This window comes from Amphibalanus amphitrite, unplaced genomic scaffold (genome assembly GCF_019059575.1).
Source record: "Amphibalanus amphitrite isolate SeventyFive unplaced genomic scaffold, NRLGWU_Aamphi_draft 000733F_arrow, whole genome shotgun sequence".
Taxonomy (NCBI): Eukaryota; Metazoa; Arthropoda; class Thecostraca; order Balanomorpha; family Balanidae; genus Amphibalanus; species Amphibalanus amphitrite.
The window spans coordinates 41,799-112,367 of NW_024882227.1; the positions used below are offsets into that span (position 1 = coordinate 41,799).

General features: G+C 51.5%; 4 protein-coding genes across 7 annotated transcripts in view; 3 read left to right on the forward strand and 1 right to left on the reverse strand.

Annotated features, from left to right (window-relative positions):
* LOC122365351 overlaps positions 1–5,122 on the forward strand; it is a 7,940-nt gene extending 2,818 nt beyond the window's left edge. The window contains exon 2 of the mRNA XM_043336496.1: positions 1–5,122. This exon is cut by the window's left edge and continues 1,888 nt beyond it. Coding sequence (XP_043192431.1) covers positions 1–4,239 — 4,239 coding nt within the window. The 3' untranslated portion in view covers positions 4,240–5,122.
* Positions 5,123–26,887: 21,765 nt separating this feature from the next.
* On the forward strand, positions 26,888–29,530 carry LOC122365352. Its single transcript, XM_043336497.1, has 3 exons — positions 26,888–27,142; positions 27,942–28,057; positions 29,068–29,530. Exons 1-3 carry the CDS (start codon positions 27,131–27,133, stop codon positions 29,249–29,251), a joined length of 312 nt encoding a protein of 103 aa, XP_043192432.1. The 5' UTR covers positions 26,888–27,130; the 3' UTR covers positions 29,252–29,530.
* An 11,155-nt stretch (positions 29,531–40,685) lies between these two features.
* Positions 40,686–43,039, forward strand: LOC122365353. Its single transcript, XM_043336498.1, has 3 exons — positions 40,686–40,797; positions 41,854–41,969; positions 42,593–43,039. Exons 1-3 carry the CDS (start codon positions 40,786–40,788, stop codon positions 42,774–42,776), a joined length of 312 nt encoding a protein of 103 aa, XP_043192433.1. The 5' UTR covers positions 40,686–40,785; the 3' UTR covers positions 42,777–43,039.
* A 12,674-nt stretch (positions 43,040–55,713) lies between these two features.
* On the reverse strand, positions 55,714–59,136 carry LOC122365350 (uncharacterized protein K02A2.6-like). Of its 4 annotated transcripts, none has more exons than XM_043336494.1 (4): positions 58,943–59,135; positions 58,230–58,378; positions 57,974–58,115; positions 55,714–57,631 (listed from the first exon to the last, which is right to left on the reverse strand). In XM_043336494.1, the coding sequence occupies exons 2-4, from the start codon at positions 58,251–58,253 to the stop codon at positions 55,926–55,928; spliced, it is 1,872 nt and encodes a 623-aa protein (XP_043192429.1). In that variant the 5' UTR covers positions 58,254–58,378; positions 58,943–59,135; the 3' UTR covers positions 55,714–55,925. The 4 variants fall into 4 exon arrangements, with proteins under 4 accessions (XP_043192429.1, XP_043192426.1, XP_043192430.1 ...); XM_043336492.1 differs by having other exon boundaries at positions 56,148–56,337; positions 56,522–57,631; positions 58,230–59,135; XM_043336491.1 differs by having other exon boundaries at positions 58,230–59,136.
* Between the last annotated feature and the right edge of the window lie 11,433 nt (positions 59,137–70,569).

Here is a 70,569-nt window from a genome sequence, read left to right on the forward strand (position 1 = left end):
GATGACACAAAGCTGAAGGTGCAGCCCTCAGGAAGGGTAATCGCTGGAAGAACTCTAGCAGGAAGTGTCCAGCCCATGGAGAATGCACAACCATCATGTCTCTTTTGCCAGGGAAAACACCAGATCGAAAACTGCAAGAAGTTCGAGTCCAGGACGCACGAGGAGAGGAGCAAGTTCGTGAAAGAGAAGGGCCTCTGCTTCGCCTGTCTTCAGCATGGCCACCGCTCCAGGTTCTGTAAGGAAAGGAGGACCTGTGAGCGGTGCAACAGAAGCCACCCAACTGTGCTCCATGAAGATAGGATAAGTCCAACACCAAGTGCTACAACAGGCCATCTGGCGCCCAGCGGGGCGGGAGGGGCCAAGCTCCAGGTGCTGAAGGTGATGGTGGGGCTAGACAAGGAGACTGTGGTAACTAACGCCTTTCTGGACAGCGGTAGCACACACTCGTTCATCTCAAAGCACCTGTTGCAGAAGATGAAGGTGACGCCGCAAAACAACTCATCACTGAGGGTGTGCACGATCAGGGGAGAGGCGGTGATGGACAGCTGTCTCGTTCCTGGTCTGGTCATCGGAAGCCTCGATGGGGACAACTGCATGGAGCTGCCGCCTCTGTATGTCCTGGACCACATCCCTGTGACGTCTGAAGACATTCCATCTGAAGAAGATGTGAGTAAATGGAAATACCTGCAAGATGCTGGAGTATTTCTGGAGACACTATCAGGTGACCAAGAGATTGGCCTCCTGATAGGAGGTAACGCGGCCAGTGTGATGGAGCCTGTGGAAGTGTGTCCGAGCCGAGATGGTGGTCCCTATGCTGTGAGAACGAGGTATGGTTGGGTGCTGAGTGGTGTCGGGAAGTTCACCAAGTCAGTCAGCATCAACCGCATCAAGATCGTGGACGCACTGGGCCCAGAAGAGCTGTTCGAGGACCGAGCCGACACAAGAAGAGGTCTGTCGGTTGAAGATGTAAGATGGTGCACACAGATGGAGACAGGCTGCAGACGAAGAGAAGGGAGATACGAGATCAAGCTGCCCTTCAGGGAGAGCAAGCCGCTTCTTGACAACAACCGTCAAGTTGCTCTCAAGAGGCTCAATCTTCTGAAGAGGGCCTTTGAGAAGGACCCGAAGTACGCTGAAGAGTACAAGGCTGTGATGGCAGACCTGCTGGAGAAGGGGTATGCGGAAGAGGCCCCAGACAACGATAAACCAGCATGCAAGTGGTACATCCCGCACTTCGGAGTTCGGCATCCGCAGAAAGAGAAGGTTCGGGTTGTGTTTGACTGCGCGAGCAAGTTCAACGGCGTGTCTCTCAATGACACTCTCTTGCAGGGACCTGACCTGACTAACCCACTGATTGACGTGCTCATCCGTTTCCGTGAACAGCCGTACGCCTTCACGGGGGACATCGAGGCCATGTTCATGCAGGTGTTGGTCCCCGAACATCAACGAGACTACCTGCGGTTCCTGTGGTGGCCACGAGGAGATGTCACCTGCACGCCCAGGGAATATCGCAATACAAGACATCTCTTCGGTGCTACGTCTTCACCGAGCTGCGCCAACCTGGCGCTGCACAGGACAGCTGAGGAGTTCGGTCAGAAGATGGAGGAGGCCAGAGACACCGTGAGACGGAACTTCTATGTGGATGACGTCCTGAAGTCTGTGGGAAGCGAAGGAGCCGCGGTCAAACTGGTCGGAGACCTCAAGGCGCTCTGCGCCGAGGGCGGCTTCAAGCTTACCAAGATCAGCAGTAACAGTGTCGGAGTCCTGAGATCTGTGCCCAGAGAAGAGAGGACAAAGAAAGTGAAAGAGCTCACGCCGGGGACAGACGCTCTTCCAGTGGAACGCGCCCTGGGAGTACTGTGGGACACTAACTCCGACATGTTCAGCTTCCAGGTAGACGTCAGCAAGTTGACGAAGAAGCCGAAGACGAAGAGGGGGATGTTGTCGGCTACGGCGTCCTGCTACGACCCGCTGGGACTGGTGACTCCATGCATCGTGAGAGCGAGGATCTTGCTCCAGGACCTGTTCCGGCTGAAAGTGGGCTGGGATGAGGAAGTGCCCAAAGCTACGAGAGAATCCTGGGAGCGATGGCTGCGAGACCTGCCGCAGTTGTCTCACTGTTTCTTCCCCAGGTGCGTTACGGCGGGAAGACTGGACGGGACGGTGGAGCTGCACCACTTCGCGGACGCGAGCGAGAGAGCCTATGGCGCCGTCTCCTATCTGCGTACCGTGACGCCGGAAGGACGCGCTCACTGCGCTCTGCTCGCCAGCAAAGCTCGACTGGCCCCCGTGAAAGCGCTCACGATCCCCCGACTCGAGTTGGCTGCTGCCAAGCTGGCGGTTGAGGCAGGACAAGAGCTGGTCCGCGCACTGGACACCCGAGTTGAACAGAACTACTGGACTGACAGTACGACAGTACTGAAGTACATCCGCAACACCAGGACACGGTTTCATGTATTCGTTTCGAATCGGCTCGCGGCTATTCATGACGGGTCGAGCGTCGAACAGTGGAGGTTTGTGCCCACAGGTCAGAACCCGGCGGATCTGGTCTCCCGGGGAGTGGACGCCCAAACGCTGATGGGCAGTAGCCTCTGGAGAGCTGGTCCTCAGTTCCTGAAGGGGCCGCCGGAGACGTGGCCGAGCGACCCAGAAGCTGGAGAAGGAGTCTCCGAGCACGATCCGGAGGTGAAGACATCTACATGCCTGAGCAGCGTCGAGGGCAATGCCGACGCCGTCAGGCCGATGAAGAGGCTAGTCAACCACTACTCGACTTGGAGACGGCTGACCAGGGCGGTGGCATGGATCCGCCGTGTGTTGCGGATGCTGAGGGACAAGAAACGTGGCGGCATCATGTCGTCGCCGGCCGAGCTCAGCGTACAGGAGATTGCAGACGCTGAGAAACTCATCATCTTGTCGGAGCAGGAAGCGAGCTTCCCGCAGGAGATGAAGGACCTGAGAGCGGGCAAGGAAGTTCGTCTGTCGAGCCCGCTCGCCCGCCTGGATCCCGGCCTCCAGGATGGCGTGCTGAGAGCTCGGGGTCGCCTGAGGAACTCCGCGCTGTGCGAGACTGCCAAGTGCCCAGCGATCCTTCCGAAGAAGGGGCGCGTCATTGATATGCTGATCGAGGACTTTCATCGCAGAGCCGGCCACGAAGGAAGACAGCACGTCATGGCTGACATCAGTAGGTCTTACTGGGTGCTGGGAGCTAACTCGGCCGTCAGGCGCGTGTTGAGCCGCTGCCTGAGCTGCCGCCGAAGGCAGAGACCGCCGGAGACTCAAAAGATGGCCGACCTTCCGGAGGATCGGGTTCGTGAAGGCGAGAAACCGTTCACCAGGACCGGTGTCGACTTTTTCGGCAACTTCTACGTCAAGAGGGGCAGGTCTCACGTCAAGAAGTATGGCGTAATCTTCACGTGCCTCGCAACGCGAGCGGTGCACATAGAGGTGGCGGAAAGCTTGTCAACTGACTCGTTCCTGTGCGCACTGCGCAGGTTTGTCGCTCGCCGAGGCGACGTACGCACCTTGCGCTCTGACCGCGGTACAAATTTCACGGGCGCAGACCGAGAGCTCCGAAACGAAGTCGACAACCTGCAGAACGACAACAACCGGATCCAGAAAGTTGCCCTGGACATGAAGATCGACTGGAGGTTTAACCCGCCGCACGCATCGCACTTCGGCGGAGCCTGGGAAAGGCAGATTCGCACTATCCGCAAGATCCTGAACGCCATCCTGACCGAACAATCCATGACAGACGAGACGCTTCACACACTCCTGTGTGAGGTCGAATGTATAATTAACAACCGGCCTCTGACGCCGGTCAGTGCTGACCCCAGAGACGAGACTCCGCTCACACCTAACCACATCCTGCACCTCAAGTGTGTAACGCTTCCCAGCAGCAGCGCTACTACAGACTGCGACCTAGTCGGTCGCCGCCAATGGAGACGAGCCGCCTACTTGACGGAGCAATTCTGGCGCCGTTGGCGCAGGGAGTACCTGCCGTTGTTGCAGACGAGAGCAGGACGATCTACAAGAAGCACGACGAACATGAAGCCAGGGGACATCGTGCTCATGGTGGACGACGCCGTTCCTCGCGGAACCTGGCCGCTCGGACGCGTAGAGGCGGCGCCGGCGGCCGCGGACGGACGAGTTCGCACCGTGTGGGTCCGCGTCCGCGGCACGACTTATGCGCGACCCATCACCAAGGTGGTGAAGATTATCGGCGCTACCGAGGCCGAGTGAAGAAGGAAAGTTTAAGTTTGTTTTGACGGCGAAGTCAAAAAGGGGCGGGTGTTAGTGCGCCTGTGAGCCGCGCGCCTGTGTGCGCGTGACGGAGGAGTCATGCGTCTGCAGCGACACCTGCGCCTTACGGTCTGCGCGGTGCGGTGGAGTTTCCCAGACAGCCGCGAGATGGAGCAGCCTGCCCCTTCCTGAGCCGTTCCCGTCCCCCCACGCTGGCTTCGCGCGGTAGCTTTATTGGCCGTGTCTCAGACGGCGCGAACAGCTGATCGATACTTTTGCCCATCTCTGTCGCGGGCGGTACTTGTTCGTTGCGTACGATATATGTGTTATCTTTTTGTGTTGTGTTTCGCGGGATGAGTTTATACGGGGATATTTTTCTGTTATTCCGCATGTTATTTGTTTTACGGATGAGTATGGCATGCTCATGTGTTAATGTTTATGTCCGCGTGTCTGCAGTACTTGCGGGTTCCCGTGACTGGCGGGCTCTAAGTCAGCCGCCATACTCAGTCTTTTTCATGGTGTACTCCGTCGAGAATGGAGGCATGGCGCCTGAGTGGACGAAATCGTTGGTAAGAACTGAACATTATGATTTATTGCTTTATTGCTTTTAGATTATCGCGCTCTTGAATTTGTTCTATTTTTCCGTATCATTTATTCAATGTTTTTGCCTTTGCAGAAACCGCTAGATGCATCGTTGTATACCGTGCCTACCTGCGCTAGTGCCAGTTTGAGTTGCCACGCTGCTTCATATGCTGCACCTACGCATCAGTATTCGCTAGTCGACCGCATCGTGACGAATACAAGCAACGCTCTGGCTGCGGTGTTCTGCGCGTAACAACGCTCGTCAATCTACGGCTCAGGCGACAATACTGATAATTTAAAGTTCTTGGGGCCAGTTGGTTTCTTCTTTTCTTACGTCGCCCCAATGGCCGCGAATACACTTGTGATAACGCCTATCGGGTCACTTTCTGGTTGAGGTCAGGTCAAGGTCAAGTAAAAAAGGTCAAATTTCAAAGTTGATAATATTGCATAAAATCGATACTAATTCGATGCAGCTCGTCACGGGGAGTCTCATGGTGGTCTTTGTTTTGCGCTACGTGGTCGAGAATTGTTAAAATTGAGTTTGGAAAATTGACGTCATAAATTTTGAACAGGGTTTTCTCTATAACTTGGCCCAAAAAGAGGTGTCGATCTCAAATTTGGTATGTGTATAGAAGGCGGGGACTATCACATAGATTCCGTTTTTTTTTTCGAAATTCATTTTTTTATTTTTGGGCTAATATATTAAAAATACATTTTTTATTTTTGGAGTTCAAAAAAAAATCTGAGTTAGCAGCTAAGTAGCCCTGTTGATTCTACAGTCTACACCTTTTACATATCAGTCGGGGGAGGTTTGGTCAATGGTTGTCATTTTTAGCACGTGCTATTTTGTCACACGTGCCAAAAATGGCAACGATTCTGCTATTTTTGACAACAAGGAAGCCGATTTCACTTCTCAGCGAGGAAATCACGATTTTGGAAAGATAAGCACCGATTTTTGAAAAGAAGTGCTGACACCTGGTGCAAGAAGAAGAAGCCAGCTTTAACCTTCCAGGTGGTGGGGGGGGGGGGGGTGCATTTTCTTTCCCTCCCCTTTAGTTTTTTCGATATATCTCCAGAACCGCTGCGCCGATCGTCACCAAACTTTCAGTACCCTCCCATGAATAGCTATTGCACATTGTGACCATTTTTTTTACAAAGGCTATGATAGGTTGGCCACTAAGCTAATGACGTCAGAGTGACGTCATTTTTGACATTTTCGACCCAAAAAAAGGTTTCGCGGGAAGAGCTGTCAGGCCTACAGCTTTAGAGATACAGAAAATAATTCAGACATAAGAGGTGTAGAGTTAGGAGGGCTACAAAACTGCTTTCTTGGATTTTTGAAATTTTTGGATTTTGACCCCCAGAAATCAAATAATAGATTTTTTGAATATAATAGCTGAAAAAACCAAAAAGTTTTTTGAATTTCGAAAAACGGAATATATATGATATTCCCTACCGCGTTCTATCTACATAAAAAATTTGAGATCGATACCTCTTTTTTTGCAAGTTATAGCGAAAAAAACTGTTCAAAATTGATGACGTCAAATTTTCAAACACAATTTTTAGCAATTCTGGACCTCGTAGCGCAAAACGAAGACCACCATTAGACTCCCCGTGACGAGCTGCATCGAATCAATACCCATTTTATGCAAACTAACAACTTCAAAATTTGACCTTTTTTGACCTTAACCTTGACCTGACCTCCACCAGAAAGTGACCTAAACCGTACCTGATGGTCTTATAACCAACACAATTGAGTTGGAAATGAAAAATTGCCATAAAACATGCATCGCACAACATTAGTAAAGTTGGGTTCATGTGGTGACCCTTGGTGACCTGTACCGTGACCTGACCTGGTATGACCAGTGACCTCTAATAGCAACACATGTACTAGAAAACTGACGCCCTATCGCTGATTTTCGACAAAATGCGTTTTACTCGGTGTTATAGCGCTTTCCCTAGATGACCCGTGAACGGTGAAATATTTTATCTTTGACCTGACCTGTTACGTCATCGGTGACCCCGAGGTCAATGAATTTTTTCCGTTCGACAAATTTGACAGGGCTATCGAACACCGTTTGCATTTTCCGGATCCGTCCAGCAGTTTCGGAGATACGGGGGGGGGGCAAAAAATGCCCCCCCCCCCCCCACGGCGCGGAAGGTGGCCGGGAGGCCCACCGCCTGCCCGGCTAATATGCCCGTTGTTTGTATGGTAGTTTATTTTGTGGCCTGAAGTTGGAACTTAAAATTAAAGCATCCGAAAACCATCGATATTGATCGAAAACGTGATGTTGGTGAAAAAATAATAGGGATGTTAAGTTGAGAGGTCATTTTATCCAGATGCGGTGGTTTACTTCTCGAAATTATTTTTGCTAATTAAGGGCCGCGCATCATCCGTCATTACATGGTGGTCGTCATAAACAAAAATAATTTCAAGAAGTAAACCACCGCATCTGGATGAAATCGCCTCTTCTTTCAACTTAACATATGTTAAGTTGAAAGAAGAGGGCAATTCCACGACAAATCACCTATTTTTTTCCAATTGTTCACCATGACCTCTCCGATTTTGCTCAAATTTGGCATGCAAGTTGACCTATGGGTACTACTTCGTCCCAGTGAATTTTTAGTCTCTAGGTAATAGGGGTCATGAGATATGGGTCATGCAAATTTGAAGGTTTTCCGGAACATTGAAATATAAAGTATTTTTTTATCTCTGCAACGGCTCACCGGATCAAGAAAAGTTATGTACAAAAAAATAAGCGCATAGGCTGGTGCGTCTAGCAAAAATGTGAATGAAACCCCAAGTTTATTTTTTGACCTCGTGACCTTGTGACCTTTTCTTGACCCCGTGACCTTTCAAACTTGTTCTATTTAAAAAAAATCTGATTTGTTTCCATCAGATATGTCTTATTCATGCTCTCAATAGTGGTATGTGATTTGGTTGGTATATCGGACCCGTTGACCTCAAACTGAGGTCAACAATGTGGTTATGACCTGACATGAAAATGACATCTGCCGAGAACGTCGAGAATCATAGGCAATATGGGTGTCATATGAAAGCTAACTTCACGGAAAATACATTGGTGGTGTTTTTGAGTAGGTATGAGCCGGTTCAAGGTCACATTAGGTCAGTGACCTAACACAGCATTGTGTTCTTTGAAGGTGGCGTATTTTGTTTGTTTGCTAAGTCCAGCGATCAGCACACAATAAAAAGGAAACAAACATCATAAAAAACCGTCTGTCTTTATTCAAAAATCACAGATAAAATATATACACTCGCACAAAAACACACATGCATATGTTACGGGTCATATGCTAACTTGGGCAGTATGCAAACTACCCGGGCAGTATGCATACTACCCAACAGCCCGGGCAGTATGCATACCGCCCCGGTAGTATGCATACTACCCGACCCCTTGGGCAGTATGCATACCGCCCAAAAGCTTGGGCAGTTTGCATACTGCCCGCTTTCCGACTTAAAGTTGTTTAATCCATGTCCACGTTAAGAATATTAATGGCTCTCTAGATAACAAAAGATCGACCGAGAAGAATTTTTGTCTTCAAACTTGATTGATCGATCGTAGGATGGAATGAGGATTGGAATAAAGTGTTGAAATTACTTTTTCCCAAATCCATTGTTGAATAACCAGTGGCCAACAAGTCATTGTCATTGTGAAGCGTGAACTGAGTAAAATGAAATAACGACGACAAAATTTGACGTCATCAATTTTGAACAGTTCTTTTTTCGCTATAACTTTGCCAAAAAAGAGGAAACAATCACAAATTTGGTATGTTTGGATAGAAGGCGGTAGGGACTATCACATATTTTCCGTTTTTTCGAAATTCAAAAAAAAAACTTTAACCTTTTTTGGGTCGAAAATGGCAGAAATGACGTCACTCCGACGTCATTAGCGGCCAACCTATCGTAACCTTTGGAAAAAATTTGGTCACAATGTGTAATAGCTACGATCCCGGGAGGGTACTGAAAGTTTGGTGGCAATCGGCGCAGCGGAATTCTGGAGATATATCGAAAAAAAATTAAGGGGGGACAAAAAATGCCCCCCCCACCACCCGGAAGGTTAAAACGTTTGTCATTCACATATATACGCGAGTTATTGCATTAACAAGCCTCACGAAGTGTAGTCAACATACCGCCCGAGTAAACATCTTGCCCGTGAGAAGAAAGGTGGGTGGTATGCATACTACCCGGGAGGTATGCATACTGCCCGGGCGGTATGCATACTGCCCAAGGGGTCGGGTAGTATGCACACTACCCGGGCGGTATGCATACTGCCCGGGCTGTTGGGTAGTATGCACACTGCCCGGGCAGTTTGCATACTGCCCAAGTTAGCATATGACCCATAACACATACAACTTATTCGAGGAAGTTCTTTCAAACAAACCTCGGTGACACACACGGACGCGGTGTGAAGAGCGAGCCTCAGAAGACTAGCGAGAGCTTGAAGGCTGCTATGGTGTGGGAGTCGAGCGGTACAAAGCGGTGAAACGTCCTGGTACCTGCCCTTCACCGTGCGGGCACTTGTGAAGCGTTCTTTCATTTTCGTCTTCGTTTCTGCTATTTGCGTTGCCGAAACGAAGGACATTTCACCGCTTTGTACTGCTCGACTCCCACACCATAGCAGCCTTCAACCTGTCCGAGTCTTCTGAGATTCGTCCTTCACAGTGCGTGTGTCACTGGGGTTTGTTTGAAAGAACTTCCTCGAACAAGGTGTATGTAGGTGTGTGTTTTTTTGCGAGTGTGTTTATATGGGTGTGCGTGCTTTTCATCTGTGCTTTTTGAATAAAAAAGACGTTTTAGGACGTTTTGTCTCCTTTTTATTGTGTGCTGGTCACTGGACTTACCAAACAAATAGAATACGCCACCTTCAAAGAACAAAATGCTGTGTTAGGTCACTGACCTAATGTGACCTTGACCAGTGGCGGCGGAAGGTAATTTTGGATGGGGTGCAAAGTTTTCTCAAGGGGCCCCTCTGGAAGTTTTGGGCCCCCTTCAGTTTTTTTTAGTGATTATTATTGACTTATGAAAAACGAAGATTTTGGAAAACTATCCCCATACACACAAGTTCTGTAAAAGGTTTGAAATTGCAGTGTACCTACCTGTCTCAAATAATGAAAGCATAAAGAAGCAAATGCAGCTAGTTTTGTATCGGCTAATCTTTTACATTAATTAAAATTAATTAATTTTAATCTTTGTAGTCTAGCCACCACCCGCAGCGTCTCAAAGCACTTTTCTGGATCCGCAGTGGACCATTGAGGGCCCTACGAGACCGTTCCAAGAAGACCGTGTTTAGAAGCCTACCGACCACATAGAGACTCCTCCAGAGATCTACATACATGACTCCCCAGATTGAATGAGCCCTCCGATCAGGGTCGGTCACTTGAAAGTTGCTGAAAGGTTTCAGAAGGCAGTATATGTAGGCTCGAAAGTCTTTAAGGGCTCTCAGAAACCGGCATCGGACCCCCAAAAAGCTTGTATGGAGGCCCTCCAAAGCCGGGATGGAGGCCACAGGAGCCGATGTTTAGCCTAAAGAGCCGGTATGGAAGACTGAATAGAGGAAAGGGGTCTCAGTGGGGTCTTCAGGGGCAAGCGTTTGAGCCCCAAAAGTATGTGTGGGCCGTGGGGTCTTAGAGGCAGGTAGACCCCTGGGGTATGCATGGGGTCCCAGGAGCTCGCGTGTGAGCCCTAATATTCGGCTGGCGGCTACTAGAACCAGCATGGAGATTCTTAGAAGATGCTTAGACCCACATTTCATGGGTCATGAGTCCCAAGAGTCGATGTAAGGGCCATAAAAGCCGGTGTAGGGCCCATGGCCCGATAAGTTCCGACATTGAGACTCTCAGAGGCCGGCGACGGGGCACCAAGAGCAGATAAAGTGCCTCAACAAGCCGACATGGGGCTTGAGAATCAGTGTGGAATTCCAGGAGCCTGCGTGAGCTCTCGGAGACCTTCGTATTTCGTAAGGTCCACAAAGGTCGTTGGATCCTCTGAATCTGAACTCTGCGGGACCCTCAGAGCCCAGCATGTCCAGTCTCCTGGCACCTGCCTGCGTTGAGTTGAGACCCTCCGACGCCGTCGTAGGGTTCTTCAGAGGCCAGCGCTGGCCCTTGAAGCCTTCGTTAGGCCCTCGAAGCCGTCAAGAGGGCCCTCAGAGGTCAGCATGGCCCCTGGAGCCTGCCTGCGTCGAGGCCCTCAGAGGCCGTCGTGGGGCCCTTAGACGCCAGTGTGGGCCTTTGGAGCTTGCGTTGGGTCTTAGAGACCATCGTGAGGGCCCAGAGAGGTCGTCGTCAGGGCCCTCAGCCCGTCAGGGACCGTCCTGGAGTCCTCAGAAGTTGTTGTGAGGGCCCTTAGAAGCCTTCGAGAGGGTCATCAGAGGTCGTCATGAGGGTCCTTGGCCATATTGAGGGTCTTCATGGGCCCTCAGATACCTTTGCAGGGCTCTCAGAGGCCTTGGTAAGACCGCTAGAGGCCATCTTTGTTAGGGTCCTCAATAGATTGTTGCAGAGCCCTCAGATGCCAGCATAGCTCCTGCAGCCTGGTTGTGTTGGGGCCCTCAGAGGCCGTCGCTGGGCCATCTGAAGCCAAATGGGCTCTCAGACTTGAGTTGGGTCTAGGGCCGTCATGAGGGCTCTCAGAGACCGTCGTAGAGGCCCTCAGAGGCCAGTGGGCCCCTGGAGTCCTGTGGGACCCTCAGCGGTCGTCATGAGGGCCCTTAGTTGTCGTTATATGGCCTCAGGGGACAGAGTTCGTTGTGAGAGCCCTCAGAGTTCATCGTAAGGGCCCTCAGAGGCCGTCATAGGGGCCCTCAGAGGCCAGCGTGGCCCCTGGAGTCTCCTTGGGGCCCTGGAGTCTCTGTGGGACCCTCAGCGGTCGTCATGAGGGCCCTTAGTGACCGTTGTAGGGCCCCAGGGGACAAAGTCCTCAGGTGGGATCCCTCAGAGATCGTCATAAATGGGCCCTCTGAGGCCGTCGTGGGGGCGGCCCTCAGATGCCGCGTGGAACACCAAACGCTCTCGGGACACTTCTAGCCGGTGTGGGGGCCCCAAAGACTAGCATGGGGCGCTCCTGATCATAATTGGACATCCCGGATGATTCCACATCAGTGTTCGTTTCCCGATCACTGGTTTTCAGGAGAAAATTGCATTGGATGGTGCGACGGGCCCCTTGTACGGATTTTGGGGGTGCAAAAAGATATGTTTGCACCCCCATGTTTTTCGATGGGGGTGCAGCTGCACCCCCTGCACCCCCTATTCCGCCGCCACTGACCTTGACCCGGCCCATACCTACTCAAAAACACCACCAATGTATTCTCCGTGAAGTTAGCTTTCATATGACACTCATATTGCCTATGATTCACGACGTTCTGGGCAGATGTCATTTTCATGTCAGGTCATGACCACATTGTTGACCTCAGTTTGAGGTCAACGGGTCCGATATACCAACCAAATCACAAACCACTATTGAGAGCATGGATAAGACATCTCTGAGGGAAAAAATCAGAATTTTTAAAATAGGACAAATTTGAAAGGTCACGGGGTCAAGAAAAGGTCACAAGGTCACAAGGTCAAAAATGGCCCTAGGGTTTCGTTCACATTTTTGCTAGACGCACCAGCCTATGCGCTTATTATTTCATGCATAACTTTTTTGATCCGGTGAACCGTTGCAGAGATAAAAAATACTTTATATTTCAATATTCCGGGAAACCTTTGAATTTGCATGAGGGTAATTCCATGACAGATCACCTAGGCATGTTCACCATGACCTCTCCGATTTTGCTCAAATTTGGCATGCAAGTTGACCTATGGGCACTAGTACGTCCCAGTGAATTTTTAGTCTCTAAGTCACAGGGGTCATGAGATATGGATGTATTCTTTTTTCATCAAAATTATGTTTTCGATCAATATTGATCATTTTTGGATGCTGCAAATTGAAATTCCAACTTCAGGCCACAAAAAGGGTATACATCAACGTTGGACTACCATAAAAACAACGGCCATTTATGTATTAAAGCTGGTTTATTCTTCTTGCACCAGGTGGCAGCACTTCTTTTCCAAAATCAGTGCTTGTATTTCCAAAATCGTGATTTCCTCGCTGAGAAGTGAAATCGGCTTCATCGTTGCCAACAATAGCTGATAGCGTTGTCATTTTTCGTACATGGTTGCCGAAAATGGCATGTGCTAAAAATGACAACGATTGACCAAACTTCCCCCGACTGATCTGTTTGAAACATTTTCTGTATCTTTAACCCGGCGGCCGCTGGGCCTCCGCGCCACCCGCCGGCCGCTGGGGGGGGGGTCATACCCTAGTGAAAAAATCCTGAAGGACAATCATATGTATTTCTTCAGGACGATCCTTAACAAAATCCTTGTACGAAATTGATACGCAATCCTTAAGGATTTTGTTAGAAATTCCTTAAGGATTCTGCGGAAAATCCGTAAGGATTTTTAGCTAAATCCTTAAGGATCTCCTTAAGGATTCTGCGGAAAATCCGTAAGGATTTTTAGCTAAATCCTTAGGGATCTCTGGCAATGTCTTTAAGGACATTGGTAATAATCTTTAAGGACATTTTGGCTCTTCCTTAAAGATTGGTAGCAAAATCTTTAAGGATCTTTGCGACAATCCTCAAGGATTTTGAGTATATTTCCCCCATCAATTTCACATCTCCTAGAGAGAAAGGTTAGTCCCAGCCTCCTTGATGACGTCACCGGGTCGATTTTGTAGACCTTTGCACAGCAAAGCTCGATGTCACAGACGTGAACTTCAAACAGCTGCCAAAAATATAGCTATAGAGATGAGGACAATTCCGAGCACGGTTGTGAAGCATATGACATAGGTAACAATACACAGATAATTTGGGTGACCTGAGGTCAGAGGTCAGGTCAACGCCCTCGAGCTGGTATTTCAGTTCTTTTTTCGCAAAGAACTTCAACAAAAATGGACGTAGAGGTAACATAGTGGTATGTGCCATCGCCTAAAGGTCACAATGTTTTCGTTAGTGGTCCCAGTTGGCGGCGTTGCGACTGTGACGGCTGCGCCGTGTCGGCAGCGGAGCCGGCCAGTGTGCGCCGTGTCGGCAGCGGGAGGGAGCGCCGCGGCCGGGCGCGCCGCCGGGCCGATCGATTGCCCGCACCGACCAGCCACGTCGCTAATTGACAATTACAGCCAGAGGAGAGCCTTTGAGTGGTTTGGAGCGAGCGACCTGCCCGACAGGAGGAGATGGGGGAAGGGGAGGGGGCGGGGGGGGGGGGGGGGGTAAGTGACGCAACAGGTGACGAACAACAGGTGGGGAGGGTGCACGACGCACGTCTCCCGGCCCGAGGCTCGGGGGGAGTGCTTCGGGAGTCCGAGAGGCTGGAGGTAGGTGTGGGGTCGGAGGGAGTCCGGGCCGTGTGGGGTCGGAGGGAGGTCGGGGGCGCTGTGGGGTCGCAGGGAGGTCGGGGGCGGAGTGGGGTCGGAGGGAGGTCTGGGGTCAAGTCGAAGGATGCGGGCCGTGGGGCCGGTGGGAGGCTGGAGCTCAGTACTGGTAGGGTAGACCGGGGCAAGTAATGCAGCCCCGAGGTAATGCCTCGGGTAATTACCTCGGGCACCCCTGAGGTAATGCGCCTCACGTCAATAACCCATATTTTAAAAGCTCCTGCCGACCAATGAACAGGCTCCCCCAGAAAGCTCGCCTATTATTTCTGCTGTCATTTTTTTTTTTGGCAGGATTGACCGGAAGTTGGAGCTGCTCTGAGCTAAGCTTTGTTTTATGTGATTTTCATGCAATATTCACGACATTTTTAACTAGTGAGCTCATGACTAACTAGTGTTGTTTTAACTAGCGTTGAAGGATGCACGCAAGCTTACCTACTGCCATAGTTTTTATGTTTATAGGTACTTGTTTATTTTTGCCAAACATAGTTAGTTTGCGTCACATACGCCGTGTCGCCCGTCAGTGTGTCAGGTGACAAAGTATGATTTAGTTGACACGGGGGTAAAGCGCCCCAGCCCCAGGGGGCGCTTTGCCCCAGTTACGCTGTAGCAAAGCATATCACCAGTATAACGCCTTTTGGGGCGACTAACGGAGCGAGCGAGAGGGTGAGCCTTGCACGTGCGAAATTTCGAGAGGGTACCTCCAGCTGACTTGTGCACGGCACCCTACTAATCGGTCTCTAGCGATGTGCCAAATTTGAGCAGAATCGGCCCAGTCGTTCTCGAGATCTGGAAGCGGCACCCTGCACGTGCGCACGTGCAAAATGGGTCCCAACTGACTTTTGCACGGCACCCTACTAACCGGGCCCTAACCATGTGCCAAATTTGAGCGCCATCGGTCCAGCCGTTCTCGAGATCTGGAATCGACCCCTGCAGCAGCACCCCAACTCTGGCACATGGATATGCATTGCCTAGTGGGTGCCTACCTACATGCCAACTTTCAGCGCAATCGGCCAAGTAGTTACCGAGACATTGCAACAATTACAAAAGTGACACCTCTTCGTTTTGCACGTGGCACGTGCATAAGGGGTCACCCACATGCATCGGGAATAGTCCAATACTTGGTAGAAGGAATGAAGCTACCCTACAAAAATTACCGCATGTAAATCGGTCAAGTGGTTGCTGAGATATAAGCCTCGCAAAAGCGTGACCACGGCCGGCCGCTCATACTCAGAAATTTCCGTTAATCTAAGGAAAGACTACGCTCGATTCGCTCGCTCCGTAAAGACTACGCTCGCTTCGCTCGCTCCGTAATAAAATCACCTAAATATGTGTAACGGTCGCGTAGGAGGAAAGGGGAGGGACCTGGGCCGGGTCATTTCACTGAAGTCACTCAGCTAGGGACAGATATCTACATTTCCTAACCGCCATGATTGATTTATTCGCCGTGACTGCAGTTGACAAGTGGATCATTCCGAATGCTGCCAGTAATGTGCTAGCGCAAACTTGATTTATGGCTTACAGTCACGAACAACAAGTCTTAGATCCGTACCGCAATGCTAAAGCTACAGCAGAGGCTTGTTCCCACCCAGGAATGCTTGTAATGCCAATCACTTCATGTGGTGCGCTTTGCGCCTCGGAAGGGGGCGCCTTGTCCCGGTTCCGGGGCAAAACGCCCATTTTGAGTTAATCACTTTTTCCCTTTTGGCCCGTGAATGAGTCATGAATTTTGTCCGTGGGGTTACGAGTATGCAGACAAATGTTCAGTGGTTGACATAAGCGCAAAGCCATCCTTTATTGTCCCCTAATTTATTCCCTATCATCTGCTTTAACCCGGCGGCCGGTGGGCCTCCACGCCACCCGCTGGCCGCTGGAGGGGGGGGGGGCATATATAGGTGCCCCCCTTTACTTCAGCGACGATATCGTCGCGACGAGATAGACAGACGAAACTTCGCACACATATTTCTGAATACCTAGCCGAGGCTGTGCTTGAATTTAGTGTCGTTACTGCTTGAAATGACGTCACAGTGACGTCATATGTAAAATTGTAAATTTGCGACTCTTAAGGTCAAGCTACATGGGACGCTTTTTCGGTTTTTGATTTTTCGGTTTTTCGTTTTTTCGGTTCGATTTATCGCTTTTCCGCGTCGGTTTTTCGATTTTTCGATTTATCGCTTCGTGACTTCAGTTTTTCGAGTTTGATTGAATTTTGTTTGGTTGCAACGCGCTGTGCAAACGCCAGGCTCTTTTTGTTTTGTCTGCAACCAGTGCAACGCGCTGGTTGCAGTTTCGCCTAGGGTTTTTAGTGGCAGTTTGTTGTGTGTACCAAATGGAAATTATTTGTATCCATTTTGTCTGTTTGTAGTAGGAAATTGGCTAGAGTTCCAGCAGCTATTAACCCGCGCCGTGCTGGTGATCTAAGTTTCCAATGGTGTTCCTGGGGGTCTCCCGTCGACCTCGGCTCCTGGGCCACGTAGAGACACACCGTAGGCGGCGTTCGAAAGAGCTAAAAATAAGGAAAAATTACTTCGGCCATTTTAACCCGCGCACCAACGGGGGTCTGCGCCAACTTCGCACCGACGGGGGGGCGGATGACCGCCCCCCCCTGAGATCTCGAGAACGAAGCAAGATAGCGACAAGCGGTAAACGGCATCGGATACGCACGGTCAAGATCTACAATTTTTACTAAGGTCATTTTCAGATCAGGTCAAAGATGACGTCACAGGGGTCGAAAAAGTCAAAATGGCGGCGCTAGATATTGAGAGTTTTTCTCGAATAACTTTCGAATTAGTCAAGATAGGAACAAACTAAGGGCATCATCATGATCCTCTCGTCAATCCGCATCGAATGATATATATGTTGACCTCGACAGGTCAAGGTCAAAGGTTGACCTCAGGTCACGTGACCTCGAGGTCATCATGTATATTATTCGATGCGTCTTGACGAGCTGAACACAATGAGACCATCCACGCGTCTGTATCTTGTTCCTGTACGGAGTTATTGGCCAAAAACCTTTGGTGACCTTTGATGACGTCACATGACCTCACAGCTGCCTAACAGCAAAACAGACCTCAAGGTAGTGAAGGTTGATCGTATATGAAGTCATGTATGGTATATGGGGCCATTCCGACCCGTTTTAGTGGTAAAAACAGGGAGTTGATTTTTCCCCCATTGACTTACCTATAATGGGGAGGTCGCGAAATTGACCTGACCTTAGGTCACTGATATCAAAATTCCGAGATATACAAATTGTAGCTACTAATGACCTTATAACATCCTGCGACTTTCAAAGGCCTCCGACATCTACTGTAGCTCTGGCACGGTGACAAAGTTGCAAAAAAGTGACTTGAGGTTGGGTCATTCAAAGTGATCTGGTGACCTGACCTTGAAAGGTAGGAGGTTCAAACTTGCACATCATGTGTAAAATTGATGAGGGAATAGTCGTACCAGATTTGCGCCGCGGTTTTCCCGCTATTCGCGAAAAACCTCAGGGGGGGCGGATATCCGCCCCCCGTCGGTGCGCGGGTTAAGGTCAGTTGTGGATCAAAGGTCAGGTCAGCCGTCAGCAAAGGTCATCGACGGTAAAATTTTGCCAAAATCCAGGTCAAACTTCGACAATTTTTGAGAAATCGCGGTGCATGGCTCAGGAGTGGCTAGAGCTACAGTGCCGCGGAACGGCCTAAACGTTCTTTTAGCGTTCTTTCGCTAGTATGTCCTCAGATTTCACGGTCCCCGGTTTAGCCTGGGCAGCATATCAGTCGGGGGAGGTTTGGTCAATCGTTGTCATTTTTAGCACATGGGGCATTCCACGATAGATCGTACCAGGCCCGTCACCCTCATCTTTCAGATTTTAATGAAAATCCGTCCTAGGGGTAATCATAGGCCCCAAAGACGCCTGGCAAAATATCAGACTTCTCAGATCAAAACTTTTTGAGTTATAGTGCATTACATTTTTTTAACTTTGGTTTGTAACGGTGATTTTGATGGCCTATAACTCAAGAACGGGTTAAGCTACCAGCAAACAGTAAACAACACTAAGCTTGCGATGAATCAAAAATTAATATTACCATGTAAAAATTCCAAACAAAAATTTTCATTGTTGAGCAAAAACCTTAATCTTTTTTCAATTGCATCTAGACCAAATTTTTTCGATTTTTTATTTTTTCAAAATAGACTTCATGTCATTGCAAATCGACATGCAAAAAATTAGAAAGGTGTTCTTTCTATAAAATCCTCATTTTCCCGCAAACAAAATGGGTTTCGGAGGGGTTGATACGACCCCAGCACGCCGTTTCGCTTCTAATAGAGCTAGAGCCTCGCGGAAAAAACGAGCGTGTGTGCCGCAACAAGTCGCAGCGATTGGTACTCGATTTTAAGGTCTCAATTTAACCGGTAGCATCTGAGGTCAGGTCAAGCGACTGAAGTTACGGGTTCGGTTTTTAGTAAATAACTTCGCAAAAAATGGCCACAGAGCCGCGATTTTGGCATCATTGTGTTCGCCTAGCTCAGGTGCATCGAATGGTATACTTTTTGCTTGGGTGAGGTCAACTTAAGCAGTTGACCTCGGATCAAGGTCAGGTCAGAGCCCTTCAGGTCACGAAGCTGGGCAAAGGGTATCATATGGCATACCATTCGATTTGGAAGGTCTTCCCGAGTCCATTGGTGGCTTTCCCGACTCTCTAGCTCCATTTGATCGGGAGTTATTGACGAAAAACTCGTACGACCCTAGTGGGTTACCAATACAAAAGAAAAGCATTGGACTTTGCAAGAAGTGCATGAAATCACGATAACATGTACGTGGGATAGTTTTAGATCATTCTCGGCGCCAAAATAACAGTTTTCATATTTCCCCATTGACTTATAACAGTGATGTCACGTGACCGACCTGACCTCACGTAACCTTAAAAATTCCCAGATATGCAAGTTGTGAGACCTCTGGAGGACACCATGTATGAGTCCTGTAACTTTCATCTCGGACAGCTATGGTCGTTGGCGACCAAAACAATGTCAGAACCAAACAGCCTTTTTCCCCTTCGCGGTTATAGGAAAGAGGGTTGGATGAACCCTCTTCACTTTTTTCAGATGACTCGATAGGCGTTATCACAAGTGTATTTGCGGCCATTGGGGCGACGTAAGAAAAGAAGAAAACAACTAACTCCAAGAACTTTAAATTATCAGTTATCACCTTTTCCTTGATGTGTAGAGAATTTACCATTAATTGTTAAAGAAAATTGCATTTAAAATCTTCCATTTGTGCTTTTTTCATCGTTTGCACAATACGTTCTTTTACTAAGCTAGAAACACTAATTAGAAATAGTTCCCGCATCATCGTCAAGAACAATAGGGAAGACTTGAAGTTAATACAATAATCTAAACGGTTTTGTAATCTATGTGAAGACACTTCTAAAATTGCCTGAAGAAATATTGAAGGCAAAAGTTCAACTTTTTCACAAGACTGATGCCTATAAACCTATTCAACGTGTGACAACTCAGCCGGTATTTCGTCGCCTACAGCCCAGCTTTCTCTAGTGACCGATAGAGGCGCTGCTATCGATGTCCGCCCGTGCCGCCTAACGTCAGACTTCAATTGAAATTTCAGTAGGGGAGGGTGGGGAAAGATGCCCAGGGTTTGACTATGTCATATATTATTCGAAAATGACGATCGGAAAGCCAAAACTTGGAGTTTCAACGGAAGCCGACATCATTTTTCTCCAAAAATATCACACTTTCGTGCCTGAAACATGATAACTTTTTTTGCTATTAAGCATTTTCCTGAAGAAGTGAAAGGGGGCATCTTACCCCACAGGGTGGAAAAGACGCCCCCTGGCGTTGGGTAAGATGCCCCCTGCACTATAAGTGACAAAAATAGGCACGTGAATCGCCTGAACGAATCAGTAGTCCCTTCGAGCCTGCAGTAGACACCAAACGTCATCGTAAGGGCCCTCAAAAGTAGTCGTAATGGGCTTCAGAGGTCATCGTTAGGGCCATCATAGTCCAGCGTGGCCAAACAAGCCTCCGTGGTGGCGTTCGGAGACCACTGTGGGGCCCTTATAGGTCTTCATGATGCTTGAGGGCCCTCAAGCCCATCGTGGGGACCTCAGATGCCAGCGCGGCCCGTGGAGCCAACGTGGGAGCCCTCAAAGGATGTCGTGAGGGGCCCTGGAACCAATAATGGGGCCCACAGAGGCCGTCGTGAGGGCTCTCAGAGTTAGATGCCGCCCAAAAAGTCGCTGTGTGGGCCGAGAGACCGGCATGGGGAGCACCCGACCGTACCGGACTCTCAATAGTCCCAGATCGGCTTTTGTCTCTCATCACAAGTATGTAATAAATGATTTGACGGGCTGCTTGAAGGACAGCCTACGGATTTAGGGGGGCGTCTTTCCCCATCAGGACAGGGGCCATCTTACCCCAAGGTACCGAAGTAACATTAAATCAGCACAATTTGTTAGCCATAAAACTACACCCTGAAACAAACTGTTTGGGACACAGTACACGCATGTTAATGTATCACGACTATAGCAAGGGACGCAAAAATTATCTACCTTCTTTGATATTTACAATGTTTTGACGCCAAAATATTTTTTGAAAGCAGCAAATAAAAAACATGCAACCACCAGCCAGCCGTTGCCCAACTGAGCTTCGCAAATTTTTGTGCAGTTAACAAGGCAGGCTTCCGCTTTACGCTAAGAACATTCATTTCCAGGTTCGATTCTTTGTTTCCCCGCTAGAGGGGGTGGGGCGTCTTTCCCACCCTGGGCATCTTACCCCACTCTCCCCTAACCCGTGATGTCACTAGGCAGCTTTACCACGCCATTTGTAAGCTCCCCTCCCGAAATCACTATTCGAAACAGTTATCGTGACGTAAAATAAATACATTTATAGAAAGAACACCTTCCTAATTTTTTGCATATTTCCTAACAATGAGCCAAATATTTTTTTAAAGAAATAAAAATTCAAAAAAAAATTGGTCCCAAAGTCCAAAAAATACAAATGAAAGAAAACTCGATATGTCATATATCAAAAATGGCGTATTTTTCGAAATTTCAAAAATACATATTAACCCTCGCCGGCACAGGGGTTGATGCAACCCCCTTAAGGTTTTTCGCGAATAACTCGCGTAAAAAGCGGCCGATCGCGACGAAACTTTCAGTACCCTCGCATTGATCAATTTTACACCTACCCTGAAAATTTCATGACCCTGACCCCAATGACCTTTGACCTGTGACCTCTTTTCTGTGACCATGTTTGGCCGAAATCGCGGTTCGGCGCATTTCGGCTCGCATTAGCCGCGCGTTTGCAAGCTTTTCGTGGTTTCAAACGTTCAAACATGTTATTTGATGTTGCTCCCATGCATTAGGGTGGGTGTCAAGGTCACCTGAAGGTCAGGTCAGGTCATTGACCTTTGGTGACCTCGGGTGACCTCGGTTCACTTTTTCGAGTTTTACATGTTTCTAGGCTAGTTTTTGGAGCTGAATTCGAATTTAGCAACCATTTGAACATTTACGAAGTAGTTTTGGTGCCTTCGTAACATGTTACGAAGCTGTCAGAGGCGGTTGACACGTACTACGAATACCCGTCACGACGCCTACTGGTTGACCTGACCTGACCTGACCCGTCCTGGTCTAAATGCTCAAAGACATCATCTGTGATCAAAACTAACACGATATTCGTGATCAGCACGTTCTAACAGGTCCCGATTTTCCCGGTTTTCGGGTCATTGACCTGACCTGGAAGGTCACCCGATGACCTAGGACCTTAAAATTGGGTATCATCGGCTTCGTCTCGTGACGGGCAACACGCTCGTTTTTTTCCGCGAAGCTCTAGCTCGATCAGGGGCCAAACGCGAGGGGGGGGGGTCGTACCAACCCCCCCTTGTGCCGTCGAAGGACTCAATGGCCTGTGCCGGCGAGGGTTAATCTCTTTTCATTGCAAGTTCAATGTTATATAACATTTGGCATTTGAATAATCCGTCTTAGAGTTACAGTCCGCCAAACTTAGCGCTGCAAAGCAAGATCCAAAAAATGCTATACACCATAACTCAAAAAATGCTTATCTGATAAGCCTGCAATTGTTACAGGTGGATTCAGAGCCCCTGATTACCTCTGAGACCAATTTTCGTCAAATTCCGAGAGATGAGGGTGTCAAATTGGAAAAAAGTGGTACGATCTATCGTGGAATGCCCCACATGCCATTTTTGGGAACCATGTGCCAAAAATGACAACGCTATCAGCTATTTTGGGCAACGATGAAGCTGATTTTACTCCTCAGCAAGGAAATCACGATTTTGGAAATACAAGCACTGATTTTGGAAAAGAAGTGCTGCCACCTGGTGCAAGACGAAGAAACCAGTTTTCATATGGCCGTTGTTTGTATGGTAGTCCAACGTTGAGTTGAACTATACCCTTCTTTGTGGCCTGAAGTTGGAACTTGAATTTGGAGCATCCGAAAATGATCAATATTGATCGAAAACATAATTTTGATGAAAAAAGAATACGTTAAGTTGAAAGAGGAGGCGATTTCATCCAGATGCGGTGGTTTACCTAGTCCTTGAAATTATTTTTGCCTATGACGACCGCCATGTAATGACAGATGATGCGCGGCCTTCATTACCAAAAATAATTTCAAGAAGTAAACCACCGCATTTGGATAAAATGGCCTCTTCTCACAACTTAACATATTATTTTTTTTTCTCATCAACATCATGTTTTCATCAATATCGATCATTTTCGGATGCTTCAATTCTAAGCTCCAACTTCAGGCCACAAAACAAACTACCATAGGTACTAAGTTAACAACGGGCATAGTAAAGCTTTCTGGATCCACCAGTGACCACTGACCAGTATATTCAAGGACCTTAAAACAAAAGTATAATTTTCTAGTCTGTGGGGCATAAAAAAGAAACTTTGGAAAATGATCTGATCTTTTTTTTATTTCTGTGCTCTATGACCATTTTCGCTCTTGCTATCTGTATGGCCCATTGCTAATCGTTTTTTTTTTCTGACCATTCATTGCTTGCTTTGTGATAGACAGAGAGTGACTAATCCTTGCAGTACCATTGGACACAGTGAAAAAGGTCGTTACATTAGAACTCCACTTACAGTAGTGTGGGTGACCCCTGATGTGAATGTGTTGCGATCCACGGGGCCCATATTGGGCAGCACTGGTCAATGGTTTTAGGTGAATGTCGTGAACGCTCGTGTACTGTATGACAGCTATGGTGTTATATTTATGTCCCTTGCAATATAGAATGTTGCAGCTTGCAAAAAAAAGCTGGCTTCTTCTTCTTGCACCAGGTGACAGCACTTCTTTTCGAAAATCAGTGCTTATCTTTCCAAAATCGTGATTTCCTCGCTGAGGAGTGAAATCGGCTTCATCGTTGTCAAAAATAGCAGAATCGTTGTCATTTTTAGCACGTGTGACAAAAATAGCACGTCGTACCGGGACGGCTGGGACCACTTCTGCGCCTGCCATCTATCGGGCAGTGCTTGGAACTACAGTGGCCGCCGGCCGGGGGGCGGGCCGCGCGGCGCCGTTACGGGGCTATGGAGGCGAATGAAGTGGTGTAAAACCAGACGAATTTTACGCTTGTAAAGCAAAAAAACGACAAATGTACACTCACCACGGTGTTCAGGAAAGCACTGGGAACAATATGGATATAATTTAAAGCTAGTACGATGCGAACTGTTGGTTCCCTAGAGCAGTAGGTATTTACATGCTTGTCGGAGATAGGACTTAAAGGGACCCTCCCACCTTCAAAAAAGTTTATGAATTGGCATGAAAGTGATGTCGCTCGGTTCAGAAAGAGCGAAAACGAATATCTACCAAATTTCACCGAAAAATATTCACCGGTTTTCAAGATATTAGACTTTTACTTTTGTTTACTTTTTTGGGATCTCCGCTGTTTCTAGCGACTTTATTTTAGAAGTGCGGCGTTTGCGGCAGATGTTGCGCGCAAATAGCATATACCACCGCGTGCTACAAAACGTTTTAGTCAAACATTTAAAAATCGTTAGATATTTGCGCTGACGTCACACATTCAGAGGGGTATTCCTAAGCATTAGCCCCTCTGAATCAAAATGCTGCAATTTTGAAATTCAATATTTCCGATTTAAGGCATTTCTCGATGTTGTGAGTGCCGAAACCGGTAATTGTGAGCCAGGGACCCCATTTTGGCTATCTCAACTCAAATCTTATGTTAAGGTGGGAGGGTCCCTTTAAACATTACTGGAGCTTCTAAACTGCGCTCGCAAAGTACTTGATTGTAAATATTTCCATTTAGAGGCAAAAATCTAAAAATGTACAGTCACAGCGTTGTTCCCAATACTTCTAGGTACATAATGAGCATAAATTTAGCTTGAAGTGTTATCACACATTGGTTCCCAGTCCAGTTTAAAGTGACACTTTGTGCCGCAGAGCCTATCTCTTCCAGTGGATAGCGGCTGGGTGGCGGTTGTAGTGGTGGACAAGACAATTCTTGAGTGAAATGAAATCATTTTCTTTCATAGAAAAATTTTGAAGTACTTGTAATAATCGGCAAATGATCGTTAATTACATTGTATAAATTAAAGTTCATGGCAAAGGAAAAGATTTTCAACAATGATTGTGAACCCCAGTACCGCCGCGCGAGTAAGCAAGTACTCGACGCACGGTCTGCCCGCCACTTCTGAAAATGGTCCGCGGCCAGCCGGCCGCGACCCGACACGTGCTAAAAATGACAACGATTGACCAAACCTCCCCCGACTGATATACGGCAAAAATAGACGATTCTGCAAAAACAATTTTCCCGCAAAACTTTTGACTCTAAATTTGCTCGAACTTTCTTTCACCAGAAACGCGCTGCTCTGTTCAAGACGCGTCGAATAAACGATAGTTTGACCTAAAAAGGTCGTTTATATGAAAATTAATGGAAATGTGTCTTCAGGTTTGGATCATGACATGACCGTAAAAGTTCATGATACATATCAGTCAATTCGTATCGTCGAGCTGAACACATCGAAGGTGTTTTCATCGCTGTAGCATGCCTCTATCAAAAGACTATGACTATTGTCCTGCTCATCTAAGCGCCTATTCCATATGATCCATTTAGTTGCAAACCTTGTGGACCAGATTTGCAAGCGCAATACCTTATAGGTATTGCAAAAGCTAGTCTAAACGCATCTGTCTTAGAGGAATTTCAACGGATAATCATGGGCAAGTAGGTAAAACGCATGAGACCGTATGCTATGAAAGGCCATGTCAAAACCATGCCACAAATTATAGTGCTGAAGTTGCATCCAAGTCTCGCAGTTGGCTAAGTTTAACCCGCGCCCCGTAGTGGGGAGGAGTGAAACGGCCTTCTCTCCTTTTCTATCGATATTCGATGTGCAGATATCGTCACCAAACTTTAAGGGCCCCTTCGGACATTAACCTGCGCCCTGCAGGGCTATCGGCGACCCTACCACCCGTTGGGGGGGGGGTCCGTTTTGGCCCCTCTATGATCTCGGAAAGTTACCGGCCGATTTTCAAAATTCAAACAGCGTTCGATAGCCCTACCACGGAACTGCCTTGTGACCAAATTTCATTGACCTCGGTCTAGCCGATGACGTCACAGGTCAGGTCAAAAGTCGAATTTTCACCTTTTACAGGCATTTCAAAAAATGTGTTGTAAAATCGAGAAATGCATGTTAGTGAAAATCATCGATGGGGAATGGTCCGTAGAACGCATGTTTTGCTATTTGAGGCCAGGTCACAGAGGTCAGGTCGCTGGAGGTCATAATACGAAAGTGTCTTACATAGACGTTCTGCCTCCTGTTATAAGCCTATGGAGGAAAGGACACACTACGTTTCCACGACACGACTAAATCGATTATGTTTCCTTAATATTGATATTGTTTCCTTTATTGTATGCGAAATGGCCCATTGTGCGCCGGCGGATCACTCGTTCCAATGGCTCCACCCCATCCTATAGTATCGCATATCACTGCAGTAGCCCTTTTAGGCCGAAAGAGCCTGCTCCCAACAAATTAGCGAACCGAACAGACGGGCGCGGCGGCTGGAGTCGCTGCAGCCTGGGTGGGCGCTGGCGGCTGGAGTGGGTGGGCGCCGGTGGGCGGCGGTGGGAGCCGGCTGCAGTGGGTGGGCGCCGGTGGGAGCCGGCTGCAGTGGGTGGGCGCCGGTGGGAGCCGGCTGCAGTGGGTGGGCGCCGGCTGCAGTGGGTGGGAGTCGCTGCAGTGGGTGGGCGCCGGCTGCAGTGGGTGCGCGCCGGTGGGCGCCGGCTGCAGTGGGTGGGCGCCGGTGCGCGCCGGCTGCAGTGGGTGGGCGCCGGTGGGAGTCGCTGCAGTGGGTGCGCGCCGGTGGGAGTCGCTGGAGTGGGTGGGCGCCCGCGCCGGCTGGAGTGGGTGGGCGCCGGCTGGAGTGGGTGGGCGCCGGTGGGAGTCGCTGCAGTGGGTGCGCGGCGGTGGGCGCCGGCTGCAGTGGGTGCGCGCCGGCGCGGTGGTCGAAGGAGGCGGCGGCTGCCAGGTGTTTACAGCCAGTCCGCGGTCCAGGCGGGTATCGGCACAATCGGCACAAAGGGCTGCGGGGAGGCCAGCGGCGCACCCAGGCCGGGAGTGCGGCCGCCGCACCGTGGCCCCACTGCAGGGCCACCTCGGCAGGGCTGCGGCCGGTCTGGTCGGCGGCAGCGGCCATGGTTTTGGCTAGAAATTTCGGTAGAATTTTTCCAAAGCTCAATGTTGTCATATTCCATGACCAGTGGAATACCCCGCCCCCCGTGCTATATGTGCCTGAGTGCGCCACTGATTGCGGGTCGGTATATAATGTGTGCTGCTGGGATAGCCCGCCCAGACAACGGTACCCCTGCGAGGGCCAGCAGCAGCAGGACAGCACTCTCCAGTCGCAGCCATGATGAAATACGTGAGTAGCCGCCGGCGCAGCTAATACACTGCAGCGTGTAGCTCTCCACAAACGCCTCCCGAAGGTGTCAGTGAGAGCGTCGTGCTCCGCGAATCTGCTCGCATGTTTAATACTGTAAGATAATTGAGACGCACATGCCTTGTCTTTTCATATAACACATTTGCTCCTCATCACTGCACCGTAATCGCTACCCTCTGTGACCGGACCGCTGACGGCTGCCCTCTGTGACCTGACCGCTGACGGCTGCCCCGGTGTGTCGCTACCCTCTGTGACCTGACCGCTGACGGCTACCTCTGTGACCGGACCGCTGACCGCTGACGGCTGCCCCGGTGCGTCGCTGACCTCTGTGACCTGACCGCTGACGGCTGCCCTGCCCCGGCTCGCTGCCCTCTGTGACCTGACCGCTGACGGCTGCCCCGGTGCGTCGCTGACCTCTGTGACCTGACCGCTGACGGCTGCCCCGGTGCGTCGCTACCCTCTGTGACCTGACCGCTGACGGCTGCCCCGGTGTGTCGCTGCCCTGCCCCGGTGTGTCGCTGCCCTGCCCCGGTGTGTCGCTGCCCTGCCCCGGTGTGACGCTGACGGCTGCCCCGGTGTGTCGCTGCCCTGCCCCGGTGTGTCGCTGCCCTGCCCCGGTGTGTCGCTGCCCTGCCCCGGTGTGTCGCTGCCCTGCCCCGGTGTGTCGCTGCCCTGCCCCGGTGTGTCGCTGACGGCTGCCCCGGTGTGTCGCTGACCTGCCCCGGTGTGTCGCTGACGGCTGCCCCGGTGTGACGCTGACGGCTGCCCCGGTGCGCGGCAGGCGGTGCTGGCTGCGCTGATGACGCTGGCCGTCGGCCGGCCGGAGCCGACCGCCGACCTCGACACCCAGCCGTCGCTGGTGCACAAGTCTGTGGACCTCGGCGTCGGACCCTTCCGGTAAGCGCGCGCTGCGGACACAGCCGCCGTGGCTGGCGGGCCCTCACTCGGTCAGGCTCTCGGGAGAGTACACGATACACGGCCTGCGCCTCCGCGGCCATCTAGTGGGTAGAGGCAACAGATCTGCTGTCGAATGATGGTGGATTAGAGTCAGAGTGGATGGGAAGCTTGTTTGCGATTGTGTGAACCTACCCTCAGCCCAATGTGACTCGAGTCATGAAAAACCAGTGTATATGGACTGGATGTACTTTCGAAAATACAGATACAGATACAGATACAGATACAGATACACGGCGCGGCGGTACCGTCTACGCCGACCGAGGGAGGCCTGCCGAGCTTGAGAGTCACCGAACCCAGTGACCGGCTGGGGGATGGGAGTCACCGAACCCAGTGACCGGCTGGGGGATGGGAGTCACCGAACCCAGTGACCGGCTGGGGGATGGGAGTCACCGAGCCCAGTGACCGGCTGGGGGATGGGAGTCACCGAGCCCAGTGACCGGCTGGGGGATGGGAGTCACCGAACCCAGTGACCGGCTGGGGGATGGGAGTCACCGAACCCAGTGACCGGCTGGGGGATGGGAGTCACCGAACCCAGTGACCGGCTGCAGGGGATGGATGGGGATGTCGGGGAGAGAGTCGGAGGGCGGCTGCAGTCTCCGCCGTGCCGTGTAGCCCGCCGTGTAGCCCGCCGTGTAGCCCGCCGTGTGGCCCGCCGTGTAGCCCGCCGTGTGGCCCTCCTGCGGTACTCGTGTGCGCCCTCCTGCGGTACTCGTGTGCGCCCTCCTGTGGTACTCGTGTGCGCCCACCTGTGGTACTCCTGTGCGCCCTCCTGTGGTCGGCTGCTGCCAAGATGTTTCCGCCCATCGGCAGGAGCGGATGCCGGTTGGCATACGCCGGGGTATCTGTGTGTGTGTGGGGGGGGGGGAGGGGGGTGCCGTTGCACGGCGGCCGGGTCGCTCGATGCCGGCGGCACCGCCGCGACTGACTGTACTGCCCCTGCGTGTCCTCAGTTTGTACAGCGGCGTCTACCCGCCCGGCTACGGCTACGGCGCCGGGTACAGGTACGGCTCCGGATACGGGCACGGGTACCAGTCGCCCGCGTACCAGACCGACTACCAGTACGGGCCGTACCCATTACGGTACGGCATTCACAAGGTGCTGCCCGGCTTCCGCTTCCGTAAGGAGATCTTCTGAGGGCTCCGGCCTCTGACGTCATCAGAGCAGCGCCGTCTGACGTCATCAGAGCAGCGCCGTCAGACGTCAGCAGAGCGTCCAGCGTCCTGCTGATACAGAACCCAGAGAGTCCTGCTGAGACAGAGCCACAGAACGCGTACCGCCAGCCGAGCAGCGCCGCACGGCAGTCCGTCTATGTGCTGTTATTGAGACAAGTTTGCCACACCGCGCGGCGTGCCACCGAACACTGGCATGTAAGCTGACTTGGTAATCAATAAATTAATACCATCAACAGTGGAACTGTGTCGTTGTTTTTACTGTTTTTATATTTCCGTTAATTCGCACAAGTCTGCGAGCACTCGGTCCGTTGTCGACGGGGAGGCGGGGAGGCGGGGAGGCGGGGAGGCGGGAGGAGGTGGGGAGGCGGGTTGGCGGGAGGAGGCGGGGAGGCGGGGAGGCGGGGAGGCGGGGAGGCGGGAGGAGGCGGGAGGAGGCCTGTCCACTTCTCGCGATCGCTCGGAACACGTTGGCCATAGAGCCACTAAAAACTGACATACCTGACCTCTGATTAAAGCCAGATATTGTGGCACCAATTGCGTTTTCAGGTGTAGGTAGACATAGACATAGACATAAGGTAAGGTCAGATCACTGACCTATGAGGTCATAAGTAAGCCCTCTCCACTGTCTCAAAATACCGCCAATCCGCAGTGTAACAGTGTAAGGGAATCTCTCGCAAGGGGTTGAAGGATTTCTTAGGACCTAGAGAACTTCTACTTCGTTTTCTTTTGTGGATTATCAGAATTTCAAATGGGGGGGGGGGTGGATAGCAATATGTTTATTGCAACATTGTAGGCACGATTCATCGTAATATTGTTATAATGCTGCAGTAAAATTGTGCAACAAAAATGACCATTTTGAACCTCACCTCCTCCGATTTTTGCGAAACTCTATGAAAGTTCTCATCTATATGTGGAAAAGCGAGAATTTTTTTTTGTCGATGATATGACGTCACGTTTCCGAGATATACGTCATCAAACATTGGCTTAGGCAAGCCACATTATCGTCTTTAGCCCGCGCCCTGCTGGGCGGGGGGGGGGGGGGGAGTTGTTTGAACCTGCGGTTGACCCTGCGTTTTTTCGCGAATATCTCAAAAATGGCGGCGCGCCGTTTTTTGCACACCTTATTATACATCTTTTCTACATATGTTGTGAAAACTTCAGGCCCAGGTCACTTAGCACTCGCGGGCCCGGGGGCGTTTTTGCCCCCCCCCCCCGGGCGAATATTTGCGATAGCTCCCGAGCGCTTAGGGATAAGAAAGCGAAACTTTCAGTACCTTTTTCCCATCAATTTGACATCTTCTGAAGTAAAAAAATTGGACCTAACTGTGGAGTTATTTCTATTATCAAACTATGTTAGTAATTAGAAGTGCCTACATGATTTAGGTCATTCACTAATTATGAGGTGCCGGAGTGAATATGCACATGTCATATGCCGCGTGATTCAAAAATGCAAGAACGGCAATTTGGAGCAGCAGCGCGGCGGGAGGGGGGAGCGGTAGAGGAACGAAGGAAAGTGGATTTATTGATATGGAGTGGAGTGAAGCAATTGTAGAAGCGTAATTGTTGAGTTCATGGCGGATTTCGTATTGAGTTGAAATCGATAAACGCTTTACTTTTATTCGATCTCTTTCTAGTACAATACAAGCTATTTCGGCTCGCTTCAAAATGGACACAAATACTTTCGATTTGAGGATCATCCCAGAATTCGATGGAAGACAACCAGTGCTCGAGTGGCTGGAAAAAGTGGAACTCACCTGCAGACTGAGGTCAGTGACAGAGTTGGAAAACGTTATTCCGCTTCGTCTAACTGGTGGCGCATTTAACGTTTACCAGCAGCTCAGTGAAGAGGACAAGGCCGATGCGAGTCGGATAAAAGAGGCGCTGCGAACGGCATTCGCAGCTGACAAGTTCACGGCTTATGACCAGTTCATCTCCAGGAGACTCCGTGCTGGTGAGTCCGTCGATGTCTATCTTTCTGAGCTTAAACGGCTAGCTCTGTTGTTCGGAGGAATCCCTGATACTGGTCTGATATGTGCCTTTGTGGCCGGTCTGCCGGACTCTGTGCGTCAGACCATGAGAGCTGGGACCCGTATCGAGTCGCTAACCCTGAGTGAAGTGCTCGGCCGTGCGCGGGCGCTGCTGGCGGACGACTGCGACACCGCCGCGGCGGTTCAGACTCGTCAGACTTGGCGTGGTGCTATTAGCGACAAGCGCCAGCGTGGTGAGACTCGTGGGCCAGTGAAGTGCTACCGATGTGGAGAAGAGGGGCATATCGCACGCCTCTGCCGACAGGTAGTCTGCTTCCGGTGTCAGAAGTCGGGTCACACGATGGCTCACTGTCCGGAAAACAGGCAGGGAGGGGAGACGTCAGCGCCAGCCTCCTCTCCGCGCTAAGCGGCGCCCTCCCTACAAGACAATTAGAGGTCAATGGCACCAGCGGCTTGGCGCTGGTCGACTCTGGATGTTCCCGCAGTATTGTTGATCAGTCCTTCTGTCCCGGCTGGACCAAGAGAAGAATCAATGTGAGAACTGTAAGCGGCGAACGGTACCAATGTGACGGCAGTGGACCTATTCGAGTGTGTCTTCCGAACGGTGCTGCTGCTGATCTTGATGTCCTAGTGGTGATGGAGAAGCCATTGGGTTTTGATCTTGTGCTTGGCATGGACGGCATTGAGGCATTGGGAGGAGTTACGCTGGTAAACTCCAGTCAAGTGCAGTTCGGAGGTGAGCTCAACTGTGCTGCCGTTCAACTGACAAAACCAGAACCGACAGAACCAGAGCTGACAGAATCGGAACCGTTGAAACAAGGAGTGATGAACCCGGAACAGACAAACATGGAAACTGGTCTGAGTGGGAATGAGAGCCGTGTGAAAGTGCATGTTGATGAGGCAGATTTTCAAGCAAGTTACGATGAAAAGGATAAGAAGTGGACTATGAGCTGGAAGTGGGCGAATGGCTCGGCACCTGAGGCGCTGAGGGACACCGTGTCGGAGTATAAAATACCGCCAGAGAGCCGTGAGGAATATGAAGAGGAGCTGAAACAGTGGGTGGAAAACGGTTGGCTCGAGCCGTACGATGAAGAGAAACAGGGGCCGCCGAAGGGAACAATTCCTCTCATGGCGGTGCTGAATCGGAACAAGGAGAAGGTGAGACCAGTTCTAGACTTCAGACAGCTGAATTCGTTCGTTGATGCGCATACCGCAGACGCAGACGTGTGCGCCGAGAAACTGCGCGAGTGGAGGAAAAGGGGCACTGATGGAGCCATGATCGACCTCCGAAAAGCATACTTGCAAGTGCACGTAGACGAGTCACTTTGGCCCTATCAAACAGTTGTCTTCCATGGCAGACGGTATAGTCTTACGCGTCTTGGCTTTGGTTTGAGCGTCGGGCCTCTGGTGCTGAAGAAGGTGTTGGCCACTATCCTGAGCTGGGACGCAGACATCAGACGCGCTACTTCAGCATACATCGACGACATCTTTGTCGATGAGAGTGCTGTTCCGGCGGAGCGTGTTGTGGCGCACCTCAAGAAGCACGGCTTGGACTGCAAGCCCCCGGAGCGCCTCTCTGGCGGTACCCGTGTCCTTGGACTTCGGGTACAGGAGGGGGACGGTCATCTGGTCTGGAGACGAGACAACACTGTCGGAGACGTCCCAGAGCCACTGACAAAGCGGGCTCTGTTCTCGCTATGTGGTCGGCTCGTCAGTCACCTTCCGGTCTGCGGCTGGCTGAGGCCACGTCTTTGCTGGCATCTGTCTTTGCCAGCAAAGACGTGGCCATCTGTCTCCTTCCTTATTTCTATTATCAAACTATGTTAGTAATTAGAAGTGCCTACATGATTTAGGTCATTCACTAATTATGAGGTGCCGGAGTGAATATGCACATGTCATATGCCGCGTGATTCAAAAATGCAAGAACGGCAATTTGGAGCAGCAGCGCGGCGGGAGGGGGGAGCGGTAGAGGAACGAAGGAAAGTGGATTTATTGATATGGAGTGGAGTGAAGCAATTGTAGAAGCGTAATTGTTGAGTTCATGGCGGATTTCGTATTGAGTTGAAATCGATAAACGCTTTACTTTTATTCGATCTCTTTTTAGTACAATACACTAACTCCCTTGATGACGTCCCAGGGTCGATTTTGCTAGACCCCTGCACGTCAAACCTCGGCGTCACAGACGCGAACTTCACATAGCTGCTAAAATAGGGTTTTGGAGATAAAGACAAATTACGGGCACGGTTGTGTAGCGTTTGACCTAAAGAAAAATAGAAAAATAGTTTCGGTGACCTGAGGTCAGAGGTCAGGTAAACGACCTCGAGATGTGGTTTTAGTTTTTCGCATATAACTTCGACAAAAATGGTCCTAGAGCTACAGCAGTGGTACCATCGAATTCGCCTTGTCAAGCCGCGTCGAATGATATGTATATTTTGTTTGGAAGAGGTCAGTTTTCATGCTGCTGACCTCGTGACCTCGAATGACCTTTGGTTGACCTTGACGCATGAAAGGCCGTTTATGATGGATTCGTACCCGCTGATCACGAATCTGGTATCTGGTATTTTCCTCTGAGCCTTCATTTAGAGCATCCGGATGGCAAAACTGTCTTTTTTATTATTACTAACTTCAATCAGTGAAATAACCTCTAGCAAGGATACTCTTCTGTGACCTTGACCTTTGAGCAGCCTTGTATCGTAAGATGAACCTCAAATAGGGACCTGAGTGATAAGCCTGAAAACATTTCAAAACATCTTGGAAGTTAGCACGCAGAATGTACGAAGACGTGCTAAGTTTGAGATCAATTTTGAGCATGACCTTGACCTTGATCTCTGAATTTAAGTACATTTTCGGAATCCTCAGATTCTCTTCTTTTGTTTGACACCCAATTTTGCCGGTTTTATGCATCCTGCCGTCCTCATAGAACGCTTAATTTGAGATCACTACATATGTGTCGGTTTTTGCCTTTGACCTCGACTTCTGAGTTCTGACCTTGAAAATTGACCGAGGTCAAAATTTTTAGGTGCTTTGGAATCGTCTCGTACGGATATTTCGTTTGGTATCGCCTTTGTTTCCGTAGCTCCCTAAATTACAGAGTTAGACAGGGGGGAGAGCGAAAAACGCCCCCCTGGGCTGCGGTGGTTGGGATTACCCTCGGGCCCGGCCGGGTTAAGGTCAGGTCACCAGGTCAGGTCAATTGACATCACTACATAAAAAGTGTGAATGTCTGCCAAGGCTACACCGAGTGACCGATCGCTTTGAAACTTTAAAAGATTGATAAGAGCAACTTTATGTACAAAATATATTAGGTTGTTCAATGAGTACCTAATAGTCAATTGGTCATAACTTTTTTTTACCCAGCACCTTCAAATTTTGACATGTTTATGGTTCAACATTTCTCTTGACGATGTACACGTCAAACCAGTAACCATGAGCCTGAACACACTTTTTCCAGCGCTCACACTAACACCAAAATCCCGTTCGGAAAAACGGGCTCTTTGTCTTCTTCGCCCACTGTCTCACGGCGCCCTTCACCTCAGCATCGGTCTGGAAGTGGTGGCCACGAAGCACATCCTTCAAGGGACCAAACAGATGAAAATATGATGGGGCGAGGTCCAGACTGTAGGGCGGCTGGGACATGATTGTCCATCCCAGTCTCGCAATCTCCTGGCACGTAGCGTGGGCCGTGTGTGGCCGAGCATTGTCGTGGTGTATGGCGATTCTGGTTAGCTGGTTGACAATATTCACGATTGTTCCAGTCAAGTAGCCCACTCGCTCAGCCAAATCACGCAACATTCGGCGGCTGTTCCTGATCGGATTGTTCACTATCTCCACCTTATCAGGAGTTGATGTGCTCAGTTGGCGAACAGACCTGGCTTATCGTCAATGCTGATTTTGCCATTTTTAACCCGCGCCCCGCTGGGGTCCTGGATTTTCACGCCCTGCTGGGGGGAGGGGTGTTTGAACATCCCCCATCTAACTCTGCTCCTGGGCCACGTAGCGATACGCAGAAGGCGGCGTTCGAAAGAGCGCTGAAAATAATGACGAAATTAACTCGGTCACTTTTTTGGTCAGGTCTCCAAAGGTCATTGAAGGCAAAATTTCGCCGATTTTCAGGTCAAATGTCGACAATTTCCAAGAAGCCAACGCATAACACGGGAACCAATAAAGCTACAGCGCCGCGGAAAAGTGCATTCGATAACCCTATTAACGGCCTTTCTAAATAACTCACTCAGAGTTGACCTAGCGTCAACGGTTTTGCCTGCAGGGGGCAAAAACTGTCAAAATAGCCGATTTTTTCTTGGAAACAGTTTTACTGCCATAACTTTTCACTCAAGCATTGCACGAGCTTTCTTTTACCGGCATCGTGTTCCTCTCGTCAAGGCACATCGAATGAACTATAATCCCAGTAAACATGCCGACGTCTGTCCGACCTCGGCACGACGTCGGCTTGATGTCGGGTACGCCCGCATGTACCGACGTCCAGCCGAGGTCCAGCCGACGTCGGGCCGACGTCGGACCGAGATCAATTGCTGAGGTCCAGCCGATCCCGGGCCGACGTCGGACCGACATCGGCCGCTGTTTTGACCGTTAAAATAATAAAAAATGCATGTTTCATGTTTTATAAAGAACTTCTGTATTCAAAATATCCTCAGGAAAGTCAAATCCTCCTCCACGCCGCAATTCCCCCTGATCCGGACTGGACGGGAAACTTTATCCCATTTGGGATTGTCCGTAAGCCGATCTCGCCCGTAGCCGGGTGCCAGAGGTGAATAAAATTCAAAAGCTGTCACCTACGCTATGTCTAGCTACCACCATTTTTTTTTTTTACAAATAATATTGCAACAGAAGGTACTTTTTGACGTTTTCTCATCACCTCTTTAGGCCTAAAAAATTGAAAATGAGGCTGGAATGTTAACCCGCGCGGGGCTGGGGGGGGGGTAAATTTTACCCCCCCTCGCGAATTTTTGCGATATCTCAAAAACGGCGGCGCGCAGCGCCGCCAAACTTTCAGTACCTTTTCTTACATCAATTTGACACGTTCCCTAAAAATTTGAGCGAAATCCGTCGGAAAATTTTTGAGAAATTGACGTTTTAGTGACGTCATGTTCGCCATTTTCGCCTCAAAAACGGCAAAAGTTCAAACGCCGCTAACATCTTCATTTTTAAAGGAATCAAGACGTAACAAAAAAGGTTATACGTAATTTTACTTTGTCTATCAAATGGCTATCTCGGTTTTTTGAAAATTTTGGATTTTGGCCTAAATTTTTTCAAAAAACTGACTTTTTTGGGAAAATCATTATAAAATCCAAAATTTTGAGTCTATCGAAAAAACCGGAATATATGTCAGAGAAGTGGTCTATGTGCACCTACATACCAATTTTTAGAAGAATCGGTTCAAAAATGTGGGAGTTATTCAAAATTTTGTGACGTCACGACACACAAAATTTTTGAAAAAATACTTTTTTGGAAGTTCTAGACCTCGTACGGAAACAAAAATAGCACCATTCGATTCGCCGTGAAAAACTGCATCAGATAGACACCTTTTTAGGCCTTAACAACCAACTTCAAAATTTGACCTCTTTTGACCTGACCTTGACCTGACCTCGACCTGAAATTCATCCAGAGGTGGTCCATATCACTTATTGAGTGTGCCTATTGAATTCTATGAGTAAAATGACCCATAAAACATGTGTCGCACATGCCCTTTTCTATATTTTGTTTTTTGGTGACCTGACCTGACCTGACCTGACCTTGACCTTGACCTCTGAATGATATTGTATGCAACGAATATTGTCTTGGTAGCCTAAGAACACGTTTTGGGCGATCAGTCTCAGTCCATGACTCCATTCTTCGGCAACTACGGTGCAAGGCCGATACTGTAGAAACTTGCAATTTGTACCCTTGACCTGACCTTGACCTTGACCTCAAACTTTAAATTAAGTACATGTTTTTAGTAGTTCGTGATGAGAGCTTTCGATTGGCGTTTGAATTTTCCAAATCGGACCATTAGTTTGGGAGATAACAGGGGGGTAAAATTTACCCCCCCCCAGCCCCGCGCGTTCGGCTGGAGACCCCAGCCCCGCGCGGGTTAAGAAACTGACCTTTCGAATTTCGGACTCTGGAACCTTTCAAACTTCGGACCTTTCAGATTTCGGACACGGGACAACGCATCACCACATTTCAGTGACACAACACAACAAAAATAAATCACTACCATCCTACTTACCTATAGGTCTGATCGACGTCCTAGCTCGTCCTGGCTTCCTGATCCAGTTCGATCAGAACTCACGAAAGGATTGTCAGTTGTCACTGATTCACTTGTCTTTGCTTCAGTAGTCAGAACCAATTATCAACGCTCCTACCAAGTTTCTGGGACCGATGGTCATGGACCTCACCCCAGTTGTGGCCCAGATGTGACGTCCCCCGTCCCAGTCGCCCGGTCCTTCCCTACTCCGGCGGCGGCCAAGACCGCGCCGGCCGCGCCGGTCCCCGCCACCGTTCAACCGGCGACGAGCGGGGACGAGCTGTCGCGCTGTCGCCGTTTTTCCTGCGTTGTCTATGGGGCTTCACAACGCACCGGCTGTCGCACCGGCGGGATTTTTCAGCCCCAGCTGTCTACAAAGAGATGACGCTGTTAAATTTTTGTGCCGTGGTCCATAGTGGCCCTCTATGGGAAGACAGCTCTGGCTTTAGCGGAAACGGACTAGTTATCTATTTTAAATGCATCAACTGAGATGCTCGAATCTGTCTCTTTATGCCTACGGCTGTCACCTACGCACGCAGGCGAGAAGCAGGTTTTTCACCTCTGCCGGGTGCGGTGAGTGCTTGGGGGCTGCTCGGCCTATCCTTTGGTCAGGCTCAGCCCCGGCAACTCACCAGGGCCGGGCCCAATTCATATAGAAAGGTCAGTCGGCAAGTGTCACTTTGCCAAAGTGCCACTTATCAAAGGGACACTTTTGAAAACGTTGGTGCAGGTGTGTAAGGGTGGCTATATAAATCCATTTGTGGGGTCGCCCTTTCCAATAAGTGTCACGTAACAGCAATGGGACTCTATATGAACTGGACGCAGGGTGCTCGCCAAGACCAATGTCTCCATCCTATCATCCTTCCGGCTCTGAAATGGTCTTGTCAGACCGAAAGGGCATAACCCAACAAAACAAACTAAAATCGCCATCTGGCTGCGTGGTGTAGTGGTTAGCGCGCTCATACGTCACGGGGTTCGAATCCCGTCGCCGGCTGATGGTTTTGGCGCGTTGTCCTAGTAAACATGCCGACGTCGGCGACTGGGGGGTTCGAATCCCGCCGCCGGTTGATATTTTTGGCGCGTTGTTTCAGTAAACATGCCGACGTCGGCCCCGTCGGTCCAACGACAAACGATCTCGTCAACCTCGGCAAACGACCTCGGCCCGACGTCGGCTCGACGTCGGCTGGACTTCGGCTGGACGTCGGTACATGCTGAAAAATTGTATCGTTTTGTCGTTGTCGACGACAACCGATAAGACGATCTTATGGCGACCGCGCGTAGCGCCTGAACTGATAAACTCCTTCCGCTTAATGCGGTTAGAAGCGCACAATCCATCCACCTCTGCCCACGCAACCCAATCGCCTCTGCCCACGCAAACCATTATCTGTCCCTCCCCATCACATCTACTCACGCAGTTCTCGAGTCCGTTACCTCCCGTACGCGGCGGCATCCCAGTGGAAAATTTCCTGGTAGCTACAGACATATTCCAACTCCCCGTAGCTATTTAGTACCTATATACTGCGTCGTTCGACCATCGTTCGGACGGCCGATCGGCGACCCTCATAAAGACGACCAATGGCATACCAAGTGGTCGCCGTGGTTGTCCGCTGGCAACACGTGTCTGGCAAATCTAGTACATTCCAGGACTCGGCCGGCCCCTGCCCGCACCCTTCAGCGCCGCCCCCGGCCGGCGGCCAGTTAGCGTCCCCTCCAATCCGTCGGGGCTCCTTTTGTGACGTCAAAACCCACTCCGGTGGCGCCTGGGGATAGGTCCGCGGCGGGACTTCTTGAGTGGGACCGTGTCATTGCCGGTAATGTTTTGATGAGGCCGAGGGGAGGGCACGCCATGTCATGCCCACGAGGATAAAGGACTTCCGAGGTCGAGGGACACGGATCGTCGGACAACTGAGCCTGACAGCTGAGCGCCCTGCGCTATCAAAAAGGAGCGGAATTATGATATATTCGCACGCAGGGTCCGTGGCGTCTGCACGACTGAAGTGTACACAGCTTGAGCATGTTTTGTTCAAAGGTGAGTGGAAGTGACCAGTGGCACCGTCGAAGGGTCACCGAAAGGGTCAAAAGGGCTATCTAATATTTTCCGCGGCGCTGTATAGCTCTATATAATTGGCTCCCGAGTTGTGTGTCGGTGTTAAAAAAATATTGAAAGGCAATATCTTTCATTTAATGACCTTTGACTTAGCCTATAAAACGAATGTCATATTTTCGCCCTTATTTTGGACGTTCTTTCGAATGCCGTTTACTGCTTGTCACTACGTGACCCAGGATCCGAGTTAAAAAGGCCGGGTGTTTGACCCCCCCCCCCTCCCGAGAGCAGGCGTGGAAATCAAGGAGTCGCTGGTGGGAGTCGCTGCAGTGGGTGGGCGCCGGCTGGAGTGGGTGGGCGCCGGTGGTAGCCGGCTGCAGTGGGTGCGCGCCGGTGGGAGGCGGCTGCAGTGGGTGGTGGGCGCCGGTGGTGGGAGGCGGCTGCAGTGGGTGGGCGCCGGCGCGGTGGTCAGAAGAGGCGGCGGCTGCCAGGTGTTTACGGCCAGTCCGCGGTCCAGGCGGGTATCGGCACAATCGGCACAAAGGGCCGCGGGGAGGCCAGCGGCGCACCCAGGCCGGGAGTGGGGCCGCCGCACCGTGGCCCCGCTGCAGGGCCACCTCGGCAGGGCCGCGGCCGGTCTGGTCGGCGGCAGCGGCCATGGTTTGGGCTTTAAAGAGGTAGACATTTCGGTAGAAATTTTCCAAAGCTCAATGTTGTCATATTCCATGACCAGTGGAATACCCCGCCCCCCGTGATATATGTGCCTGAGTGCGCCACTGATTGCGGGTCGGTATATAATGTGTGCTGCTGGGAGAACCCGCCCCATCACCTATCCGTGCTTCTATCCTCAGGATACTGAAATCCCTCTCCTCCACACCGCAACCCCCTTCCGGGCTGGACAGGCAACTTTATCTCATGCGGGCTGCTCCCTTGGAGCGGCACCGCTGCTCCCAAGGGAGCGCACCCCGTAGCCGGGTGCAGTGAGTGCCTTGGGGCTGGGTGGCCTGTCTTCGGACGGGCTCAGCCCCGGCGACTCACTAGGGTGCCTGCCCAGACCAATGTCTCCCCCTAATTCCTATCATCCTTCCGGCTCTGCAATGGTCTTGTCGACCGAAAGGGCCTAACCCAACAAAACAAAAAACAAAAAAAGAGAACCCGCCCAGACACCGGTACCCCTGCGAGGGCCAGCAGCAGCAGGACAGCACTCTCCAGTCGCAGCCATGATGAAATACGTGAGTAGCCGCCGGCGCAGCTAATACACTGCAGCGTGTAGCTCTCCACAAACGCCTCCCGAAGGTGTCAGTGAGAGCGTCGTGCTCCGCGAATCTGCTCGCATGTTTAATACTGTAAGATAATTGAGACGCACATGCCTTGTCTTTTCATATAACACATTTGCTCCTCATCACTGCACCGTAATCGCTATTCGCTACCCTCTGTGACCGGACCGCTGACGGCTGCCCTCTGTGACCTGACCGCTGACGGCTGCCCTGGTGTGTCGCTGACCTCCGTGACCTGACGGCTGACGGCTACCTCTGTGACCTGACCGCTGACGGCTGCCCCGGTGCGTCGCTGACCTCCGTGACCTGACCGCTGACGGCTGCCCCGGTGTGTCGCTGCCTTGCCCCGGTGTGTCGCTGACGGCTGCCCCGGTGTGTCGCTGCCCTGCCCCGGTGTGTCGCTGCCCTGCCCCGGTGTGTCGCTGCCCTGCCCCGGTGTGTCGCTGCCCTGCCCCGGTGTGTCGCTGCCCTGCCCCGGTGTGTCGCTGACGGCTGCCCCGGTGTGTCGCTGCCCTGCCCCGGTGTGTCGCTGCCCTGCCCCGGTGTGTCGCTGCCCTGCCCCGGTGTGTCGCTGCCCTGCCCCGGTGTGTTGCTGCCCTGCCCCGGTGTGTCGCTGCCTTGCCCCGGTGTGTCGCTGCCCTGCCCCGGTGTGTCGCTGACGGCTGCCCCGGTGTGTCGCTGCCCTGCCCCGGTGTGACGCTGACGGCTGCCCTCTGTGACCTGACCGCTGACGGCTGCCCCGGTGTGTCGCTGCCCTGCCCCGGTGTGTCGCTGCCCTGCCCCGGTGTGTCGCTGACCTGCCCCGGTGTGTCGCTGCCCTGCCCCGGTGTGTCGCTGCCCTGCCCCGGTGTGTCGCTGCCCTGCCCCGGTGTGTCGCTGACGGCTGCCCCGGTGTGTCGCTGCCCTGCCCCGGTGTGTCGCTGCCCTGCCCCGGTGTGACGCTGACGGCTGCCCCGGTGTGTCGCTGACCTGCCCCGGTGTGTCGCTGACCGCTGCCCCGGTGCGCGGCAGGCGGTGCTGGCTGCGCTGATGACACTGACCGCCGGCCGGCCGGAGCCGGCCGCCGACCTCGACACCCAGCCGTCGCTGGTGCACAAGTCTGTGGACCTCGGCGTCGGACCCTTCCGGTAAGCGCGCGCTGCGGACACAGCCGCCGTGGCTGGCGGGCCGTCACTCGGTCAGGCTCTCGGGAGAGTACACGATACACGGCCTGCGCCTCCGCGGCCATCTAGTGGGTAGAGGCAACAGATCTGCTGTCGAATGATGGTGGATTAGAGTCAGAGTGGATGGGAAGCTTGTTTGCGATTGTGTGAACCTACCCTCAGCCCAATGTGACTCGAGTCATGAAAAACCAGTGTATATGGACTGGATGTACTTTCGAAAATACAGATACAGATACAGATACAGATACACGGCGCGGCGGTACCGTCTACGCCGACCGAGGGAGGCCTGCCGAGCTTGAGAGTCACCGAGCCCAGTGACCGGCTGGGGGATGGGAGTCACCGAACCCAGTGACCGGCTGCAGGGGTTGGATGGGGATGTTCGGAGGGAGGAAGGGAGGGAGAGAGAGTCGGAGGGCGGCTGCAGTCTCCGCCGTGCCGTGTAGCCCGCCGTGTAGCCCTCCTGCGGTACTCGTGTGCGCCCTCCTGTGGTCGGCTGCTGCCAATATGTTTCCGCCCATCGGCAGGAGCGGATGCCGGTTGGCATACGCCGTGCCGCGACTGACTGTACTGCCCCTGCGTGTCCTCAGTTTGTACAGCGGCGTCTACCCGCCCGGCTACGGCTACGGCGCCGGGTACAGGTACGGCGCCGGGTACGGGTACGGGTACCAGTCGCCCGCGTACCAGACCGACTACCAGTACGGGCCGTACCCATTCCGGTACGGCATTCACAAGGTGCTGCCCGGCCTCCGCTTCCGTAAGGAGATCTTCTGAGGGATCCGGCCTCTGACGTCATCAGAGCAGCGCCGTCAGACGTCAGCAGAGCGTCCAGCGTCCTGCTGATACAGAACACAGAGATGAGAGAGTCCTGTTGAGACAGAGCCACAGAACGCGTACCGCCAGCCGAGCAGCGCCGCACGGCAGTCCGTCTACATATGTGCTGTTATTGAGACAAGTTTGCCACACCGCGCGGCGCGCCACTGGACACTGACATGTAGGCTGATTTGGTAATCAATAAATTAATACCATCAACAGTGGAACTGTGTCGTTGTTTTTACTGTTTTTATATTTCCGTTAATTCGCACAAGTCTGCGAGCACTCGGTCCGTTGTCGACGGGGAGGCGGGGAGGCGGGAGGAGGCGGGGAGGCGGGAGGAGGTGGGGAGGCGGGAGGCGGGAGGAGGCGGGGAGGCGGGGAGGCGGGGAGGCGGGGAGGCGGGAGGAGGCGGGGAGGCGGGAGGAGGCGGGGAGGCGGGAGGAGGCGGGAGGAGGCCTGTCCACTTCTCGCGATCGCTCGGAACGCGTTGGCCATAGAGCCACTAAAAACTGACATACCTGACCTCTGATTAAAGCCAGATATTGTGGCACCAATTGCGTTTTCAGGTGTAGGTAGACATAGACATAGACATAAGGTAAGGTCAGATCACTGACCTATGAGGTCATAAGTAAGCCCTCTCCAATGTCTCAAAATACCGCCAATCCGCAGTGTAACAGTGTAAGGGAATCTCTCGCAAGGGGTTGAAGGATTTCTTAGTACCTAGAGAACTTCTACTTCGTTTTCTTTTGTGGATTATCAGAATTTCAAATGGGGGGATGGATAGCAATATGTTTATTGCAACATTGTAGGCACGATTCATCGTAATATTGTTATAATGCTATAGAATCGAATCCAGTCCTCTATCTTTCAGCGTTCCCCAAGATGATGCTGGCGGCGGGCTGGCTGCGGGGGCGTGCGCCGGCTGGCCCACGCGCCGGTCTGGAGACGGCCATTAACTATTCCGATATTGAGGGGTGAGCGCGGCGCCCGCCCGGCTGTCGCTGCCGCTGCCGCTGGCGCTGGCGGGTGATCGGCTGCTGCAGCTGCCGCCGCTGCCGCCGCTGCCGCCGGGGACCCGCCTGTTCGGTCCTTCCGCTTTACCTCTACTTTCAAACGCTCTTTTTTGTCATTATGTTCCATTCACTGCTATTTCGTTTTCATTGTGAGCTGCTCTTGTTTTTGCGTTCCGCGTATTTCGTTTTGTTGCGGTCACGTGTAAAAAAAATTAAAAAAAAGATATGACTGGAATCATGGCGCAGTTATTTTGTTATTGTTTTGTTTGCTCTGCTATGGATTATTTAATGCATTTATGCATTGTTTTTAGAGCCCATAGCAGTGCTCTCGTCTTGGTTCAGGGTCCATACTTAGTTGTCATGATTTGCGTGCTGTCGCCGCGTCCCGGCGACTCCGGGAGTCTGTGGTATTCGGCCGGCGGGCGACCCCATATACATTCCCAGGTCGGTAGCTAGTGCCGAGCGGCGGCCAGGCTGTTGTCATGGAGGAAGGAGTTCCTCCATGCTGTTGTGATGTACGCGCCACGCCGCGTCGTGTCATCGTGTCACGTGGGATGTGTTCGTGTCGCTCGGCACACCGTGTATTCGGAAAATAAACACCGATAAAGCTAAAAAAAAATGTTATAATGCTGCAGTAAAATTGTGCAACAAAAATGACCATTTTGAACCTCACCTCCTCCGATTTTTGCGAAACTCTATGAAAGTTCTCATCTATATGTGAAAAAGGGAGAAATTTTTTGTCGATGATATGACGTCACGTTTCCGAGATATACGTCATCAAACATTGGCTTAGGCAAGCCACATTATCGTCTTTAGCCCGCGCCCTGCTGGGCGGGGGGGGGGGAGTTGTTTGAACCTGCGGTTGACCCTGCGTTTTTTTCGCGAATATCTCAAAAATGGTGGCGCGCCGTTTTTGGCACACCTTATTATACATCTTTTCTACATATGTTGTGAAAATTTCAGGCCCAGGTCACTTAGCACTCGCGGGCCCGGGGGCGTTTTTGTCCCTCCCCCCCCGGGCGAATATTTGCGATAGCTCCCGAGCGCCAAAGAAAGCGAAACTTTCAGTACCTTTTCTCCCATCAATTTGACATCTTCTGAAGTAAAAAAATTGGACCTTACTCCCTTGATGACGTCCCAGGGTCGATTTTGCTAGACCCCTGCACGTCAAACCTCGGCGTCACAGACGCGAACTTCACATAGCTGCTAAAATATAGTTTTGGAGATAAAGACAAATTACGGGCACGGTTGTGTAGCGTTTGACCTAGAGAAAAATAGAAAAATAGTTTCGGTGACCTGAGGTCAGAGGTCAGGTAAACGACCTCGAGATGTGGTTTTAGTTTTTCGCATATAACTTCGACAAAAATGGTCATAGAGCTACAGCAGTGGTACCATTGAATTCGCCTTGTCAAGCCGCGTCGAATGATATGTATATTTTGTTTGGAAGAGGTCAGTTTTCATGCTGCTGACCTCATGTGACCTCGAATGACCTTTGGTTGACCTTGACACATGAAAGGCCGTTTATGATGGATTCGTACCCGCTGATCACGAATCTGGTATCTATTTTCCTCTAAGCCTTCATTTAGAGCATCCGGATGGCAAAACTGTCTTTTTTATTATTACTAACTTCAATCAGTGAAATAACCTCTAGCAAGGATACTCTTCTGTGACCTTGACCTTTGAGCAGCCTTGTATCGTAAGATGAACCACAAATAGGGACCTGATAAGCATGAAAACATTTCAAAACATCTTGGAAGTTAGCACGCAGGATGTACGAAAACGTGCTAAGTTTGAGATCAATTTTGAGCATGACCTTGACCTTGATCTCTGAATTTAAGCACATTTTCGGAATCCTCAGATTCTCTTCTTTTGTTTGACACCCAATTTTGCCGGTTTTATGCATCCTGCCGTCCTCATAGAACGCTTAATTTGAGATCACTACATATGTGTCGGTTTTTGCCTTTGACCTCGACTTCTGAGTTCTGACCTTGAAAATTGACCGAGGTCAAAATTTTTAGGTGCTTTAGAATCGTCTCGTACGGATATTTCGTTTGGTATCGCTTTTGTTTCCGTAGCTCCCTAAATTACAGAGTTAGACAGGGGGAAGGCGAAAAACGCCCCCCTGGGCTGCGGTGGTTGGGATTACCCTCAGGCCCGGCCGGGTTTAGGTCAGGTCACCAGGTCAGGTCAAGTGACATCACTACATAAAAAGTGTGAATGTCTGCCAAAGCTACACCGAGTGACCGATCGCTTTGAAACTTTAAAAGATTGATAAGAGCAACTTTATGTACAAAATATATTAGGTTGTTCAATGAGTACCTAATAGACAATTGGTCATAACTTTTTTTTTACCCAGTACCTTCAAATTTTGACATGTTTATGGTGTAACATTTCTCTTGACGGTGTACACGTCAAACCAGTAACCATGAGCCTGAACACACTTTTTCCAGCGCTCACACTAACACCAAAATCCCGTTCGGAAAAACGGGCTCTCTGTCTTCTTCGCCCACTGTCTCACGGCGCCCTTCACCTCAGCATCGGTCTGGAAGTGGTGGCCACGAAGCTCATCCTTCAAGGGACCAAACAGATGAAAATATGATGGGGCGAGGTCCAGACTGTAGGGCGGCTGGGACATGATTGTCCATCCCAGTCTCGCAATCTCCTGGCACGGGGCGTGGGCCGTGGGTGGCCGGGCATTGTCGTGGTGTATGGCGATTCTGATTAGCTGGTTGACAATATTCACGATTGTTCCAGTCAAGTAGCCCACTCGCTCAGCCAAATCACGCAACATTCGGCGGCTGTTCCTGATCGGATTGTCCACTCTCTCCACCTTATCAGGAGTTGGTGTGCTCAGTTGGCGAAAAGACCTGGCTTATCGTCAATGCTGATTTTGCCATTTTTAACCCGCGCCCCGCTGGGGTCCTGGATTTTCACGCCCTGCTGGGGGGAGGGGTGTTTGAACATCCCCCATCTAACTCGGCTCCTGGGCCACGTAGCGATACGCAGAAGGCGGCGTTCGAAAGAGCGCTGAAAATAATGACGAAATTAACTCGGTCACTTTTTTGGTCAGATCTCCAAAGGTCATTGAAGGCAAAATTTCGCCGATTTTCAGGTCAAATGTCGACAATTTCCAAGAAGCCAACGCATAACTCGGGAACCAATAGAGCTACAGCGCCGCGGAAAAGTGCATTCGATAACCCTATTAACGGCCTTTCTGAATAACTCACTCAGAGTTGACCTAGCGTCAACGGTTTTGCCTGCAGGGGGCAGAAACTGTCAAAATAGCCGATTTTTTCTTGAAAACAGTTTTACTGCCATAACTTTTCACTCAAGCATTGCACGAGCTTACTTTTACCGGCATCGTGTTCCTCTCGTCAAGGCACATCGAATGAACTATAATCCCAGTAAACATGCCGACGTCTGTCCGACCTCGGCACGACGTCGGCTTGATGTCGGGTACGCCCGCATGTACCGACGTCCAGCCGAGGTCCAGCGATTGCTGAGGTCCAGCCGATGTCGGGCCGACGTCGGACCGACATCGGCCGCTGTTTTGACCGTTAAAATAATATAAAATGCATGTTGTATGTTTCATAAAGAACTTCTGTATTCAAAATATCCTCGGGAAAGTCAAATCCTCCTCCAGGCCGCAATTCCCCCTGATCCGGACTGGACGGGAAACTTTATCCCATTTGGGATTGTCCGTAAGCCGAGCTCGCCCGTAGCCGGGTGCCAGAGGTGAATAAAATTCAAAAGTTGTCACCTACGCTATGTCTAGCTCTCACCATTTTTTTTTTTTTACAAATAATCTTGTAACAGAAGGTACTTTTTGACGTTTTCTCATCACCTCTTTAGGCCTAAACAAATTGGGAATGAGGCTAGGATGTTAAGAAACTGACCTTTCGAATTTCGGACTCTGGAACCTTTCAAACTTCGGACCTTTCAGATTTCGGACACGGGACAACGCATCACCACATTTCAGTGACACAACACAACACAACAAAAATAAATCACTACCATCCTACTTACCTATAGGTCTGATCGACGTCCTAGCTCGTCCTGGCTTCCTGATCCAGTTCGATCAGAACTCACGAAAGGATTGTCAGTTGTCACTGATTCACTTGCCTTTGCTTGTAGTCAGAACCAATTATCAACGGACGCCATTTAATTGCGTCCCAGAAAAGCTATTTCTGGCACCTAAAAGCTGACTCGCCCCAAAATTGGTCCTCAGCACCTATTTGGTGGATACCAGCACCAATCATGGAAAATGACCTTAATTAGCTGTTTCTGGCACCTATTCATCGGTACGCCTTACTCTTTTTTCTGAATCTGGCACCTAAATGCTGAGCGTAGCACCAATCTAGTAGAAAAATGAACTACTGGCTGGTAGAATCATGTTGTTCTGGTATAATGACCCCTGGAGTCTAGCCTAAAGGTTGCCAGTACAGCTACACTCTAAGACAGCCCCGTAGTGATCTCAGCATTGTATATGACGTTTAAATGCCAGTTAACGGTAACGTAGCATCATTGCTCTTGCGCGCCCGTAAGCCTATGACGGAGCCGCACTGTACGGGCCGGTGTTCGGTGACCTTGACCTGACCGCGCCGGAGGGGCCGTAGCGCGGCCGGTGGACGGGCGAGCGCGAGGGGAGCGAGCCTCAGTGCGGGCTGGCGGCTCCGGGCGGCGCGGCGGCTCCGCCGAAGCGGGTTTGTCTGAGTGCGTTGGCGAGGCGACAGCGATGGAGTCCGCAGCAATCACTGCTGCCATAACAGGTATCGTTCCGTCAGTGTTCCGCTGGCCACACAGCACGACGATTTCGACAGACACGACGTGTACGACCGAGCAATGTGTGTTAACTGGGTATCAATTGCACTCAAAACTTTTTTACCACCTCCTGGAGGATTCATTTTTACCGAACCCGCAAGACAAGAGTATATTTAAAGGGTACCTCGCTGCTACCATTATGTGCATGGTAACGGTACGTGGGTAAATTGAAGTTATTCGCCAGCAAAGAGTATTATTACCATGTAAATATCAATATTACTCTCGCAATCCTGAACAGGACGAAAACTCTTTCCTCCTAGGTATTGTGACTCGTGTGCAGGTGGTCGTTCCATGCGTGGATCTTGTTTACCCTCGTGAATATAATATTTGAAAGAGTATCAATCAGCCAATCAAAAACGAGATCGGCCGTTTGAAGGTTGAAGGCCGCGCGCATCTGTCAGTTTTCCGCCGTTGGTCTCCGAGAGAGGGTGTGCGCAGTGTCGGTGTGGCGCGAGGTGGCCGTTGGTGATTGTGCTTGTGTGCTGTTCATCGCCTATAGAGCCTCTGCGGACATTTTATTGTAAGTACCGATGTGATGGAGCATTACGTGCTGTTGAGTGGTGCTAGTTTGATCTGGCTTACAGATCCCGCGCACGGCCACGTGGCAGAGTGTTGTAAGTAGGTACATACACTTTGTTGTGATGCATTTTGTTGGTGACTTAGAAAAAGATAGAATAAATTAGAAGAGTTTACCCCGCGGTACGTGGTAAAAAACGTCTGCGTGCCTCGTACTCCCTCCCAGCGGATTTACTCTCCAGGGGAGAGTAAAAAAGTTTTCAGTGTGGCTACCAATCCGACTGCAGTCTTGGCGACCCGGCTGCTGACGTTCTCGACCGATCACGCTGTTCACGACTGATCGCACTGTGTCCCATTCGCGGGGTTCGGACCATGGCTATTCGGCATGGCAGTCTTGGCGTCCCGACTGTTGACGTTTCCAACACTACACGACCGACTTCACTGTGTCTCATTCATGAGTTAAACGGGTTACTCCTTGCAGTCACGGCGACCCGGCTGCAGCTTTTCTCTTACAACCCACACGGTTTTTTTTTCGACCGACCGCGCTGTATCTCATTCGTGAGTCCGTCAGACTGGATACTCAGCTTTGCAGTCGTGGCGATCCGGCTGCTGACGTTCCGACAGACCACACTGTGTAAACGAGGGTTGTAGGTCGTGTGTTCGTTCCTGTAACCGCATTTGGCTCAGACGTCCTTCGTTCCACTTCCCGACGGACCACTGGCACCCGACGGACGGCTGTCCGCGGTTCTGGTCGTACGTGGTGGTTCTGACATCGCCCGGCGGCCGGCAGTGACTGTTAGACCGGGGCCCGTCCCGTGGGAGTTAATCACTGGAGCCGGTAGTGGCGTAGTCATAAGATCAGCCCGACACTATACCTGGTTGGCAGTACTAATATCAGTATGCTGCGGCGCATTGTCCGTTTCTGCATCTGCTCCCCTTCCGGCTCGTATTCGGCCGATCATGATGCGCTGCCTTAAGGACTTCAGTCTGTCACTCCCACTCGCGCGGCTGGTGGCACGGCGGCACGCACGCACGCGGGCAGCAGACGCGCAGTATGCGTCATGCCTGGGTGCGACCGAGATTTGCGTTAGAAACATTTTGCAATGGCGGTAGGTGATATAATGAATAGCTTGTGATAGGTGTTATTAGTCACATTAGCATTCACATATTCCGCCCTCGCAGGAGGGCGCGATACTTATATAGTACGACATGCGTTACATGCATACGTTTCTGTGGTCCACAGCAGCGAGTATGGCGCATACGTACCCCGGGTTTCCGGCCGATGACAGCCATCCTTGCGGCCGAGACACAGCGCTGGCAGCGACTACTCGTCAGTTGCTGGTGAACAGTTTGTCCATCGCGACGCAACGGGCTTACGCTGCCGGCCAGAACTGCTATCTGAATTTTTGTCGTCGGTTCAGACTACCACCGGTGCCCGCTAGTCACGAGACGTTGGCTTATTTTGTGGGTCATATGCGTCGCTGTGGCCTGGCGTTGGCCACGGCGCGGCAATACTTGGCTGCTGTGCGGAGACTGCACTTGCAGTCCGGCCGGCCCCTGCCGGCAGGCCTACCACCTTTCACTGACGCCGCGATACACGGGTACCAGTTACGGATGGTACGAGCGTCTCCTAGAGAGCGACTACCGCTCACTGTCAATGAGCTCTGTCGCTTTAAAATGAGACTTCCTCGCGTCGGTCAGTCATTGTGGGACCAGCGCTGCATCTGGGCGGCATGTACGCTTGCGTTCTACGGAGGGTTTCGTAGCAGTGAGTACCTTGTTACCTGTCCCGGCCGTGGTTTGATGCGGCACGATGTCTACCTTACGATGACCTATTGCGCGGTGCGTCTCGGAGTCCAGAAGACTCGACAGCACGGGCAGCCGATGTGTATCACGCTGCCGGCCACTGGTACTGATACATGTCCAGTGCGTAGCCTACAGCAATATGTTGTGGCCCGCGATGCCTGCTTTCCCAGCGCAGCACCGTTGTTTGTCATGCAAGACGGTACACCACTCAGTCGCCGTCACCTCAATGCCATACTACGCGCAGTGCTCGGCACCGGCTTTAGTAGCCACAGCTTGCGCATTGGAATCGCCACGGCTGCCTGTGAGGCGGGCGTCGATGACTCTGTGATTCGTCGACTGGGACGATGGTCCAGCGAAGCGTTTAACGGTTACGTTCGGTGTCAGCGGCCGGAGGTAGCCCGAGCGCTACGACTGGTGTCCGCCAGGGCAGTTCCGCCACCATGAACAGAAGCCGACACGTGTCTTGTCTTCGGCACACCACGTGCAACGGCGTGTGGCCCGTCGTGCCCGCAGGTTAGCTGGCGACAAGGGATTTCGTTACCGTTCGTGATTCAGCAATACATGTTACTATCTGATCCAAGTTACTGACTTCGGCCGGGTATGCAAGTGGACGGTTAATTGCAGCATTGGATTCCGCCCGAGGGACAAGGGGTTGCGCGTGTCCTTTTTCCCGCGGGGAATAATTTCAGTCAGGCAGGGACATATATCAGAGCCTGTAGTTTTAGGACGGACTCTTCTCCCCCCCCCCCCATCCCAGACAGTGACGGTCCCTGTGGTCTGCATTGCAATCTGCCCTTTCATGGTGCACCCTGAAGTGTTACCCCTTTGTGCTGGTCGGGATCTGATTCCACACTGACTCGTGGTGCTCCATTTTAGGTGTTAGACCTGATGGGGTGCTCGGCGCTGGAGTCGCCCTCTCGCTCGTAGAGCCGTCGGCGGCAGCTCCTGCCGACCTTCCGCCGCTGCCCACCTGGGGACAGACGGGGGCGGCGCCCGCGCCGGTGTCTGACGCCGCGGCCCACTGCCCCGTCGAGCAGACCGGCTCTCGTCAGCCGCTGGCGCAGCCGGCTGTAGCCGACAGGCAGCCACCTGGCGCACCGCTCACAGCGGCGGGAGCGAGTGGTGCGCTCGCCAGCTCCACGACTTACGGGGCGTTCCCCCAGCCGCTGACGGGTGACGCGCTCTACGGAGGGGTTCCCCCCCGAGAGACGGGGCCGAGCGCGCCGCTGAGTGCCGTACTACTCGCGCCGCTCACTCCCGTGGCTGAACAGCCGAGGCCGTGTTTCGTCCCATCTTCAGCGAGTGGGGGACTGGCGTCGGCGACAGCCACTACGGCGGCACCACAGACCGGGGCGGCGGCCGGCCTCGCGGCCGCGCCCACCGCCCTGCACTACGGGGGAGCTGATGCAGCTACCCACGCGACTGGAGGCCCACCGCCACCGTCGTTTCCGGACGAGCATCAGGCGGCTCAGACACAGGCGCCGGCTGGTGCCCCCCATTTCTTCGGCTACGCGGGCCCGGCTACGCAGGGCGCCGGGGGTGGAACCACGACACGTGCCGGCATGACGTGGGCGCCGCCGTCGTGGCCGGCTCCACCGTGGGTAGTGCCCAGCGGGCCTGCTGTCGGCGGGGGCGCGATCAGTGGACCTGACATGTCGCCGGCCACCATGGAGCGTATAGCACGGAGCCATGGGACAGAAGTGGATAAGTTTGAAGAGCACGCGACAGCGAATGTCCAGTCACTGACCAAGCCGCCCGCGCCCGTACTGCGTCTGGCTGGCGTCAGCGACACAGCTGCGCAGAGTCTTCGTATCCGCTCGAAGTGCGTCTCTGTTAGTGAGTCGTACGGCAGCACGGAGCAGGGCCCGACGTCCGTCGCCGAGTATCTCGCACGCGTCGCAGAGCTCTCTACCTATCAGGTGTACCATTTTCCGGCCGTCGGTTTCCAGATGGCGGTCTACATGGCTTGGTTGCTGCGGCGCAGCGTTGGCCGTTCCATGGTGGAGGTCCGCACGGCGGACATGAGAGCTCGTGAGCTCATGGCGACACGACCGCAGCAGCTCATGACCGCGGTCGATTTTGACCATGTGGCGGCGTTGGGCCCGGCCCCCGTGACGGTGCCCAGGAGATTCAATCTAGCTACCAACTCGTTGTGTCGGAATTTTCAACAGGGCTTATGCAGCCCCGGATCGGTCTGTCCGTGGGGTCGGTACCACCCCCGCTGCGACATCTGTCGTAGCGTGCAGCATCCCACCGGCCAACACACCGGTTCGGCCCACCAGGCCGTACTCAGGCCGGGCCGTCAGCACGGAACCGGCGGTCGCAACTGACGACGCTCAGGTGTACGACTCCGGTGTTGACGTGGCGGCCCTCGACAGACTGCTGCGCCGCTGCCCAACCCTGTCACCTGCGTTGCGGGACACTGTGGTTCAGCGGTTTGTCGACGGAGCAGATATTGGCTACCGGGGATCTCCAGACGGTCGGAGTACGGCTAACAACAGATCTGCCCTGTTTCGTCACGCTGGAGTTTCAGCGGCCATCGCCGCGGAAGTGGCGACGGGGACAACTCGAGGACCGTTTCGGGTGCCGCCGCTGCCGGGGTTCATTGTTAACCCTCTCAGTGCGAGAGACAAGAGTGACGGAGGTACGAGACTTATTTTGGACCTTTCACAGCCAGCGGGTAGTAGTGTAAATGATGGAATAGATGTAGAAGATTTTCGTATGTCCTACACTCCCGTTAACGAAGTGTTTCGATTAATTTACGCAGCTGGCGGCCGTGGCGCGCTACTCGCTAAAGTGGACATTCGAGCAGCGTTCAAGCTGATACCAGTCCGCCCGGAGCAATGGCGACTGCTTGGCTTTAAATGGGACAGACATTATTATTTTCAAGTTGCTCTAAGTTTCGGTAGTAGGAGCTCCCCGCGTATATTTAACGATTTTGCCGATTGTTTAGAGGCATTGTTCCAGCAGCGTGCTGGAGAGGCCCAGGTGCGCAAATACCTCGATGACTTCTGGCTCGTAGCACCGTCCGGTTCTCCCGACGCCCAGCGAGCATACCATGCTATACATGATACTTGTGATATGATACGTGTCCCCCTCGCAGTCGAGAAATGTGTGGCGCCCACAACGTCCCTGACACTGCTCGGTATCCATATCGACTCTGTGGCTATGACGGTTGCTTTGCCCGACGACAAACTTCAGAGACTGAAAGAGACAATCGGTGAGCTCCTTCACAAACGAAAGTGCACAAAGCGTGAGCTCTTGTCCATCGTGGGACGGCTAGTCCACGCGGCTAAATGTGTACCACCCGGCCGCGCCTTTACCCGCAGACTGCTCGACCTGGCATGTACCGTCCCCGCGATAGAGCCTTGCCCGCGCCCATGCACCGGGTACGTCTCACCGCGGCGGCACGCGCCGACCTACGCTGGTGGGCTAAATACCTTCCGATGTGGTCCGGCACTTTCCCGCTGTTTCATCCCGACGACCGTACCGCGAATGCCGACGTTTTTTTCTACACCGACAGTTCTCGCTGGGGTACCGGAGCGTGTTTTGGCCAGCGATGGTGGCTAGTTCAGTGGCCGGAATGTATCACCCGAGAGACACACCAGTCCATGACGTGGCTCGAGATCATTCCGCTTCTCGTATCATGTGTACTGTGGGGCAGTCTGTGGTCTGGGAAGCGTGTACGAGTTTATTCCGATAACATGGGCGTGGTAGGATGCCTGTCGCGTGGATGGTCCAGCAATCCGAAATCATGGCCGTACTGCGTCATATTCTCTTCGCATCCGCATGCCAGAGTTTCGTGTTATCCGTGGCCTATGTACGTACAAACGACAACGGTCCTGCCGACAGTCTGTCGCGCGGTGATTTGCATCGTTTCCGATTGCTGCGACCGCACGCCCAGGCTGACCCTGATAGTTTGCCGCTCGGCCTGTCCGATTTCCTGAGTGATCCCAGCGGGGACCCGGCGCCTGTCACTGGAATCCAGTTGTGAATAGAACAATACCGAATACACGTACATACTTATGTTCGCAATAACATTCTGTCCTGTCGGGTGTTATTGGCGCCAGTAAGGTAAATGGGATACACTGGAGAGCGAGAGACGGGCGGCCGATAAACAGCCAACACTGATGAACGGAGCACACGATGCCGACAGCGTTACGGTGTTAACTAAAGATAACGCCAGTTATATGCCAGTTAACGGTAACGTAGCATCATTGCTCTTGCGCGCCCGTAAGCCTATGACGGAGCCGCACTGTACGGGCCGGTGTTCGGTGACCTTGACCTGACCGCGCCGGAGGGGCCGTAGCGCGGCCGGTGGACGGGCGAGCGCGAGGGGAGCGAGCCTCAGTGCGGGCTGGCGGCTCCGGGCGGCGCGGCGGCTCCGCCGAAGCGGGTTTCCGCCACCCACCCCATCCGACCAGCTTGCCCCTTTTCTATTCGTTTATCCCTTCCAAGTTCCACCATCTCCCTCGTCGCTCGTTTCTTTCTCTCCTTGTATCGCCAGTAAGGTAAATGGGATACACTGGAGAGCGAGAGACGGGCGGCCGATAAACAGCCAACACTGATGAACGGAGCACACGATGCCGACAGCGTTACGGTGTTAACTAAAGATAACGCCAGTTATGTAAGCAAATAATATTGATTTGTTTGAAAAAAACAATGTCATTTAAATATTTAAAAGTATTTATTTGTGTAGTGTCGTCCTGCCGTCCTCGTCCGCCACTCACAGTCACGTCTTCTCACATAGACGATGGTATTGAACTCAAAGAGACATAACAAAAGATATGCAGGACAGCGCGCTCCGCGCCTCTCAGTCCCCGGCCGGCGACTCCCGCCCGGGCGCCGCCCAGCCGCCCAGCCGCCCAGCTGGCCAGTCTGCCCCTGTGGCATGCTGTGCCGCCGCGAGCGCCCCGCCGGGCGGGCGGCCCAGACACTACATCTTTCCCCCCTACACAAAGGTACACCTACGGACACCAACGCACAGGTGCACGAACACGTCTCCCAGATCGCGTGCGGTGCCCATCACTCTGAGCACCCTCGAACCCGGAGCCGCTCGTCTCACTGGCCGGCGAGCGCGTCGCCGCCGCTGTGTCCACCGCGAGTGCCGCAGATGGTGACCCCGCACGTCGGGCTGACGATCCGGCCGCCGCTCTGGAGTCTGTGCCGACGCCGTGGCCTCAGCCGGAGGCTCGTCGACCGGCTCCGGCGGGGAGCGGACGACGGGAAGGTCCGAGAGCTGCGGCTGCTCGGCGTCTCCCAGTCCGGTCGGAGGCGACCCAGTCCAGCGAGTCAGCCTCTCGGCGTGGACCAGTGCTCCACTGTCCAGCCGGTACGCCGATGGTCCAACCAGCTCAGCGATCCTGTGAGGAGCAGAAAAACGGTCTCTACCTTTCCTGGGCACAGGCATGACACGGTACCTCACCCAGTCACCGACACTGAATGACGGTTTGACAGATCGGTTCCTCCTGTCCCAGTACACTTTCTGCCGCCTCTGCCGTTTAGCGACACGGTCCCTGGTACGGGCACTGTCGGCCGCTACCTTACCCGGAGGGTGCGTGGGTGCATGCAGCATCGTCCGGAGTTGACGACCATGCAGCATCTCCGACGGACTCAGGCCGGTGGTTGCATGAGGCGTCGAACGGTACGTCCTCAGGAACTGGCGCACCGCCTGTGACCAGTCCTGCTTCTCCTTGGACGCCGTCTGCAGCGCGGACTTCACCACTCTGTTCATGCGCTCCACCGCTCCAGCGCCTCTGGGGTGGTACGGCGTTACCCGTACATGCTGAACGCCGACCCTCCGCAGGTAAGCCGTGAACTCTGCGGACACAAAAGCCGTACCGTTATCAGAGACCACTTGTAACGGGTACCCCTCCCTGGAAGCAACCACCTCCAGGAACTCGATCGCCGCCTCCGTCGACGGGCTCGAGCAGAAGCCAACCTCTGGCCACTTGGAGAAGTAGTCCACCAGAACGATGGCGAACCGCTGCCGCTGTCCTCCGCCCTCCATCGGCCCGATGAAGTCGATCCCGACCTTCTCCCACGGTCCTTCAGGCAGCGGTACAGGGTGCAGCGGAGCGTTCCTCGGAGTAGCCGTCTTGTCGGAAGATGCACAAACCTCGCACGCTCTGACCATCTCTTCCACCGCTGCATCCAGTCCAGGCCACCAGAAGTGCTGCTTGATCCGCTGCTTCGTCAGGACTATTCCTTGATGTCCCTCGTGTGCTGCTGCTAACAGACGCTGTCGGAGGCTGGTCGGCACCAGCAGACGCTCTCCCCTGACCAAGACATCTTCTACAGCTCCAAGCTCCCCCCTGAAGCGGTAGAACGGCCTGAGAGCTGCCGGACAGTCTCCGTACCGCGTCGGCCACGGCCGTGGGATCTGCTCTGCCAGCTGCTGCAGCTGAGGGTCCGACCGAGATGCCGACACCAGCTCCTCCCTCGTCACCGCCTGCAGATGAGCTTCAACTGCTGCTACGGTGATGCTCTCGTCATCAGCTGCCTCCGTCACTGGTGCTGGCAGACGCGACAGTGCGTCAGCAGTGTTCTCGCCGCCGCCGGTGGCGTCCTGGTCTTCCGGCTCACTCAAGTGTACGTCAGCTTCTTGCTTCTGCTGAACTGGTGCTGCTACCTCCACCAGCCGAATTCTGTGAACCTCTGTGATGCGGGGAAACGAACATCCTTCATGTTCATCTGACTGATCAGCTACAGCATAAACCGTACTGCCATGTACGACTGAGATCTGGAGCAGTTTCTGCAAGTTACGGCCCAGCAGTGCTACCGATCCCTCCACCACGTACAGCGAGGCGGACACAGACAGACCACATGACTCAACATCACACTTCAGCACGCCAGCAACAGGTAACTCGGCACCCCCATAGGCCTGAAGTTTCACTGCGGCCGACTGTAGCGGTAAGTCACCAAACTGAGCCTGATACTGCTCCAACGGCAAAATGGAGACACCTGACCCACTGTCCACCACGAATTTCAGCCACTTGCCTGCTACCTTCAGCTGGATGTACGGACGAGTGTCTTCAGTTGGAGACGTCACTGCAACCGACAGCACTTGGACGCTGGCGACGGGCTTCTCTCCAGCAGTCTTCTCCCCCTTCTTCGGGCAGCATCGCCAGAAGTGGCCAACCTGGTGACAATCGTGACATACGGCGACACGTGCAGGACACTGCTCATCCGCACTCCAATGACCCACACGTCCACAAGCAAAACAGGTACCAGCCCGCCCTCCAGAGGGGCTTACCTTCCGTCTTGAAAGTGGAGTCATACTGCGCGTGCCGTGAGCGTACCGCTTGGTGGCCGTTGCTGCAACGCTGACCGGTGCATGCTCCCGCTCTGCAGCTGCAGTCTGCAAGCGTCCCACCGCCTGCTGTCGCTCCAGCGCCTGGTCCTCTGCAAGGGCAACAACCTCCAACCGAGGCAGAGTCAGATCATCCTCCCTGCAGAGACGTTCACGCAGACGAGCAGACGAGCACCCCTCTAGGAACTGGTCCCTGATCATTTCGTCTTCAAGGGCCCCAAACGCACACCTCTGGCTACGTTCTCTCAAGTTCGCCAAAAAGGTACGAACAGTGGTTTGGCCCTGGGTGCATTTGCGAAACAAAACTCTCTCGGTGATCACATCTGACTTTTTCTCAAACAAACGACTCAGTACGTCAACAGTGGCATCGACCAGTGACATTGTAGCAGCGCGCCCCTCAAACTTTGGCTCAACACCGCCCTGACTTGGGACCCCTGTTGGGCACTCCGCCCTGAACAGCCTCCTGGCTTCCTGTCCCACACAATGGAGAAGCAGTGCCTGACGCCTCTGCTCTCCCCAGTCAGTCCATCCAATGGCCATGGCATACACTTCAAAATCTGATAGCCAAGCAGACCATGACGTTAGCGGCTTGCCCGGGGTGGCTAACAAGGGAGCTGGCGGACGTATCCCCTCCATCTTAGCCGACTGCACTGTACCTTAAAGCTGGGAGAGTCGCAAATCCTCTATCCTCGTCGCCAAAATTGTGTACTGTCGTCCTGCCGTCCTCGTCCGCCACTCACAGTCACGTCTTCTCACATAGACGATGGTATTGAACTCAAAGAGACATAACAAAAGATATGCAGGACAGCGCGCTCCGCGCCTCTCAGTCCCCGGCCGGCGACTCCCGCCCGGGCGCCGCCCAGCCGCCCAGCTGGCCAGTCTGCCCCTGTGGCATGCTGTGCCGCCGCGAGCGCCCCGCCGGGCGGGCGGCCCAGACACTACAATTTGTAATGCTTAAAGGGAAACATTTTTGTGAGTAATTGTCTCGATTTTGACCATTAAACGGTATTGTATTTTTTGACGTCATCAAATAGCTCCAAAAAAGAAATGTAATGTTTTCATTCCGTTCAAGGCCGCTGAAGAAACGCGGGATCTTGCGTGGGACATTGTCCGTTGTTTGCCGCGCAGAGTTGTGCCGTGGTTGTGCCTTTTTCATCCGTTTCTTACTTATGTGTGCAATGTGCATGAAGCTTTGATTTTGTTTTTGGTTATTGTGTGGCCGGTCAGTCAAACGCCCCTGTAGAAACCGGACGCTGCGTTTGATCGAGACGGAGTCAGACGATGATTGCAGAAAGCCAGAAAGCTAATAATATTGAAAAGAGGGCCGGTTGCGTGGCATGTCTGTTCAGAGTTGACATTTTGCTTTACTCCAGTTTATGACCTGAGAGCCTGGCTGGAAGTGACGGATCCAAACTTTTCACGTTAAAATGGCTGAGGGTGCAATAATCTCTACATAGCGGGCTGGTATAGGAGCGTCTTGCTATGCTGCACCATAGCTGGCTAGTGATTCTCTTTTGGCTAGAAATGGCATTTAATCATTATCTCCACTGGCGAAAATGGCACTTGACATCACCGAATGCAACGTTCATGTTTGTTAGGATACATAAAATCAGGAAGATTACGCGAATTAGGTAGGCAAACGTGGAATAAAATAGGTGCTGGATGTTTTGGTTTTGGTGCTGAATCAGCAAACAGCAAATACGGAGTTCAACTAGACGATCTGGCAACTTTAGGCTGTGTGGAAGCAATTAGGTGCCAGATTCAGATATTAGGGTCGAATAAGCATTTTGGGGCTGATCAGCAATTAGGTGCCAGAAACAGCTTTTTAGGGACCAGAAACAAATATTCCCCATTATCAACGCTCCTACCAAGTTTCTGGGACCGATGGTCATGGACCTCACCCCAGTTGTGGCCCAGATGTGACGTCCCCCGTCCCAGTCGCCCGGTCCTTCCCTACTCCGGCGCGGCGGCGGCCAAGACCGCGCCGGTCCCCGCCACCGCTCAACCGGCGACTAGCGGGGACGAGCTGTCGCGCTGTCGCCGTTTTTCCTGCGTTGTCTATGGGGCTTCACAACGCACCGGCTGTCGCACCGGCGGGATTTTTCAGCCCCAGCTGTCTACAAAGAGATGACGCTGTTAAATTTTTGTGCCGTGGTCCATAGTGGCCCTCTATGGGAAGACAGCTCTGGCTTTAGCGGAAACGGACTAGTTATCTATTTTAAATGCATCAACTGAGATGCTCGAATCTGTCTCTTTATGCCTACGGCTGTCACCTACGCACGCAGGCGAGAAGCAGGTTTTTCACCTCTGCCGGGTGCGGTGAGTGCTTGGGGGCTGCTCGGCCTATCCTTTGGTCAGGCTCAGCCCCGGCAACTCACCAGGGCCGGGCCCAATTCATATAGAAAAGGTCAGTCGGCAAGTGTCACTTTGCCAAAGTGCCACTTATCAAAGGGACACTTTTGAAAACGTTGGTGCAGGTGTGTAAGGGTGGCTATATAAATCCATTTGTGGGGTCGCCCTTTCCAATAAGTGTCACGTAACAGCAATGGGACTCTATATGAACTGGACGCAGGGTGCTCGCCAAGACCAATGTCTCCATCCTATCATCCTTCCGGCTCTGAAATGGTCTTGTCAGACCGAAAGGGCATAACCCAACAAAACAAACTAAAATCGCCATCTGGCTGCGTGGTGTAGTGGTTAGCGCGCTCATACGTCACGGGGTTCGAATCCCGTCGCCGGCTGATGGTTTTGGCGCGTTGTCCTAGTAAACATGCCGACGTCGGCGACTGGGGGGTTCGAATCCCGCCGCCGGTTGATATTTTTGGCGCGTTGTTTCAGTAAACATGCCGACGTCGGCCCCGTCGGTCCAACGACAAACGATCTCGTCAACCTCGGCAAACGACCTCGGCCCGACGTCGGCTCGACGTCGGCTGGACTTCGGCTGGACGTCGGTACATGCTGAAAAATTGTATCGTTTTGTCGTTGTCGACGACAACCGATAAGACGATCTTATGGCGACCGCGCGTAGCGCCTGAACTGATAAACTCCTTCCGCTTAATGCGGTTAGAAGCGCACAATCCATCCACCTCTGCCCACGCAACCCAATCGCCTCTGCCCACGCAAACCATTATCTGTCCCTCCCCATCACATCTACTCACGCAGTTCTCGAGTCCGTTACCTCCCGTACGCGGCGGCATCCCAGTGGAAAATTTCCTGGTAGCTACAGACATATTCCAACTCCCCGTAGCTATTTAGTACCTATATACTGCGTCGTTCGACCATCGTTCGGACGGCCGATCGGCGACCCTCATAAAGACGACCAATGGCATACCAAGTGGTCGCCGTGGTTGTCCGCTGGCAACACGTGTCTGGCAAATCTAGTACATTCCAGGACTCGGCCGGCCCCTGCCCGCACCCTTCAGCGCCGCCCCCGGCCGGCGGCCAGTTAGCGTCCCCTCCAATCCGTCGGGGCTCCTTTTGTGACGTCAAAACCCACTCCGGTGGCGCCTGGGGATAGGTCCGCGGCGGGACTTCTTGAGTGGGACCGTGTCATTGCCGGTAATGTTTTGATGAGGCCGAGGGGAGGGCACGCCATGTCATGCCCACGAGGATAAAGGACTTCCGAGGTCGAGGGACACGGATCGTCGGACAACTGAGCCTGACAGCTGAGCGCCCTGCGCTATCAAAAAGGAGCGGAATTATGATATATTCGCACGCAGGGTCCGTGGCGTCTGCACGACTGAAGTGTACACAGCTTGAGCATGTTTTGTTCAAAGGTGAGTGGAAGTGACCAGTGGCACCGTCGAAGGGTCACCGAAAGGGTCAAAAGGGCTATCTAATATTTTCCGCGGCGCTGTATAGCTCTATATAATTGGCTCCCGAGTTGTGTGTCGGTGTTAAAAAAATATTGAAAGGCAATATCTTTCATTTAATGACCTTTGACTTAGCCTATAAAACGAATGTCATATTTTCGCCCTTATTTTGGACGTTCTTTCGAATGCCGTTTACTGCTTGTCACTACGTGACCCAGGATCCGAGTTAAAAAGGCCGGGTGTTTGACCCCCCCCCCCCTCCCGAGAGCAGGCGTGGAAATCAAGGACCCTCAGCGGGGCGCGGGTTAGACATCTTTAGTTGACAACCAAATAAGCCCGTTTGCCTTTGGACAACCACCGAAACACTTTTTCAGCCCTGCATGCGGGCGTACCCGACGTCCAGCCGATGTCGGGCCGAGGTTGAACCGACTTTGGGCCGACATCAGGCCGAGCCTCGGCCCGACGTCGGGCCGACGTCGGCATGTTTACTGGGATGTGACCTTGAAAGGTCAACTTGATAATTTGGCCTCAGGTCAAGGTCATGACCGGACCGGAAAGGGTCATGTTGCATATCAGTCGATCCGTATCGTCGAGCTGAGCACATCCAAGGCGTTTTCATTGCTCCAGCATGCCTCTATCAAAAGTTATTCGCGAAAAACTGTTTGATGCCATTCGTGACCTGAGATGACCTCAGGGGCATAACCAGGGGTCAAGGATACCATTTTCATGTTCCTTGTGTCTTAGTTACTTGTAATTCAGTGTTTGGGAGTGTTTATAATGGCTTTCGTCCAAAAGAGGCGCCTTGCAATTTTCTCCAATTGAGTTACAATAGGGAGGTCGCAAAATTTACCTGACCTTATAGGTCATTGATATCAAAATTCTGAGAAACACATTTTGTACATACTAATGCTGTTAGCACTCGCTGAAAGTTTCAAAGCGATCCGTCACGCCGTGTAGCTATGACAGACATTGAAACTTTTTGTGAGGTGAGGTCACTTCTGTAACGAAGTACCTCCCCTGTCCTCTCAATTAGCCTCCTTGCCGACCGCCCCGCTTTCCTTCCTAATATGGTAATCCTTTCATGATTGGCCCCGAGATATGACGTACATGTATGACGTGTAGTGTTGTGTGCCGGCCAAGCCGTGGCCGGGCCGGAGCGGCAGAGCCCCCGGCATTCGACTGTCGGGCCTGGTCACTTGAGGCCACATATTTACTAATCTCTTGGCTAAAGGCAATACAAGCCAGAAGGAACATCTTTTTTTAAACACAACGCGAGAATTCCGGGTATATTTCTTTATTTTTGACTATCACGAGCGCAAAGGTTACAAATTGGCGCCGTGAGACCCGGATACGTCGGGACTACAAGCTTCGTCTTCAAATTCTTCTTCTTCATTCTTCATCAACATAACGGTACGTCATCTTCTACTACTACTCGTCAGTCATCAGTCAGTCGGTTTTCTTTCCTATTTTCCGTAAAACTAATTCGATCACATCTCTTTATTGTTTTGTGTTGCAACTCTGCATTTGTTAAATTGTATTTGTTGATTTGTGTGTTGTGTAACCGGAGTGTTTTGACTAACGTGTTTCGTTATGGCCGAACAAACAATCACTAACGCACTTAAAGATGTAGTCCAGGAGTTGAGAGTCCAAAATCTGACCAAACATGTGAGGAATTTTCATGGCGAGGGGACCACTAAATTCATCAACTGGCTCCATGACATGGACCAGTTGTCTCCGACATGTGATTCTGAGAGGATGTGTGTCCTTGCGACACTAACGCTCGGTGGAACGGCGGGCCTGTATGTGGCTCGTGTGATCAAAGAAACCGCCGGTATCAACTGGCCAACCCTCAGACAACGCCTTAAGGCTAGATTTGGTGAGGCTGGCGACCAGTTAATGGCAAGGGAAAAGTGCAGACGGCTAAAACAACACAAAGGTGAGTCCGTGCAAAACTTCGCGGAACGGCTACTTGCCTCATGCAAGGATGCCTACGAAAACGTTGAAGAGGCAGACGTACAGCTGCTCATGGTGGAGACATTTCAAAAGGGAGTCCAGGACGATCACCTGGCACGTCATCTCATTAGGAAAAGGTACAGTACGCTCGACCAGGCCGTAGAGGCCGCCGCCGAGGAACAAATGGCGGACCGAACCTTTGAACTCTTCCGGAATCGCTCGACTCCAGAGGAGCCAATGGAGGTGGACGTCGTTCAAGGCCCCAGCGCCGAGGATAGCCTAAAAGCTATCAAAGACAGCATCCAGGCTCTGAATTCAAAAATAGAACGCGTAGAGAAACAGGTTCGGAAACCAAACAAACCAAAGACCACAAACAGGTTTGTTCCCCGTCAGGCAGACCCCGGTGCAAACCAACCAAACCCATCTGGACAACTGCCGGACCTCACTCGACCGCCACCGCCGGTCACCAATGCACGTCAGGCACCACGTGGCGCATCGAGGTTCCAGTGGACTGAGGACGGACGGCCCATTTGTGCAAAATGCGGTCGTATCGGCCATGTCCAAAGGAACTGCAGGAACCCCGTGACCCCGGAAAACTAGAACGCTCTGGCTTGGGGACCAGCCGGAGGCGCCACCGTGAGAAAGGTCCCTCCACGTCTAAACTCGAAGGCCCTCAAGTCGCTAGGGTCAGGGGCGGATCCAGAAAATCTCCAAGGAAGGGGCCATTAGAAGCCAGGAGGCCCCCCCCATAATCCCACCTGTTGGAGGCCCCATCTTCCCACTTGTTGGGCCCCCCCCAAAAAAACTGTGTCTATTGAGCTTATCTAGCTGTTCAGGCAACATCTCAACATCTGTGCAGGCTTGGAGGCCCTCTGTGCAGGTTAGGAGGCCCTGTAAAAGTGGTCATCTCTGTGAGTATAAGAGACCTCCAAGTTATGAAAGCTTTACCAATCTTCTAACAAAGAAGTCTTCTCAGCTAGTCTTCTAAGAAATAACTAAGTGGGTAGGTTAAAAAAAAACTCATCGGATTTCGGCCACTTTATTTTCAGGAGGCCCCCTTTTCAGCTTTTTAACTTTTTAACTTTTTATTCTATTTTTGAAAAAAAATCGGCCAAGGGGGGGGCCATGGCCCCCATGGCCCCCCCCCCTTGTATCCGCGCCTGGCTAGGGTACAATTAAGCCCGACACCCCTATGTGCTGGCTAAAATTGGGGTGAAAAGAAAACGTATGCATTAGTTGATTCAGGCGCCGATATTTCCCTCATTCCTAGAGAAACATTTGACAAAATTCCCAAGAAGTACCGATCTGAATTTTCAACAGAAAACTGCACCCCACTTCATTCGGTGGCAGGTCACAAATTAGAAAATGTTGGAACCGTCACACTCCAAGTGAAAATGGCAAAATTCAACAAGTCCTATCAGTTTCAAATTGTCGAAGGTCTTAAGAAAGAATGTATTCTATAACAGTATTCTATATATTATTGTAGTATTCAGTATTCTATATATATTCAATGTATTCTATAACATTCTATTATAGGAAACGACTTTCTCTCGGAATTTGAGGCTCAGTTGGATTTCAGTCAGAAAACATTGAATCTTGAAGGAAACGTCATCCCCCTTAGGCCACAAAAGCTCACATGTTCAACTGTCACTTCTCTGGTACGTACGTCACAGAAAGTTACTATCTCTGCGCAATCTTACGTCGAAATTCCCGCTTTCGTCAACAGACAACAATTGATTGACAGGAATGTTTAGTTCAGCCTTTGAGCACTGCTCCGATTCTTGGAGAGGAGCCCGGACTAAATTTATTATACAGTGTAGGTCGTGTCAGTGAAAGTCGCAAAATTCCTGTGGTTGTTATGAACACAACCGGTAGAGATTATACGTTACCTGCCTATTCGGTGATAGGTTTAGCGGAAGTTTTAGAAGACCCGGAAGGATGCATATTTACAGCTAGTGAGGAAGGTGACAAGTGTAGTGAACCGTCAGATGACATCCCAGAAAGTCAAAAAGCGCGATTGTCACATGTGTCCGAAGGTCAACGTAAAAAGATACAAGACTTCTTGGCCCAAAATGAGGATTTGTTTGCAAAAAGTGATTTAGATTTAGGTTGTACTGATTTAGTGAAAGCAACAATTGAAACTGGTGATCATCCACCAATTAAACAGCGACCTTATCGGTTGCCTTTTAGTCAGAGAAAACTTGTAGAAGAGCATATACAGAAAATGTTGCAGGCTGGCATCATTTCCCCTAGCCGTAGTCCCTGGTCTAGTCCGATTGTGATTGTAGATAAGAAGGATGGACAAAAACGGTTTTGTGTTGATTTGCGTGCTTTGAACAAGATCGTTGTCAAAAATAGTTACCCTCTTCCGCGCATAGACGACATTTTAGCTTCGCTTGAAGGTGCGAAATATTTCACTTCTTTGGATCTCCGCAGTGGGTACTGGCAGATAGCCATGGATCCCGAGTCAAAGGCCAAAACGGCATTCACTTGCTTCATGGGTCAATATGAGTTTGAAAAAGTTATGTTTGGTTATGTCAATGCACCCAGTCTATTTTCAGAGCTTATGAATAAAGTACTGTGGGGCATTCAACACAAATTTACTATCGCGTATTTGGAGATATTTTGATTTATTCGAAAACCTTTGAGGAACATTTAGAACATCTGGAAGCAGTCTTTTCGCGTTTGAGAGACGATGGTTTGAAATTGAAGATGTCAAAATGTGAATTTCTGAAACAAGAGGTGAAATACCTAGGGCATGTAGTTAGCCCATCTGGAATCAAACCAGATCCCGAAAAAATCAGTGCGATACAAAATATCCGTCCACCGACCAATGTAAAAAGTGTCAGATCATTTCTAGGTATGTGTGGATTCTACAGACGCTTTGTTCCAAATTTTGCAAGGATAGCCAAACCATTGACAGAGCTAACAAAGAAAAATCGTCGTTTTTATTGGGATGATGCATGTCAATCTTCGTTTGAAACTCTTCGTACAGCTCTGACGGTTGCGCCAATTTTAGCGTATCCAAACGTAGACAAGCCGTACAAGTTATATACTGACGCGTCACAGAACGCAATAGGTGCTGCGTTAGTCCAGGATACTGAATTGGGTGAAAGAGTCATCCAATATCTCTCTCATCAGCTGAGTGAAACACAGCAACGCTGGCCCATCATAGAAAAAGAGGCTTATGCGATCATATACAGCATTCAGAAATTCCGTCCATATCTTTTAGGCTCCAAGTTTACAGTGATGACTGATCATAAGCCGTTAAAACACCTGTTTACTAGCGAAATGAGAAACGCCCGAGTGCAACGTTGGGCTATTATGCTTGAAGAGTATGGCTGTGATGTGGAGTACATCAGTGGAAGTAAGAACATCGTAGCAGATGCATTGTCGCGCCTTGACCCTATCGTCGCCGAGGATGGTGAATCAGTGACCAGTGAGTCATATTCGGGTTCCGCTAATTATGCGAGCCAGATCGTGGAAGGCGTAGGCAGACAGAGCACCGCTAGTAGGGTAAATGCGAGTGAGGAGACGCGCAGTGTGAATGTTATCGATTCCGATCAAGCCCCAGGTGTCAAAATGCAATCTGAAGTGGAGTCGTGTGATGTGGAACAACAAAGGTCAAAGGAAAAGTTTCGGGAATTTTTGTCAGATCATAGTGATTTTAGCACCCTTCAGTCAGAAGACGCTGAAGTTCAGCGCATTGTCAAAGTGTTAAGTGACCCCGGTCATCCAAGTCATGAGGACATCGCTCGTCATTATGTTTTAGACGAGGGTCTGTTGTACAGGATCACAGATCCTGAAAAATGTGAAAGTTTCTCTGGACTTCAGTTGGTTATTCCAAAATTTTTACAGAGACCATTGGTTGAGGAAATACATTCAGGATATTTTGGAGGACATTTAGGCATCGACAAAACGTATGACAAGTTGAGGTATCGCTATTACTGGTCTGGTATGTACAGTGACGTGGTCCAATATCTGAAAACCTGTGCTGCATGTAACATGAGAAAACTCCGTCGGCAACGTCCCCCTCTTCAAGACATGCAGATCCCCCGGTACCCGTTTGAACAAATTGCTATCGATACATCAGGACCATTTCCGGAAAGTTTTGAGGGCAATCGTTACATTATCAATATTATTGACATGTTTTCAGGTTGGCCCGAATCATTTGCGACAAAATCAAAAAGTGCCGAAACTGTAGCTCAGATTCTCGTTGTGCACATAATTCCACGACATGCCTGTCCCCGTGTTATCGTGTCCGACAATGGCACGGAATTTGTAACGCTGTGATCGATCAAATTTCTGCCTTCTTCAACATTAAGCACATTCGAACTTCTGTTTATCATCCACAATCCAATGGGAAATGCGAACGGTTCAACCGTGTTCAAAATGATATGCTAGCTAAGTTGGTAGGACATTCTCAGCGAGATTGGGATACCAAACTTCCATCAATTCTGTCTGCGTATCGCACCGCTAAAAATGAAAGTACCAAGTTCAGTCCCTTCTTTCTTATGTATGGTCGGGACCCTGTGCTACCGATGGACACGCTGCTGTCGCCGAAATATCGCTATTATGGAGACGAGTATGTTCCAACAATGTTAGAAAATTTACACAGCGCTTACCATCAGGTTAGGCATAATCTCGTACGAAGTCACGAGAAAAACAAAGCGTATTATGATCAGAAAGCGACGCCGGTGACATTGAAGGTGGGAGACATGGTGTATTTCAGAGATCCTGCTGAGAACACTCAGTCGTCAAAACTGTCCTCTCGTTGGAAACCCTTCTATCGCATAATAAAAGCTCTGAGTGATGTGACCTTCATTATAAAAAATCAACTTTCGGGAGGCACCAAAGTAGTCAACGCCCAGAATTTGAGAATTGCCGACCCGAACACCCGTTGGGAAAACATTACCGAGGAGCCCACGGAAATCAACAGTAAGTATGACCAAAGGCAAAAGTCGTTGATACCACTCCGCGTGCAACCACCCCGACGTGCTAAATTGTCCGCTGTAGACGATGATTTACCCATGGATGATCTTCACCGAGAAACGGTAAGTGAACCTGCGACACAGCCATCCAAATTATTACCCACCATTCCGGAAAGTCTTCCAGAGTTACCAGACACTGAAAGTGAAAACGAAAACGCCACTTCTGACGAGGATGAGTTACCTTTGTCAGTTCTCGCCAAAAAGCTAGCACAGGAACAAAAGTCTCAAAAAGAGAACTCCTCTTCTGATGAAGACGAGCTGCCTTTGTCGGTTCTCGCCAAAAATCTAGCCAAGGAAAAACTATAAGCTTGACGTGATGCCGCACGTTCCTGTCAAGAGGCCTCGTGTTCTCTCTGAGTCACTGTCGTCCGATTCTGAAACTCAAGCCCCCCCCCCCGTCGAAATTTTCTTGTCATGGGCAGTCAGACGTGGATTCTGATATGGAACAGTCAGCCGGTGAATGTGTGCAAAGTGTGAGTGCTACCATGGATGATATAACACTGGATTGGTGTCTCGTGGAAATTAACATTGGGATCCGCGACATTGGGATCAGGCCTGCCATCTAGCGAGAGAATTATCGTAAGTTAGGAGCAAGCCGAGTGAACGCCATCTCTCAGCATTATGACACACGTGGGTGTGTGTGTTAGTTCTTGAAGTGCATATTCCCACGAGTTGGAGGTAATCTTATTGGACCTGAGACGACAAAAAACGTCTTAAATGCTTGAAAGCCAAAAACGTCAAGCAGTCTTTAGGTAATAACGAAAATAAAATGTGTAAGACGGTGTGTATTGAAACGACCAGTCACATCGGCTTGTACGACCTTTTATATGGTCATTTACTCACAATGGTACAGCAGTTTGACAATATGTCACTTACATATTTGGTAGGTTCATTCCTTCTTCTCCGAATTACGCCAGATTTCTTCATCTTAGTTAATGTTACGGCACGTGTCACGTGCCAACTTAGGGGTGTCGAAATTGTTCCACATAAAGTAACTCCGCAATGGCTGGGCCAATTACAGTAAAACTTCGTCAATAGTTAGGCGCCCAGTGGCCAATGCATTTTCATGTGTCACTATGGGGTGCTGGTGCCGCTTCCATATCTCAAGAACGGCTGGGCGGATAACACTCAAACTTGGTACATAAATGTCACATCGATGCTCGCACTGCATTGATCAGTGCTTACATTGGTGCAGAGCTGTTAGGAAAACGATGAAATGAGATGCGTGGTGTTTATGCCTTTCTTTTCCAGCAGCTGATTGATTCGCAACAGGAAATCCTTGTTTGCAAAGGCTTCGTCTCCCTTTTCCACCCCTTGTTTAAATAGCATTAACAATGTACGAAGAAGATCACACAAAAAAGTTGTTTTAGGCAGCTATCTTGGGCCAGGGCTGCGAAGTTGTAGTCAGAGCCAGCGGTTCTGTTCCGACTCGGAGTCGGTTGATTTTTAAAAGCTGTAGCCCGAGTAGAGTCGAACGTCACCGAAAAGTCATCACTCCACAGACTTACCAGGGCTGCAGGCGGAGTC

Excerpts from the sequence above, each read along its gene's own strand:
- LOC122365352 (XM_043336497.1), top strand. Across the intron at positions 28,058-29,067 it reads CTCGGCGTCGGACCCTTCCG|TTTGTACAGCGGCGTCTACC; the intron begins GTAAGCGCGCGC and ends GCGTGTCCTCAG.
- LOC122365353 (XM_043336498.1), top strand. Across the intron at positions 41,970-42,592 it reads CTCGGCGTCGGACCCTTCCG|TTTGTACAGCGGCGTCTACC; the intron begins GTAAGCGCGCGC and ends GCGTGTCCTCAG.
- LOC122365350 (XM_043336491.1), bottom strand. The coding sequence starts at position 58,922 with ATGGAGGGGATACGTCCGCCAGCTCCCTTGTTAGCCACCCCGGGCAAG. Across the intron at positions 58,116-58,229 it reads CTCCACTTTCAAGACGGAAG|GTTGGCCACTTCTGGCGATG; the intron begins GTAAGCCCCTCT and ends GATTGTCACCAG. Across the intron at positions 57,632-57,973 it reads CATCCAGCTGAAGGTAGCAG|AGGTTCACAGAATTCGGCTG; the intron begins GCAAGTGGCTGA and ends CCCGCATCACAG.